Source organism: Hibiscus syriacus, unplaced genomic scaffold, assembly GCF_006381635.1.
Source record: "Hibiscus syriacus cultivar Baekdansim isolate YM2019G1 unplaced genomic scaffold, ASM638163v2 tig00110202_pilon, whole genome shotgun sequence".
Lineage (NCBI taxonomy): Eukaryota > Viridiplantae > Streptophyta > Magnoliopsida > Malvales > Malvaceae > Hibiscus > Hibiscus syriacus.
The window spans coordinates 280,163-341,110 of NW_024062625.1; the positions used below are offsets into that span (position 1 = coordinate 280,163).

The following is a 60,948-nucleotide window of genomic DNA, read 5'->3' on the forward strand; positions in this document are numbered from 1 at the left end:
GGAAATTACCCATTACTATGTTAATGGAGTTTTTTCGAGCCTCTATTCAACAGTGGTACTACAAGAAAAGAAACCATGCAGGTATTATTTCTTTGAATTCGTAACTTATCATATTTATATATTTTACTAAGTATTGTTTATTTAAATTTACAGGAACATTGGAACATCGTGTTACACCATGGACTGAAAAAAAGATAACGAAACGTGTTGTGAAGTCAACGTCATGGAGAGTTGAACCATGTTCAAACACTTTGTTTCAAGTACTGGATAATAACTTAAATGGGCTAGTCGATCTAAATGCAAAGACGTGTAGTTGTATGAAATGGCAAACATCTGGTTATCCGTGTGGCCATGTTATAAAAGTTGCTCTTCATTTAAACCAAGATGATTCAAGCGCATACGCTATGGATTGCTACACTACAGAAGTTTATCGACAGACTTATGCCGAGATTGTCTACCCTATTCCACATCCTTCTGAGTGGGACATACCAGATGACTTACAAATAGTTTTGCCACCAGCCATGGACAGAAGGCTACCTGGCCGACCAAAAAGTCACGATCGTATATCGTCTAAGGGTGAAGAGAAGAAGAGATCGACATGTAGTCGGTGCAAGGAAAGTGGTCATACAAGGTTGACATGTGGATCACCAGTGCCATCAAAATCATCTTTCCTCTACCAAAATATGGATCCTCATCAAAATCCAAAGCTCATATGGTGTCAAGCAAAAGGCAATCATCTTTAAAATCCCAATCACAATTGGCTTCACCTTTTGGGACTGTTAACTTAGGTGATTTTTAAATGCAAACGTTGTATTATGTGGATTTTATGTGTGAACTTTTAACATTTTCAGTTGAATTAATGACTCAGGCCAACCATTTGACTTAACCAACTCTTGTTATTCAGTTGTTATCACTTATTAGGCATGCATTTGACTATCGCAACACGGAAATTACAATCGCAACGAGAGAATCGCAATGCGAAATGAAAATCCCAACAAGAAAATCGCAATGCGGAAATGAAAATCGCAATGCGAAATGAAAATCGCAATGCGAAATGAAAATCGCAACGAGAGAATCGCAATGCGGAAATGAAAATCGCAATGCGAAATGAAAATCGCAACGAGAGAATCGCAATGCGGAAATGAAAATCGCAATGCGAAATGAAAATCGCATTGCGATTCTCTCGTTGCGATTTTCATTTCCGCATTGCGATTTTCATTTCGCATTGCGATTCTCTCGTTGCGATTTTCATTTCGCATTGCGATTTTCATTTCAACATAATGCAGATTGAAATCAACAAAATCAACCATTACATTTCAATCAATTAAACAAGCACAAATAAGAATTATGTTCGCATCAATTACACAAATCAACTTTTACAAATCATCTTTTACAAATCAATTAAACAATCAAAAAATAAGCAATAATTCTTATTTCCAATCATCTACTATTGAATCAACTTTTACAAATCAATTAAACAATCAAAAAAAAATCAATTAAACTATTGAATCAACTTTTGCAGCCATACATCATTTTCACGCAGTTCACTTCTGAGATTAACCTGCAGAAACCAAACATTTGCTCAAACAACACTTTCTACACATCTAAAACCTACAAACAGCAAATTATTCTATTCTAGGTACTTAACCAAACATTTTCAAACCAAAAGTCTATAAACTTACCAATTGTTTATGGACATTTTTATAACGCGGATGCAGGTAGGCAGCGTCTCGTATATATCGATTTAGCCATATAATGCCGAAACCACAAGCCTACTACAGCTCTATCTCTATCGGTGGGAGGTAGATACTTGGTGCTTCCCGTCGTCAAACGCTCCAACGCCAAGCATACGAGAGGACCACAATCTCCTCTGGCTCCTCCCGTTTGTTGTGGCGCGGTCTCGTCTCTAATAACTGTAATATTGAGCTTCTTTGGCTTCTTGTTTCCAGAACGAGTCCAATAATTGATCGCATCAAAGAATTTAGCCAAATGAGAGCTCCATCCCTTAATAATATCTCTTAAATCAGCCAATGATATGTAATTTATCATGCTGTCATACACTATTGTCTTAAGGGATGGGAGCTGAAGCTCGACGAGAATCCAATGATTACGTTCCAAAACAGGGATAAACACCTGCAATCATAAGTAATAATTCATTCATTTGCGCACTTATTTCATAAAACCTTTAAACTCAATCTAAAATAAATACTAACCTTATCGACCTCCCACCATGCAGGATAAAGTTTAGCTTGTCCATTGCCCAAATCAAATGATTCATCTCGTGCATTCTTCAAGTGAATGGCGTTAAAAGACGTCGGCATAATTGTATATCGTATATTTTTATTTTCTTAAGTTTCTTATTATTAGAAGACGTGTCACCCACGCATCGATATGCTGTTTTACAAAAAAAGACATATATTAGTGACTTACATAAATTTAAAAAAAATTAATCAAATTGAAATATAAGAAAAATATAAGACTTACCCCCCATCGAAATAGCCATTGTCTTCGACCCCTAATAATACGCCCCACCAAGACCGATCAAGCAACAAATAGATATCATCGGTGAGCTTGCATATGTCAGTGAAACACCCCTGGCTCCGCTCATGTAGATAAAAATCAACTGCGGTCTTAGCCCAAAGGGTGTTATCCAGAATTGTGTCCGGTAGTTGTTTCCTCTCCTCTTCAGATACCGGTATGGTACTGGCCGGTAACTCATACGAGAGCCAACTTGAATCCATCATGTCCGGCACGTCAGAGGGTTTCTCAAGAAGCCTACATATGACGCCATGTGAATCGGGCTCTTGAATGGTGGGAGGGACCTCTTCAATGATGACAGTGGCCTCTTGAACGGTGGGAGGGGACTCTCGAGGAATGATAGGGGGGGCCTCTTCAACGATAGGAGTAGACTCTTGAGGGATGACAGGCGAGTCGGGCTTCTTCTTGCGGTGTCTTCGCACTATTGGGGTGTACGGAGACTTAATAGCACGTGCACGTTGTCTGATGCGTGAACTCCGTTGTGCAAGCATAACCCGACGTAAAGCATCCACTCTATCGGGCCGCTAAATAATTAAATACAAAAATCAGTAAATAAACAGACATGATATTTAAACAGTGAAAACAAAGACAAATATGTTTCAAACTTGCATTGTATTCACCTAAGTCATTATTCTATCATAGTTCACAAAATGCATCAGATAACAAAGAAAAATATGTTTCAAACTAATACCCTGAAGTTAGTATTTGTCTTTGTTTTGTCTATTGGTTGAAGTAATGCAATCCATTCAAGTTTCAATTTGCAGAAGAAGAAATAGTTTACTTTCGCAACACGAAACTTAAAATCGCAACGCGAAATGAGAATCGCAACGAGAAACCAAAATCGCAACGCGAAACCAAAATCACAACGCGAAATGAAAATCACAACGACAGAATCGCAATGCGAAATAAAAATCGCAACGAGAGAATCGCAACACGAAATGAAAATCGCAATGCGATTTTGGTTTCGCGTTGCGATTTTGTCGTTGCGATTTTGGTTTCGCGTTGCGATTTTCATTTCGCGTTGCGATTCTCTCGTTGCGATTTTAAGTTTCGTGTTGCGAAAGTAAACTATTTCTTCTTCTGCAAATTGAAACTTGAATGGATTGCATTACTTCAACCAATAGACAAAACAAAGACAAATACTGACTTCAGGGTATTAGTTTAGCATAATTGGCAGCAACCGAACAAATTTACTTTCAACCAAAAGACAAAACAAAGACAAATACTATTTCACAGTGTTAAAGAATACACAGTTTAGCAGAATTGGCAGCAACCGAACAAATTTACTTTCAACCAAAAGACAAAACAAAGACATACTATTTCACAGTGTTAAAGAATACACAGTTTAGCAGAATTGGCAGCAACCGAACAAATTTACTTTCAACCAAAAGACAAAACAAAGACAAATACTATTTCACAGTGTTAAAGAATACACAGTTTAGCAGAATTGGCAGCAACCGAATAAATTTACTAAGCAATCTAAGTGAAATGGCTAATCTAAGTGAAATTACGAGTAAATTTATCATTAAGTTAAATATGGAAAATCTTAAACTTACCTCGTTGCGTAGAGTATGAACCTCATTCTGCAACGATACTATCATCTCACGTAGAGCGACAACCCCACCACGTAAAGTTGACACCTCCACACGCCATGCACCATCGTTATCGCGTAGAGTACCGATCTCCTCACGCAAGGCATTTACCTCATCACGTAACTCATCCCGTGGAGGTGGAGAACAAGGAGATAAATGTCGTGGCCTCTTTACCGGTCGCCTATCATGAGGTGATGGTGGAGAAGAGGCTCGATGATGTGACGGGATAGGTGATGGCTCTCGTTCTAGAGGTGTATAGTCGGGTCGATCGGGTGATGGCTCTGGGTGAGGTGATGGCTCTCGAATTGGAGGAAGTGGATGCTGCTCATCATCCGTGCCATCAAAAAAACTCTGACTAGCTTGCCACCAATCAGTGGCAAGCTCTTCCTCCGTGGGTGTCAGTCTTTGTAATGGAATGTTGGCCTCCTAACAATATAAAAACTCAAACAAAGTTAAACGTCTACTATTAATAACTTGTTTATATATTATATGAAAGTATTTGTGTTAACTTACATTATTTATTGTCGCATATGGTATTAAGTCTTCCCAATCCAACAGATTTTTCCTCTTCCAGGAAATAGCCCTGGGAATATCATTTGACGTTTTTATTGCATATGTACGCATGCTGGGGAAAGCCTCGAATATCCAAATCTACAAACATATAATAACAAAATTAGTAATTGTTAAATAATTAATTATAATTTTAGAAACATTATATAGAAATTCTTACCTTAAAGGCCCAAACAAAGCCTGACAAAGTGTATTTCGACCCATCGCCACGCAAACTTTTGCGGTCATCAAAGGCAGTAGACAACTTAGTCCAGGTAGCTTTCCATATATACGAACCCCACGGAAACAGATTCCATGCATTCAGGTCCTCTACCAATATTATTAGCTCCCGAGGAATAGGTTGTCTGGCCTCTCTGCCTAAAAAGCCGGCATACACAAGTAGTAGAAGGCATACTCGGACAACATCGACGTCATCCATCCGAGTGAAACCAGCTTTCTTATTAAACAATTTCTTCAGGTCGTCGACGTGTAGGTTCGGCTTCTCCATTGACTCATCCGGAAAAACCCGGGATAACCATGATGGGCGGGCGATATGACGAGTGTACGGCCTACATCATCGTGTCCGAATCGTAGACCAGTGATTAAGCAGAACTCCTTCCGCCCAAAACAAGTATACGCTGGTGGAAAATGAAACCATATCTCTTCCTCACCACGTTGTATACTGTCGGGTAGATTTGATGTCATGGTCTGAAGCCACAAATGGGTCAAATTAGCATCTCCACCCGGATGTTGTACTCTCAGCCATGGCCCGAAGCAGGTTTCCTCAAACAATTGTCTTTGTGCAGGTGAAAGCTTCGAAGCAATTGTAGTGGCTAGGCTAACTTTATTCCTTAATGTCAATGAAGCCGAAAAAAATTTCTACAAAAACAATAAACATACCAAGTTAGATATACCAAAAACTACACTGTGAAGATATACCAAAAACAATAAACATAAAAAGTAGTAGTTTATTCTTGAAACTAAAATTTGCAACACTGTTTTGTCTTTTGGTTGAAATGAAAATCGCAACGAGAGAATAACTGTCGCAACAAGAGAAATGAAAATCGCAACGAGAGAATCGCAACGCGAAATGAAAATCGCAACAAGAGAATCGCAACGCGAAATGAAAATCGCAATGCGATTTTGGTTTCGCGTTGCGATTCTCTCGTTGCGATTTTCATTTTTCTCGTTGCAGATAGTCATTTTCACGTTGCGATTTTCATTTATCTCGTTGCGACTCTTCTGCAAATTGAAACTTGAATGGATTGCATTACTTCAACCAAAAGACAGAACAAAGACAAAGACAAATACTAACTTGAAAATCGCAATGAGAGAATAGCAACGCGAAATGAAAATCGCAACGAGAGAATCGTAACGCGAAATGAAATCTAAGTGAAATGGTTAATCTATTATTGAAATGACCAGTAAACTTATCATCAGTTTCAATATGAAAAACCTACAATAATGCAAAAATTTCAAAATAAAAATAATTAAAAAAACTAACCCTCGGAGGTTGATTTTCCATTTCTGAATATTGTGAGGGATTTCTGACCGTGAATGGTTGTGAGGGATTTCGCCGGAGATGGGGACGGAAATCTTCGGAGATGGGGACGGATTTCGCCGTAGAGAGTGAGAGATGGAGATGGGACTGAGTTGTGATTTTAGGTTTTAGGTTATGAGTTGCGATTACGGGATTTTGTCTTAATATTCGTTTTTGTAATTTGAAAATAAAATACGCGTAGCGATTATAATGGCGCTTTAAAAATCGCGTTGCGATTTACGGATACGCGTTGCGATTTTACGTATTGTCGTTGCGATTTACGGATACGCGTTGCGATATACGGATACGCATTGCGATTTACGGATACGCGTTGCGATTTACGGATACACGTTGCGATTTATGTGTTCGCGTTGCGATTTTCATATTCGCGTTGCGATTCTGGAAAATCGCAATGCGAATTTGTACTATCGCATTGCGATTGTCAAGAATCGCGTTGCGATTTTGGAAACTGATTTGCGATTCTGGGGATCGCGTTGCGATTTTTATTTCGCGTTGCGATTTTGTTGGTCATTTTTGGCAAATCCAAAAAAAGTTGGTTAAAATCGTATATTATAAGGCATTTTTGGTCACTGAGGCGATTTTCTCTTATATAATTAATATAAAAATATTATATATTATATATATAATTAATATAAAAATATATAATATATAATTAATATAAAGAAATATAAAATCTTATATATATAATTAATATAAAATATATAAAATATTATATATATAATTAATATAAAATATTATAAAATATTATATATTTTATATATATAATTAATATAAAATATTATATATATATATATAAATAGGGGTGGGGCGGGATACCTTGCCCCAAACCCAAACTCGAAAAAATTCTCGAATTTTACCGCGATACCCGACTCGATATTATTCAAACCCGACCCGAACTTAGCCTGGTTTCGGTTCCCCGTCGAATTTGGGTCGTTCTGCCATCCCTATTTTTTTTAATCATACTTTTTAAACCCTTTTTAAATGTAAAATAAATATCTCGTTAAAATTAAACATTACTTGTTGGATCGGCTTAATATTGAGTATTTAGATCAGTACATATCATATTTAAAGTTCAAAAATAATAAAATAAGAATCGATAGAGCATAAGATTATATCAATTATAATTTTCTTCGACACTAAATTACAAATAAAATTTTAAACATCTCATATTGATATTTCATTTGAAGTTTAAAACTTACTCTTACTATGTGATGTTTTCCCTTTATATACCACCCAATAATCAATTCAGACTCTAGATCTCTAGAAAGATATATCCTTGAGATATTGTCTTTTTCTTTAAGTCGTTAATCTTTTTTTATCTCCTCATCATCAACATTGTCTCACTAATTTGTGGTAGGAATCAGAACCTCATTAATCTTATTAAATCAAAACATTATCAGTAAATACAATTAGTATTACCATATATCAAGAAAATTAGTATTAGTAATTAGTATATTATTTGTTTTGTTGTGTTGTTTTGAGAAAACTCATGATAATTATCGTGGTTGTATATTTTCCTTCTATTTTCTTGAGTTTATAGATTCATTTAATCACAGTCAAAATAAAATCTACCGAATTAAAATTATATTTCATAAATCAATTTTACTATTTAGAAAACCCTAATCATGTTTTTATTAGTTTTTATTAAATATCAATATTATACTCTGAAAATTCCAGTATACACAAACTCTGCCCACTAAAAAATATAAATCAGGATTGGGACGATGAAACTTGCAGAATTTTTTGTTACAATATACCAACTGTCGTTAGCCCATATTTATACATATAAACAACTATAAAAGTAATGAATCATACATTCCAATCGTATATCACTATATCTTTCACTACCATTCACATATATAATATTATATATACACATAAAGCCCTCGTATATATACACATGTAAAGGAAAAATCAAACTTTTTAAAAGAAAAACCAAGGAAGATTCTTGCCACTAAATCGGCGATACATAATCAGGAAACTGCAACCCCAAACCCTTTACTATTACCGTCCAATAAACAGAACCTGGAAGGCTTAGGCTGGAAATTCCTTCTCCTTTGCATGTCATGACTTGATGGCTTAATGATTTGAACCAGCAACGCCTTCATGGAATTCGCTTTGGCTAGCAGTGTTAACTCCCAGGGATTCGGCGACACTCGAACCACCCTATTCCAACTAGCCGGTGGCTTGTTGGAGTTCCTGTGTTGGTTGCACCTGAAGGAACCTGGGTGTGAGGTAGGGGAGCATAGACATGTTTGGGTTTTTGAATTTGAGCTTGATGATCCAGGTTTTGAAGCCATGGAAAAAGAAGGGTGGATTTTTTTAGATGCTGGTTTCTTGCTTGTGAGGCAAACTAACGTGATGATAGAGAATATTGGAGTTTTAAAGCTTCTGAAAAAAAAAACTCTGTTTAATTTACTTTGATGACCTTTGATTTCATTGATACTGTGGGTTATGGGGTGTAAGTTCTGGAGTGGAAACAGGCAAGACTAGTCAAATAATAGATGCGTGATTAATTTTAGTATCATTGACTAATACGTGAGTGATTTATCTTATCAGTTGGAAATACAACTAACGTAAAGAAACAAATCTCATACTAATTAGATAGACACACCCACTGCCATTCACAAATGACAATTGGCGCTTATGGGTTCTTTTCTTACAGCTTCAATCCATTTAAAGCTTATCAATACGATTTACTATTTCGTTTGACTTTTCTTCAATCCCACAAATGACCTGGAATCTTCTGATAAACCACACGAAAAATATTGTAATATATATATTTTATTTTCAATCTCCAAGACTCCAACACTGTAATCACTGGTCAAGGGTCTTACTCACCGATGCAACGGCATTGCTTTCATAGTTTACGCGAAGATAAACCGTCTCTTCATGGTTAACATATTTAAAAAGAATCTTGTAACAATTATGAACAAATTTTACTTGACACAAAAGAGATATTATTACATAAGGGGGTTTGTTGGATTTGATTGAATGATGTCATGATTCAGTTTTCTCTTAATCCCGAAGTCAAGTGGACGTTTTAATGAAAATGGTTTCAGGATTATATTAATTACCAAGGAAAAATTATCCTATTTGTCCTTTTATTGAAGAATTGTAATTGTAATTATAATAATAAACTTACAAATAATATTCATCAGGATGTTCTGAATATGCATAACTGTAAGAGTAAATTTCTATTTTTGTTTGTTGTGATTGATTCACGTGACATTCTTTCCCAAAATAAAAAATGAATCCCAGAAAAATGGATTTTTAAAGTTAGATGATTTAATAAAGAAAGCGAATTTGTGTTGAAATTGGATTGCTTGATTGTAAAAGGTCGGTTATGTGGGGGCAATACTTGCTGCAGATTATTAAACCTGGCAAGCAACAAGTTAGAAAATCAAGCATTCTTTGCCACCAAAAAAGTTTCCCACTCGGTTGGTAATCTTGTTTATAATCCACCATCCAAGGGACTCCTAATCACACTGATAAAGACATGTTACACACTTTTAGTTTTTGGACAATTTACAAAGTTACATTTATCATCCATCACTGTTATAAGTTACATTTATCATCCATATATTTCCCTCACGGACAAGCTTGTAAAAAGAATCTATTTGTTACTTGCACTTGAAGAATTACAGGTGTAAAGGACGAAGAGATGGGTTAGTTCATCAAACCTACTGATATTTGTTTGATGACAATACATCAAATCTTATAATGTGTATAGTCCATCGACATCATAAAGTTTTTTAAAAAGAAAAATTTGGGAAAACTACACCATTCATAACTCAACTATTTTTCACTCCTAGTTTGGTCACTAAAATTTAAAAAAAAATCAATTTACTAACTCAACTTTGAACATTGAATTTTTAGAGACTAATGTTTTCTCCTCCACCTCTGTGATGATATGGTATTTTTTATTATTTTTAAATTAATTAATATTTTATTCATAACCACCTACTTTTGCAACTTATCTTCTCCATGTTCGTCTCTGTTTCAAATCAACCGGGAGGGTACTCACCTTTCCCCTTGACTGTAGAGCTACCCCATATTATCAAGCTCAAAGTCATTGTTTCTTGTCTGTTGCTTTCGTATTGATGAGGTTCCAAGGTTACACCACTCAGAAAGTCCTCCAGTTTTGGAAACGAAGTAGGCAGGCACTATACTTTTTCAAAAAAAAGTAGGCACTATACCTTCAAACAAAATAAAAAGCATTGAAATGTACAAGCGTTAAGACATTTGACCTACAACAGTTGTGCCTCCGCAATTAGACAAAAATCAGTGCTTAAAGGTTCCCTAAACCTCATGTTATCGGCCCTTAGCTTCTCGTTCTCGACTCGAAGTTGTGTTTTCTTGACGTTCATGATGTGTTTAGAATCAGAACTGACCCAAATTCACGCTCAAGTTCCTTCTTTTGCTTGTGATCTAGGTGCGAACACAATCAAATATTTATAGGAATGTTTGACGAAACAAGAAGCAGTGGAGCAATGATTTATAGGAATGTTTTTGTTTTTATTTATTTTATGTCCTCATACATATATGAAAAACAAGAGTTCATGCATTTTTCAAACATCTAGAAGGATTTTGAGCAACAAATTCATTAAAAAGAATTACCTAAACAAAAGAGGATGCTCCAAATCCACTCACATTCCAGTTTTTACTTATCATTGACAACACATTTCTTGTCGGAATCATCATTTGTCGGAAGGTTAAGCCGCAATATCCCAACACATTATTTCTTTCTCCTCCCATGTTGTTGAGGAGAGAAAGGGAGAGAGAATGAAAGGAAGAACAAGAAGAACAAACAAGAAAATGAGAGAGAAAAACTATTTTTTTTAAAAAAAAATTAAAACTACGTCGTTTTAGTCTAAATTTAATTTTTTGTAGGATTCAAGTCGTTTTGGTGTTTGGTTCCATGTTATAACATCGTTAATTATTTAAAAGCAATGTGACTAAAATAAGAGCAATTTAAAAGTTGAGTATATAAATTGAAAAATTTTAAACTTCAATGACTAAAATAAGATTGAGAAGATAGTTGAGTAATGAATGTTTCCGTTTATCCAAAAAAAAAATTAAATATGTCAAGTAGTTTAAGTGATAAAAAATATTATTTATATTTTTAAAAACCGAATTTGAATAACTAAACCTTCAGAGTATGTCAAGTAGTTGAGAAGATCTATGGGGAATGACTCGACTTGTATTGAGTACTATGTATCCGCATCTCAGCTGCAATTCACTTACAAGCCTCCAATGCCATTAAGAAAGCCAAAAACAAACCATTTATCAAACAACAATCACTAGCACACATCTTCTGGTCTCCGTGCCAGCAAGAAACATGGAATTCGCTGCTTTGCCATTGCCAAGCCCACGCCATATACGGGGCTGGTTTTCTTTAGTGGTGCTGAACCGTGAATAATCATTTGATTTGGTTCAAATCTTTCTCAAACAAACCTTGCGAAAGAGATTTAATGTCAAAAGCATAGAAAATAAAAACTCGGCAAATTATCAGCCATGGCTCCATCGTAGTAATGCCCATCTTGTCAGCTTGCTTTTTTAAGCGCACTCGGGTCAAAATATTAAGCTTTCAGATTCCCGTTTTCATCAAGGTGGAGAATCTCAGCATTCTAACCCCTCTGGAAACAATCGCTGGAAACAGTGTCGGGCGTCATCTCCCTTGAGTTTTCCATTAGCGACCCTTGCAGAAAAGTTCTCAACGTTGTAAGGAATTGTTTTCCCACATCGATTGTAAGGAAATTATGATCTGCCTATTAAGAAGAGGTTAGATTCGTCATTTCAAAGGGTGGTAGGGGCCGCTTTGGCCTCGATAATCGGTTTTGAACACGTCACCCTCGTTATGCGGGATTGTAGACATCTGTTTTTGTCCGGGTCTTTTTTATTTAATTTAATTTTAATTTATTATTATTATTATTATTATTATTTATTAGTATTATTATTACAAATTTTGTAAGCTTTACCCGAAGCCCAATAAGCCCAGCAACCCAGTGACCCATTACAGCATCAGACCCAGTACATACAAGTCCAAATTCAACCCAGACCACTCAGCAGTCCAACAAGACCCAACCCAGACTACTTAGTGACCCAATCCAATAGCCACTTATCCTGATCCAAGCCCAGTCCGACCCGACTAACCTAGGGTTTCATCATAACCCTAGGTGGTTATGCCGTCGTTGCCTGACGCTGCCGCTCCTGACGCTACCGTCGTCGACAAAATTTGCACCAAAACAGTGACAACATCTATCAAACAGTGACTAATAATCCATCAAAGTCAGAAAATCTCATCCTATAATTCAAGGATATTATTATCCTACATGGAGGCACTCAAATATCATCAAAAGCCAACAATCGCAACACACACACAAAGAGAGGAGAAAATAACATAAAAGGAAGATGAGAAGACAAAGAAGGCATTCGGGTTTTGAGAGAGAAGGGGGGGGGAGAGAGAGAGAGAAATCGAAAAGGAGACAGGGAGAAAGTGAGAGATATTCAGGGATCCCAGAAGGAAAAAACCGAAAACAAATAACACAAAAAAGGAAATAGAGTGAGAAAGCATACCGGAGTTCAAAGCAATCTGTGGAAGCCCGAGGGTCGTCGGCGTTCAAAATACTTGAAAGGTATAACTTAGATCTAAGAGTTTAGGGTCGGGTTTAGGTTAGGTGGGGTGGTTTTCGGGTTGAGGGTAAAGGAGGGAATATTTTGAGACTGTTTACTCCCTCCGACTGCCGGGCACGCCGTACCGGCCACCGTGGGAGCCGCCGAGATGAGGCGGCCCTTTTTTCCCCGATGAGAGGAAGTTGAGAGAGTTTCTCTCCCTTCTGTTTTCTTTGGACGAGAGGAAAATGAGAAGGGATGGGGTTTTGGGTTTATAAAATGATATATATATATATATATATTAAATGCAGAACGACGTCGTTCTAAGGGGACCTTCTGCGTGTTGGTTAACTACACATTTAGTCTCTAGGGTTTTGTAATCATATTATTAAACCATTGAATGAAGTTTTAATTTCTTTGATTTCGAGCATTAAGTTTTCAGAACTTATAATTTAGTATTGTTATTGTTTGTTATGTTATTTCTGTTAACATTTGATTCTGGTCACGATATTTGTAAATATTGTAATTTAGTCATCATATGGAAGTTGGTTTAATTACTGTTTGATCCCTTATGTTTCTAGCTTATTTTATTTTGGTCCCTAATGATATTTTTGGGTTATTTTGGTTTCTAGTACCTGTATTTTTAATGTTTGCTATCTGGGTTGTGGTTTATTTGTAACTTCTATTTTAGTCCTTTAAGTTTCTGTATTTGTATTTTGGTCCTTAAATTTATATTTTTTGCTATTTTAGTCCTTTAGGTTTATGTCTTTACTGTTTTAGTCCATAAGATTATGTTTTTTGCCATTTTAGGTCCTTTAAGTTTCTGTTTTTATTCTAGTCCCCTATGTATGAATATTTCACAATATGATGTATTTTATTAAATAAATATTATCCATGATTATTAAATAAATGCATGTTGTTTTTTTATTATTTTATTTCATTTGTATGTTGTTGTTTTTTTTATATATTATTTTTATTTAATATTTATTTCCATTATGTTTCTTTATCTAGTATATGATATTCGAATAGTTTCAAAAACACCGATTTGTAGAATGAGCATGAAAAGTTTCACTTGGTCGAAGTGATGCGATCCGATACGGCATTTTAACAAAATGTTAACTTGAAATCAATTTTATTTTGCTAATTAATTCATTTCATGTTTTAAATCGAACAATGCATTGCATGTTTCTCTAAATAACAGTTTATTTTACGCAAATTTCGATTCTCCATTTTATATTTGATTCGTGTTTTTTAATATCAATGGGGAGGGAATATTCTAATACTGATAAGAAATATTCGAGTTAGCTTTCCCGATGAAGGATTGCTAATTTTTAGATTTCTTTTCGAATTAAAGAATTTTCTCTATTTATTTAATTCGAAGTAAATTAATCAATGTTCGATAAATGGATCATATTTTAACTTTATACACGTAACCGACTCCCGGATCTTTTTAAAACGAATCTTTGGTAAACACAGACTAGTTTTGTCTTAAAAAATGATTTTTTTCTTAAAATTATTTTAAAATGCGTTTTTTGAGTATTCGACCTACCTAACCCAAATGTCGATGGCAACTATTATCCAATTTCATCCAAATTAATCCAAAATCATCAACTTTTCCAAATTAAAGTCATAATCATTTTTAAAATAATATTTAATTATTTTTCTAAAAAAATGGTTATAACAGTGGTTTTTCTCTAGAGTTTCCCCGTGTGGTTAAAAAAAGAAACGTTGATGCCCTACGAGTTCTGTCCCGCTAGAGGAGTTGTAGGCCCGCATTGGGTGCGCTTAATCGCCTGCTAACAGTCATCAGGTCCTCGCCTCTTAAACCACCCCAACTCTTCCCCTTTTTTATCATGATCTTAATAGATTCTGACTATAATGAAACCGAGTAAAATAAGACCTTTAAAATGGAGGTGAAACTTACCTAATATTTCTCCCATCTATCTTACGTCTGGCTCATCATCGTCCACTATCGTTGAACGTGACGTCTCGTTTGTCAATTCGTCGTTTCCAAAGTCTTGCGGGATCATGAAATATGGGTTACGCGTCTCGTTTTTTAGTGTTCCAACACATAATCCAGCTGACAAAATCCAAGGGTTTTAAACTTTAAACTCATTTGACTGATTCATCAAACTCAAAATCCAAGTTTTTTTAAAAATTCCAATCATTATATCTCACCTTGCACCCCCAAAGAGCAATGGATGAATGATTCTTGGAGACTTCTGTCATATGAAGTGCAGTAGTTTCCAGCACCTTTGAATTGCCTGTTCTAATGTCTTTTCTTTATGAACACTACTTTTGCAATGTTTATAGTGTCTGGCTGTCTGCCTAATCCAATTAAGGGCGTGGATTATGATCATTAATCAGAAACTCTGTACGAAGTGGGTTTGTACTTGATGAAAATTGATGAATAACAAACCTGAACACTGGAACAATACACAAGCTTCTGAAGATCTTCTAATCTGACAACATCATGATAGACGTAGCGACGAACCTGACGAAGCCTGTGGAAACTATGTGATGGTACGCAGTGAGGGCAGACACTTATGCAACGATCCAAACGAAACAACTTCTTTTCATTCTTTTTTGCAGTCTCATGGTAATCTTATGAACACCCCACGAAGAATTTATTCGTGTAGATGGCTTCCAGCCATGCAGGCTTTTGAATTCCCTAAAAATCACAAGAAATTCGAACCATGATTTCAATAACCCACGAAAAGAAGACTTAAGGGAGCTTTGATAGATAGGTAAGACAAACCAAGATCGTCAATATTAAGAGTACTTGAAAGAAGATATCCTTTGTGCTTGAGTAGCAGCAGTTATCCTGAGTGTGGAGTCGAAAGAATAGAGAAAGAGATGGTGGTATAAGATCAATAATGATGGACGTTCACAAAGGGGTGTATATCCACAATATCCTGTGAATATATAGTAGGGATATGGCTATGGGGAGGAATTGGAAACCGGGAAAAGGAAGAGAGATAAAAATAAAGTTAGATGGGAATATTTGAGAAGAAGGTGGGCGCTGTTTCCATGTTCAAATAATAAAGTTAGATGGGAGTATTTGAGAAGTAGGTGGGCGCTGTTTCCATTTTCAAATGGTTGAATAGTTAAAAATCTTTAAAACTTATATTATTTTAAAATAAACACGGTTTTATAATCATTTTAATAAAAAAATTACATCCAACGTTCTTTTGTTCTTTTTTCGTTTTATCTGTAGTTTTTTTGGAAAATTACTTTATACATTATTGATGATGATAAAAATTCTACAAATAAAATTCTAGATATTTAACTATTGCATCCAACATTTTTTTTTTGCTCTTCCAATTACAACATTCAAATAAATTCATCCTCCAAGGTTTTTCAACTCTAATTTAATTTCCATTGTCATCAAATCTTTAATCAAGTCATCATGTGGCGTCTCAGGTAACTGTTTTGTGTTTAATCTTGTTATCATGTAACATCTCAACACCAACTTGATCATTATGAAGCAAATAATCTGTAACAAAACGGGAACAGCAGTCAGCAGGCTAATTTAGATAATCAGAATGTCATTATGAAGCACTAATACAGTCTTTCAAGTATTTACACAATCATCAGTTCAGCAGGCAATGTTTACATCGCATTAATAAGAAGATGCACCTCACTATACATTGCATTTGTGTAATTGATTATATCGTAAAACAAATCATCATAATAAATGCTGCATAAACAAAACGCTTCAAATGATCCAAATCCAACTTCAAGGCTTCCGAGCAGAAAACATAATGAAAGATTGCTGAACCTTCTTTGAATAGTTGGTAAGACCAGAATTTGTGCATAATTCCTCCATCTCCTCCTCTGTGAGGAAGTTATAACTTTGCATAACCCTCTGCAACAAATATGATATTTTTTTAAAATAAATGTTATAAACTGCAACGAAATCAGAAAGCTAAGAATGATGTCTGATAGAACTCTGGTACTGCAACCAGGAATCAAAATACCAGTTGGAATTTCCCTTTTGCATAAGTTGGGGACGTTATTTATAGTTAAGGCATTTAGAAACAAATATATATTAGCAAAAGTGAATGGTAGAAATAAAATGAGACGGGAATTGGGAAATGCAAGCCTGATCAAGCACTCAGGTTAGCCAATGCTAAAATGTTTTACAAATAGGCATCTTTTCTGAACAAATGGAGAACATCCTAATACACAGCAACAAAGTTTTAAAAACAACCAAAAACACTGTAGTTTACCTCTCTGAAAGGTCGTATTATCCAGGGAGTAGAAGAAGTATAACGAAGAAAAGTGCTCCCAACAAAGACTCCGCCACTTCTCAATATACAACTAATTTCAGCAAACTAAAGATAAATAAAAGCATGTGCCCATATAAGAAAATTTTCTAGCTCAGAAAAATGTCCTGAACATAATCACATGGATCGCGGTACGCTTGGTACGGGAACGTGGAACGGAATCGCAATTCGCTAGGTCCCTAAAATTCGGTACGGGGGTAGACTTCTTTCGGATCGCTCCGGTACGATGTACCATATAAATTGGTACGATGTACCAGTTTCTTAGATAGAGATCAATTATGCATGGCTCCTTTAGGAACAAAATAATTCAAAACTCAAAATCTAATATGCATAAATCCGATTGAAGGACTAAAATAAATTGAATCAAAAATGAGCATGGCTCCTTTAGGAATAAACCCACGCAAACAAAAATGGACCACCCTGGACCCCAATTAAACGACAGTGTTTAACCAAACTATCTAAAGCCTTTAAAATTTAACCTAAAAATAGATCATAATTTATGCTAAACCTAATCCCTTCCCCTGCGCCGTTTTGAACCTCTTCTCTTCTTCATCCTCTACTCCTCACACCCGCATGGCCGAAAGTCTTCACAGCCCCAGACCCGAGCAACTTCGAACCCTCTTCTCTTCCATCACCTGAGAAGGAAACCCAAAAGGCTTCGATCATCGATCATCAGCCCCGACGAGGAGCTGTTTTGAAACGGTTTCCCCTCTCCCTCTTATTCTCCTCTGATTTTTTCTCTCAAACCCCCAATCCCTTTATTTTTCTAATTGCATCTCCTCTTATCCCTGCTGCAAAACTACGATGTACCGAATCGCGATTTTGAAACGATCCGAACGCGTTCGTACTGCGTTTTGGATCGCAACGTTCAGTACGTAGATCGTGGCCAAATGAGCGATTTATGTAACTATGGTCCTGAAAGCTATAGCAATACACTTGAAGAAGTAAAGTTGCCCTGTAGTAGCATGCTACGTGAAAAAAAAAACATTTAATCATCATAAACTCCAGCTGCGAGGATTTTTCACATCTCAGTCTACAAGACAACAAATTCAAGGATGCTTTATTGAATTGATTCTTTTCTCTAGATGAGACCTGCAAATGAATTATAGGAAAATTTTGCCCAATCAAACCAGTTTTAGGGACAAACAAATTTGGACAGAAAGAAGAAAAGAACAAAGTCAGTTTATGTATCCTGGAGGTGTAAAAACAAGAACATTATGGGAGATCTGCAAGGAAATGTTTCAGGAAAACTGCAGTACAAAGACAGATAAAAGAATGCTTACGGCATTGGAAGGAGATGGCCAGCAATGCAAGGCAGCACCAGCATGTACAGCGTCAATAGAACTGGATGAGAACGGAAGCCTGGAAACATCAGCCCTGACAAGAGCAATATTACTGCAAATTCCAATGAAGTATTGATCAGTTCCTGGCAAGAAACAAAATATAAAACCTTTAACGATATCTGCTTCAACCTTAAAATTAAAGCAGCAAAGATAATTACCTAGCTGAAATAGACGCATCTTGCTTAATGAAACCATTACATTGCCGGAGCATGTTTTCAGAAAAATCAAGTGCAATAACACTAGAATATGTCCCTGATTTGGAAAATTTCCGGGAAAACAAACCACTTCCACAGCTAACATCCACTAAAGTGCCACCTTCTGCAGGTTTAAAGTACTCCTGAGCCATTCTGAACTGCATTATTTTGAAAACATAAAAGTTAGACAAAAATAGCAATGATGCAAACTCAACAAATAAGCCAAATGATATAAGGATTTCGGTGATATAATTCAGCTTGCTTGGGAGAAAGAAACAACTTGGAACACATTACCCTTCTATGTCATCCACTTTCATTGAGAGGTTCCATAAAACAATATGAGCATATGTATAAATTTATATTCTACAAGGGGTCCATTTCTTTGGACTGACCTGCAAAGATCTATTCATCCATTTTTGGTAAATTTAAAAGTGATATGAAACTGGTAAAAGTTTACCTCTTCATCAGCCCCCGGAAAGCCACTTCGATTAAAATTTTGACGCCAGCCTCTTTCATAGAGAAACGATACCAAAGGACTCCTAGAAAATATGAAAGCACGATCTAGTGAAACAATAACTTTATACCAAAAAAACAATAGCTATGCCACAAAATGTCATGGTTGGAGGTGCATTTTGAGGTTATTATCATTCTTGTAGCAGCTTGTGAATTGTTCAGGACTATTAACTTAATTGAGACTTAGTACAATCCTGAAACTAATAACTGATAGAAAGTATTGTGAGTTAGTGAAATAATAGATTTAGGCTCTATTGGTTATTACTTATATTACTTGCTTTTTACTTTTAACTGGAAGCAGAGTAAAAAATGTGTAGATGCGTACAAAACTACAATTTTTAAAGATTTGGAAGAAGACTCCAAATATCTACAAGTGTTCGGAGAATTGTTACAGCCATCCTTATTCCAACGTCATCAGATTGCAGATATATTTGGAATCTGAAGACTAGTACATCATTTCGCTCTGTGTGCTGATCATCTTTCTACCTGAATCAGATTCCAAAAGATATAGTAATTCCAGGATTTCAACTACCTGTTAACCTAAATTCTAAGATAGAATGCAAAACCAGATCTGTGTCAAGGTATCTAGTGTGAATCTATGTATATATATTAACTTGGCATACCAGAATAGCTCGGTGCGAACTGGTTTGACTTCAGTGTAGCTTCTCAATCCAGCAGTGACAGTCAAGTCCAGATATACATCTTTACTCGAGTATGATTTGTTGCATTTTTTACACTTGAATCCAGACCGGTAGATGGCATCCCTTCAAGTTTTGCAAACCCATTAGACTGATATACAACAACATGATCAAAGATTAAATATTCTATAACTTACAAGTTTAAACCCGGAGGGCCTTTTCTTATCAGTGGCTCATAGCATACAGGGCAAGAAACCAACTCCGTTTCCACTGTTTGATTTTGCTGAGTTCTTAAATCCTGACTTCTCTATTTAAGGTTCAGCTGTGACACTTTTGCAGCAAAGAGAAGTAATACCAAAGGGGTAAAAAAGAACAAAAAAATCCAACACAAGCAGAGGACAGGCGAACGAAAAACTCTTGAAATTCAGTAATGTATTACCTAAAAGTAGCATGGTGTTTTCAGCACATCAGAAAGTAACTAACAACTTAAACTTTCATTAATTAATTCGAAATTTTCAATTACTATAAAAATCTGCCTTTTTATCTGTCAACGATTCAAGTTGCTCAAAGCTAGTGGGAATTCAACCAAAAAATAGATCTTTATAGGAAAAAAATAAAAAGTAAAAGTGTTTACCGGCTCCACAGCGACTGCTGAGTTCGCCCGAACAGTGAAGCGGAAGGGTTGAGAAGAGAAATAGAGAGAAGGAGAAGGACGAAACGGCAACTCATGAGAAAAATAAGAGCATTTCGGGAACAGAAATTTGGGAGGGGGACGAAGAGAGGGTGGAGCAATCGCCATTAAAGGGATGGGAAATGGAGAGATTGACTCACCGAATCGCTGAAATGTGGTTTATGCAAAGTTTGGCGCTTTGGGTATTATACAATGCAGATATGTTCGTCGGTTTGTTTTTATCTTTCCTGTGGAATTAGCGGCAGAAACGTCAGCAACCATGGCTCCGCTACTAAAATATAAGTGGAAAATCTCCATGGGAGAAAAACTAATTTATGACTCATAATATTCCACATTTTAAATTGTGTATTACTTTTACCATTCAATTTTAAATTATTTTAATTATAGTATTAGATCTTAATTTCGAACAATACAATTTCATGATTTGTTTTTTTTATGTTAACTTTAACTTATGTATCGATTTTGTTATTTTAAAATGTTTCAATTTTAGGTACTGAATTTTAATTTATGTATCAATTTGGTCCTTATATAAAATCGTCATTGTCTTTTTGGGTCATCATTGATTGTCATTCGTACCAAGATTGTGTCAAAATACTTTCATTTCACTCTTTTTTTTTCCTTTTTAGATTTATTTTCACGTAATCTACACAAAATAGATGAAAATTGTCTAACTGTTTGGCGTTCTAATATTTTGATCTCTTATGATATCCATATGATAGGTTGGTTTCAAGGTATGTTATTCATTTTCTTAAAGGTATGCTTCTCATTATTCAAATTTCAAATAAACACCTAAAATCCCTAAAATTCAAGAAGGCTCATAAACCCTAAAAGATGATGAATATGTTATGTTTAATTTTTTTAGTCTAAAAAAGATTTTGAAAAAAACTACACAGATAAAATGACAGAGGACGATGAGATATGTTCAAGGGTGTCTAAGATAATTACAAAAAAATAACTTGTATATATAACTTAGATGTTATGATTGAATCTCAAAGGTCACACTAGTCATTGAGACGACTCGAAATAAAGTTATTAAATTAAATTAAATTAAAAATAAGATAAAAGTAATAGAATGTGTAAGTAACAAGAATTAAATATATAACTATAATGTATTTGTTAACTATCATGTCGATAACTTCGTCAAATATTAATAACATGTGACTTGATTGCCATCATTTTAATAGTTAAATAATCTAATTAACAAAATTTTAAAACCAACTATCATTTTAAAATCCCTAAATAGTTAGTTAGTCATAAGTGTAATTTATCCTAAATTTAATTTAATACATTTTATAATTATTACTTTGAATAAAAATTAAATTTATATACTAGTTTTAATTAAAAACTTCGAAAAATTATACAACACTCGTCGAGCGTGGATGAATACTGTTAACGATGAGCACCATTAAATTAATTTATAAAATGTTAAATTATAAATTACTAAACATATAATTATAAATTAGTTAAAAATCTAAATGTAATTTAATTAAAATACAATATTTATAAACATTAGTTTTTAGGGTAAACTATATCATTGACCACCTAACTATTTACCCTTTTTACTTTAACCACCAATTTTTTAATTTTGTCAATCGGATCATATGACTATTTAAATATTGTCAATCATTCCATCTGTCGTTAAATATTAAAGTAGGAGATTATGTGTCATTTAATAAAATTTATATAATTATACATTTAGTCCTCATTACTTACACATTCTATTAATTTGGTCTTAACTTTTCATTAATTCAATAAATTTAATCATCAATCAGATGGTGACACATTAATATATATACCAATATTATAATTGATTAATATGTGAATGTATTTTATTTATATTTTAAATCATTTTAATGAAAAATAAAAGCAATTTTAATATATTATAATTGAAATATAAAGAAGAGCTTCGTTGACTTAGAATTTTTCTGATAGTTGATGGCTTATCGTAGTAAGCATTTTAACTTATGCTTTGATTGTTTATATCCTGGTTAAAGTAAGAATTTTATATTTTAATTATTTATTCATTATATATTTCAAGAAAATTTGAGGGGAAACTTGATTTATTGATTTATTTTTATTTTAATATAGAGTTGTTAAATAAGATTAGAGTTCGATTGACGTTATAATTTTTTAAAATATAAGATATAATATCAATTCAATAAAATTAAAATAATGAAGACAATTTATTAATTTAAAATATGAAAAATGATACATTTCAATTATAACATGTTAAATTCACTTTTATTTTAATTTTTTGCATTAAATGTGATTTAAAATATAAATAAAAACATACTCATTCATTAATCAATTATAATATTTGTTTATATATATTTTATATTTTCATACTATTCAATTATATCATGTCTGAGTCATTTATTACCATTAACTATATTATAAATTATATAGATTATGTTATGTCTATTACACAAATTTAGTGGTATAGCTTAGTGGTTAGGGTGTTTAAATTTTCAACTTACGTCCCAGGTTCAAACCCCACTAGCAGAGGTTATTGATTTAATTTATTTTTCATTCATTCAATTGTGACACATGTTATCATCGAATTAAGGATTAAATTTATTGAATCAAATAAATGCTAATACCAACTTAATAGAATGTGTAAGTAATGAGGACTAAATGTATAATTATACAATTTTTATTAACTGTCACATCATCTCCTCTTTTAATATTTAACGACAGGTGGCTTGGTTGACAAGATTTAAATAATTAGGTGACCACATTGACAAAATTAAAAAATCGATGATTAAAATAAAAGGGCAAAATAATTAGGCTGTCAATGGCCCTAAAAACTAATGTTTTAATAATTGTATTTTAATTAAATTATATTTAAAATTTTAATTAATTTATAATTATAAATTTAATACTTTACAATTTAATGTTTTATAAATTAATTAAATAATATTCATTATTAATCGTATTTATTTATACTCGTCGATTATGACAGCATCAACTCAATCAAGTATTAAACTGACAAAAAAAAACTTAGGATATCAAATTGAATATCGAGGCTAATTTCTACTTTTAAAAATATCATTAACACTTTATCATTTGCAATAATAAGTTACTTCAAAACAACTTTTTTAAGCAGGGAACACGATAGGATTGAGCTGCATCCTACAAAAACCTCACACAACGGATATGATATGAGCTTCAAAAACATATGGCCGATAGCACAAGACGCTTGAGATAAAAAAAAAACTAAAACCTAAATAACATAATCGAACTATAAAAACTTCATTCGGACCATAACATTCCATGGCTACTGCCATTAATCCTTTACTTCCCCTTTCTCCTTCCCTCAAGCATAACATTCCCTCTTCAACCCAATGGATTTCATGCAAACCCATCTCAGCTTTAATCCCAACTCTGCCTATTTCCCACTTCACTCCACAAAGAGGACTGCTTTCACCCTCTGTTTCCTTCAATCCTTCCGGAAATTTTGACATCTCCTTGTATGGTGATGAGGATGGTAAGAATCTGAATTCCATTACTAAACTTTGTTCCAAGCTAAGATTCTGCGATTTTTTTCGTTTTTTGCTCCCACTTTTAGCTCAGTCTCGAGTTCATCTTAGCTGTAAATACTTACCCATATTCCTGGAAATTGGAGGGTTGATTGTGGTTAGGAATATAAAAGTAGATGAGGGTCTAGTTGTCCATGATTAACACTGGCAATTCATGCATCCGAAACTGTTTCTTAACAGATTCCACTCAAGCAGAGCCTCCAATGCCTCCAAGTGAAGGTCGAATTGAAGTAATAATTGATAATGATGCTATAAGCCGGCTTGATTTGTCCCCATTTCAGAAGGCTACAGGAATTACTTCACCTTTATCTGGTATGGATCGTAGAAAAAAGACACAAATTTACTTTTATTTCGATCGTGTTGTTTGATTAATGAATGACGGCACTGATGTTTCCAGCTGAACCAAAAGAGTATCTGGAAAAGACAATTGGATTTACAATTAATTATACAAGAGAGGATCCACATGATCCACGAGAATTGTCTGAATTCCCCGATGTAAGGTTATGGTTCGTAAGGCTGGATGCTGCCTATCCTTGGCTCCCCGTGCTGTTGGACTGGCGAGCCGGGGAATTAGCTCGTTATGCTGCCATGTTAGTCCCCCACCAGGTACCATATCTGTACTGCAAATTTGAAATGCACCATCTAATAATAAGATCGATAGATGAGCGGGTTTTTTTCTTCTTCTTGGCAGATGAGTATGAGAATGGGGGTTGTATTTAATCCAGAGGCCTTGGAATTGTTCATTATGAAAAAGGTGTTCATTGTATACTCTTGGCTGAAACATAATGGCATTCCAAAACCCAGATTGAAAACGAGCGACATGGCTAGGATGCTTGGATTTGGGATTGGAGATGAACTTTTTGACATGATTGATCAACACCCACTTGATTCATCCTAAAATTGAGCATCGTCTCCATGTTTGTGTTCTTCATCAATAATTGACACTTCAGCTATGAGCATGGAGTTTGAGTTAGTGCTTCACCCAGCTGAAGCATTACCCCCACCTTGTATGTGTTTATGTAACAACTTTTAAATCTACCAACGAGGAAACGGGGATGAAAACCCAAAACAATTCAGACGACTATTTCATTATGATTATTGTTTTTACTTAATTGTTGTGTTCTTGATCTACTTCTTAGTTGATTAAACCAACACCCTTATCGAATAGTGGTTAAGACTCCTTTATTAAGTTCAAATATTAGTATAATTTTATATCTCCCTCCTCATTGTAGTAAAAAAATATTTAATTAAATAACTATCTATTGAATTTTTATAATTATAATGTATTGATATACCTAAAATTAAATTTGTGATTATTATAGAGTAAAATTCATATTTTTAAAAAGAAAATTATATTTTCTATTACGTATCATACATAACAATTAATAAAAAAATTTCTAAATGAGAAACCGAGCATTCGGCGCTTTGGCAAATGGCAATGGTACTAATGGGCTTCAACTGCAATCCACTCATATAAGTATAAAAGCCTACTTTAATATTATTGGGCGTGCATGTCTTTTTCTTGGATAAACAATTGACCCATACAATTCAATTTCTCTTACTCATTGGTTTAGTTCGAATGGAATATTATAAAAATTTATTAAAAAAATTTAAAAAATTATTTTAATTTGTAATGATAAGATTGAAAAGTAGATGAACTTTCTCTCTCTCTACATTTATTTATCCATCCGAGGATAAAAAAGAAAGTTAATTTCTGCCATTAACCAAACAAAGAGATGGGGGAACCAAGCCCGGAGTTTCAATCCCTGCAAGAATGACATTTACAGCCAGTTAGAACTTTCTCATGCATCAGATTTAGGGTATTTAAAATTTTAGATTAGGAATCCTAAACTTGTACAAAAATTTAGACAACATCGATCGAAGAGATAACCATTGTCGAAAAAGGTCGGGTGCTTTCAGTTTATATCCTTTTCATTCTTTTATTATGATACGACTAGAACTCACCCCTTCTCATGCCAAGTGTGAAAAGCGTGAACAAGTCATCAACTCGATCATAGCCATGCACGGAAATTATCTTCTCCCAAATTACATGAATCAGTCGTTTTAGCAATTTAAAGTGCCATGGCCAAACAATTAGGTTTGAGTGATGGTACTTCATATATTTATAGTATAAAGAGACAAAATCATTTCTCTTTACTAACCTCGTTTAAGAGGGACCAAAAGGGAAGTCTTAAAATTTGTGTTTCCAACAAGCATAAAGGCAATTGGATGGTGTCGGTGGACGGTGTATTGATTGGCAACATTCCTCGGCGCGCTCACGCCATATTGTAAAGAGGATGGGCTCACATATAAGGAGTAGCTAGGCAAGGGCTCACGCCGCCCCATGTGAGAATGTATGTACGACAAAGCACGTGAGCTTGTGTGGGGGAAAGACTAGGTATGGGAAGGCAAGAAACCCATGTATCTACCTATATTATTATATGGACATGAGAGTTTGATGAATTTAATTCAAACATGGAAGAAAGATTGCTTTTGTTGCAATGCCTTTGAATGGTGAGACAAATGTCGTCAAATAGCTAATGCAATGCTTATACATCTCGATCAAGGATTCGTTCAAATTTTGTTGTCTTTTTGGGACGAGAAAGTTGAGTTGCGACTGTTGTTGGTTTAAGCTTGTTCGTTGGCCAAACTTTTTACGCTCGTATGAATAAACCATTTCGTGCTAAGACTAGTTAATAATCTTCTACGAAAATGAAGCTTCATTATATAGATATTGGACCACTTCAAGCAATTAAGGATAGGATAAACTACATAAATAGTCATTGAATTTTTAAGATATTTGTATTTTGGTCATCAAACTTTTAAAATTTACAATATAATCATTAAACTTTTAATTTACCTTCATCATCATTTCATCCAATTTTCCCATCTTTATATCACGCCGAATCTTTTAGTTAAATTTGGATGAGTTTCAAATGAAGCACACTTTTAAGTTTTAAGGGGAAATGAGAAATAATGGATGAAGAAAATTATGATAAATGATTGAAATTTCGTGGAAAAATAATCAAGCCATCGAGTATAGTGATGGTGATCAGAAGAACACCAGACAATGGTGACATAGATGAAAGTAGACCGATGATTCCCAATTAGTTTGAGAAACTAGAAGTTTTTTTTGGGAGAAAAATGACTTTAATGTGTGACATTATCATTTTTTAGTAACAGTTGACGATAATGACCTAAATGAAAGAGAATAAAAAGTTTAGTGAATATATTGCAAATTTGAAAATCTGGTGACAAAAAATACAAATGCCCTAACAATTAGATGACTATTTGTAACATCCCAAAAGTCGGGTCAGTGATCAAAATAGAAGTTTTGGAAACTTAGCGACCAATCTCATAAAAGATTAAAAGTTCAGGGACTTAATAGAAAGATTTTGATGTTGGGTGTAATAATAAAATTTGAAAGTAATAAGGGTATTATAGTCATTTTACAAGCAAAATTTTTATTTCCCTTTATATAGGTTATTAAACACGTGGAAAGCGAAATGAAAGAAGAAAAGAACAAGAAGAGTCTGGAGATGGTGAAACTATCTTCTTCTCTCTTCCCGTGTCTTCATGTATAAGGTAAGTTGGTTTCAAGCTGGTTAATTCTTTTGTTTTAAAGTTGGTTTTGATTCTTAGAGTGATAGAAAAGAATAAGGAAAGCTTAAGATGTCTTAAAACTCAAAGATTATCAAGTTATGAGAGATTGAAGATAAGAGGTTCAAAATTGAAATCTTGGAAAAGAGTTAGTAATTGAAGTTGAAAGTTAAATTTGACTTGTCAACAGTCAAAATAAGAAATTCAAAGTATTTGAAACGAATTTAGAACATGTTGAGAAATTGGTAAGATTCTTGGTTTTTAAATTCAAGATAGAATATTGAATATTAAGGAGAGTTATAGTGATATAAGTTGTCTAGAAGAAGTGTAGTTAAATTTAAAGGGCTAAAAGGAGGTTATATAAGAAGAATTAAGTAAGTTTGGGTGAATTTTCGTGCTTAAAATGTGATTTCTGGGTTAGGGGTATCGGTACCCATTCAACAGGTACTGATATATTCTCAAACGAAAAATTACAGAATGCAATGACGGTATCGATACCCCCTAAAGGAAAAATGTGAATATTGGTTTATTAAGTTGTTTAAGTTGCTAGTATCAAATTACAAGGTGTAGGTATCTAATAATTGTCTTAAAATGTATATTTATATAGATTTTGAGCTTAAAGCAATTCCGGAACATTTGGCAAGTAAGATCGATGAAGGGAAAGTTAAGAGATCGAATTGACTAGTGAGGCCAGGTGAGTGTATATTAGATATTATATGATGTTTAATGGAAATAAGACTTGCGACAAGTCTATTTTCGATAGTATTATGCATGAATTCATGAATCTGAGCATGTGTTTGCTATGAGTGTATGAGTAATATGTTATTATATGTGTGTCATGATTTGTATGAATATATGTTAGTGTGATAAGATATAGGGACCGGTATAAGTATTATATTTGTTTACATAAATTATATGATGATATAAGAATAGATATAAAATTACATGAGTATAAAAGATAAGTCATGTGATAAGATTTATGGAATTTATGGAAATGAAAATATATGAATATGAAGAGTTATAAGAGAACAAATATAAGTTATATGATAGTGAAATATAAGACTATGTGAATATATGATTATAAGATAAAATATGTAATAACAAGAGAATATGGTGAAAGAGAATTCCTGAGAACAGTAGGAACTAGATAAACATGTGTAAATGTTATATGAATAATAGAAATATGAGTTAGACCAATACATAGTGGTATGATCAATTATGAGAATTAGTGTATTAGAGTTATAGGATTTATGGAGAATTAAAGAAAATTAGATAAGATTGAATTATAGAATAAACTGGGAATAATATATCACTTAGGAAACTTGAATATAAAGTGATGATATGCATCTATAATATAAGATATATGTTTATAAATAGGACATAGGTTATGTAATATCAGTGCATATCCAGAAATAAAGAACAAGATAGGTGATACGATATAAACTATATTATGAATTAGTGATGTAGGAATGTGATATAAATATGAAATAAAAGTTGTGTTATATGATAAATATAAACATATGAGAATAAGAGATAAGATAAGTGACTTTGTGATAGAAGCTATATGACCATGAATTTTGTAAATAGGAACAATTTAAGTGATATGTGACTATGAGTATTTGAATATGTATCTCTGTGATGTGATATATGAGGTCATATGAAATATTATACGACTACGTAATTATATGGAAAAGAATATATGTGCATGTGAATTATATGGAAATGAACTACGTGACTGGATGTGATCTTATGAAAATTGATAATGAGCTATGTGAAAGAGCTATGAGACTATTTGTATATGTGATATGAATATGTGAATGTATAATAATATGAATATTACTGCCCATGTTATATGTCCTGAGAGCTAGAGGTATAGTTGGCATGCCAAGAGTCGAGGGTCCACGCGGTCCTTCGGGACATATATGTATTCTTTGAAACATGTGTGAGGTATTTTGAGACACATACTTGATCCTTAGCATATGTATATGATTTTTAAAGAATGTTTTACGTGGTCCTTAGGGACATCTTATATGGCACTTCAGTGCATTTCTACGCAGCACTACAGTGCAATTCTACGCGACACTACAGTGCAATTCTACGTGGCACTTTGGTGCAATTATACGAGTTGTGGTGACACATTAGTGCACAACCTCTATAGACTCACATATCTATAGTTCTCACATGTGTACATGGGCTAATAAAGAAGATGATATAAAAGAACCTTGTATAATATTATGTGCTTTGTTTGTAATTTTTTTGATGTGAAATGATATATGTGATATGATGATGTGTGTATATATATATAGCTTGGTTAAGAAGAATAGGTACAAGAACATATGACAAAAAGATAAAGAACGAATATAAGACTATTAAAGAGATAATAATAAACTTATTACATACGATTTATATGCTTTGTGTTATGAAATATGTGACCAGAATTATATGATGATATGTGTGTTTCTTTGTGAAACAATATGTATGTGTATGATATACAAAATGTAATAAGTATAATATATATTAAATAGGAGTAATAATAATAGGTAAAATGAAATGGTATATATATATATATATGCGTTTATGTTTGGATGCATTCTATAGTTTATCATGATTACATGAAATGTGCATAATAGGAATTAGTTATGATATGCCATAGTCAGTTTATTTATGTCTCACTAAGTCATCGATTTAGCGTGTGAGTGTTTCACACGTAGGTTCCGGAAAAGCGAAAAGATACGCTAAGAGGAGCATAACAGGTCAGCATCTCCTTTATGAAGTTCAGATCAGAAAAGTAGTTGTAAATATATATATTGTTATATTAATTGTAGTTGGCATGTACTAAGAGAATGATATTAAATATGTTCTGATAGGTTTTGTAAGACCAAACGTTTTAGTTAATGAAAATCATTTATTTTCTCGAATTTTGAATTTGAATTTTAATCAATTTGTAAAGAAAAATATTTTGAAAAGTCAATGTGACACATCGGACTCGGATACGGGTTGGGGGTGTTACACTATTTATGTAATTACCCTTAAAAATATCAAACCAGACCATAGGATGTATCGTAAAGAAACATTAGGAAGAACATACATACATTTGTACCATACGCGGTCCAATATCTTTCAACGAGTTCTCGAAACATGTGATGTCGCTTTGTCTGCTGAATTCTCTTGCTCTTTTGCTTTCGTTACATTTGAATTCATATCTACACCCTGTTTGTTGAAGCCCAATCATTTCAATCAATTTACTCAATTTGTTGCATGTCAACTGGTATAAGGCATTTTGTTTTTTTATAATTGTCCACATTGCACCTTATTTTAAATTATAAATTCACATAATCGATTAATAAAATTATTTTTAATAAGATTAAAAATATAATTAGTAAAAACTTTCAAAAATATCCTACGAAAAGGTAAGGGCACGTTGCTTATAATGTTATTATAGTATATGAGATAGTGACATGGTCTAGTATAATAACAATTTAATAAATTCAATCATTCATATTAAAATATTATCATTTTAATTTTTGTTCGTCTCTTAAATTATCGTTCTTCTCCTATAAATGTTATATTATTTTCTTGTTATGAGAATTAAAGGTAATTTGTTGTTGCTTTATTGTATAAATAATTATCCAACTATTAATTCAATTTGATGGATTCATTTGATTTAATATTATCACAAAAAGATTAAATTAATAATATTTTCGAATATAAAGAGTTAAATTCATTGTTTTGTTTCGAATTATGATAAATTAATAGAATATTTAAGTTTTGATGTCTAAGACATTCATTTTAATTTTAACTATAAAGTAATGTTTGTGAAAAATTTAATTGAATGGTATATTTATAATTTTAGAAGAAGAATTGTTTATTATTAAAACTATAATTAAGTGATATAAAATGTAATTTGTTTTATTTAGTGTTTTTAATATCATAAAAAAAGTTTAACTTAAAAAGTAATTTGAAAAGTGATGAAAAAATTGACTAAATTTTTCCTCGAAACTTGGCCTTGCGGTTGGCCGAAGTGAGAACATGCAACGTGAACTGCTTAGACTCACGTGGCACAATCACCTTCCATGTAATTGTAGACTTCCGCGTCGAGTGACCGCACCATTGGGCTGCTAAAGACGGTAAGTAGCAAGTACCCAGTCCATTATAAGGCTATTTGGTGACACAAGAGGTGACTTTAACCTAGCTTCCGTCACCGTCACATTCAATCCCCTTGTTTCCCGTGACACGTGGATTTGGCCCACCTTGTCTCCCTCAAATGCTAACCATGCAACGTCTAATTAATTCCATTCATTCTATCTCGTATTTAAACTTGTTCATTAAGCACGTATCTAACCGTCTTAATATTTGAGAGATTTTTATTAATTTTTATGCATCAAGCATGACGTTTATAAAGATATATTCATCTTATGAATTTTTTAAATAAATATTATCTTATATTTATTTTTAACTAATAAAAAATTATGTTCATTAAGTTTAACTTAAACATTGGTTCTAATATCAAGAGATAAAATATTTATAATGATTCGAATTTGAATACATTATTTATAAAATAATTAAATTTTATTTAAACTAAAGATAAATTAACATCATTATGAAATTATATTGAATATTTTAAAATTTCCATTCATTAAGTTATGTTATTTTTTATTTAAACTATATTAAAATATTAGATTTATTCACAATTAAATTTTAATATGGTTTTGTTTATCCTTTAAAGGTTTGGTCACGTGTTCAAATCTCCTGATTTAATGTAGTTTAAGATAAAAAGAATTTTATAAAAGTATTTGTTATACTTGAAAATAAAAATAAAATTGTAATTATCAATCGATAGTGCTCAAGCTAACTCTAACGCTATATTTATATAAGAAAATAGTGGTTAAAATCCTTGTTAGCGTCTAAAAATCAGAGTTTAGACCTCATCAATATAATCTTATTTTGTAAGTTAAGTTTGGTATCAAAATAATATATATGTATGTATGTAAAATTATAAATTACAAGTTATAATATGGGAACTTGAAGTGGGTCCTTAGAGCAAAGTTGTAGTATATATAAAGGCAGGCAGTTCCAATGGTATAGAAATTCATCAGGAGACTTGCATTCAAAGTTCCTTTACTGATACCAAGAAGAAAAGAAAGAGTACTGAAACACGTATTTCTTTTACTGCTCTCAGAGCTCCATCAGATCTCTTAACAATTTCCCAGCACTTTTTCAAGCTTTTGTTTTTAATACTGCAAATGAGGCCTTCCAGTTTAGCAGTATCTTTTATGGTGTTGTTCATTTTCCTTTCCAGTGTTCAAGGTAAATTCCAGCTATTCTTTCTCTGTAACACAACAAGGCCTCCATTACATATCTTTTAAATTCTGACATCTTATCTTGTTGTTTGTTTTTGGTAGGGATTAGATTGGAGAAAAGTTTCAAATCATCATGGCATCCTAAATTGCATGTTGGTATCCAATTTCCTACATTTTTTATACATTCATTTCAATATAATTTAAAGAGCTGTTACTTAAAGTGTAGACCTGTTGTTTTATGCAGGAAGAAGCTTTCATGCAAAGCAGTAATGGAGTTGTGGGAGATGTCATATTCTGCAAAGAAGGACATTGTACAGGTACCCAGAAAGGGGGGGGGGAATAGCACACCACTGGTACTGGCTACCAAGCATTCATTAAGATTACTGTGGACCTCGGAGGCACAGCACAAAACATCATAAATTTACCCTCCCCTTGGATAGGAGCAGTTTTATTCCATATTCTTAGTGTAAATATTCCTTAAAAAGTCTCATAAGAACCAGGTCTCATAATATTCTGACAAAGCAGTTTTGTCAACAAAGAAGCTTCTCAAAACTATGATTAATTCCTCTTGAGTTGGGTCAACTATATGTTACATGGAGCATTTTGTGAAAGAAATGTGTGGTGTAGTCACCAAAGTTTCACTTTGTCTCTTGCACCAACTGACAACTTTTTTCACTTTCATTTTTGCAGGAAACAGTAGGAAACTTCTTACTGCAACTACTGCTATTGCTACTTCTACATCTGCCACCGGTCCAAAGGTTGGTTAATAGTCACCACTAGTAATTTATTTATTGGACTCGGTATTTAGTTGATTCATGCATTTATTACTTTCCCCCCCTTAATATAGGGTTTAGATATTCTCTTTGACATTATGTGCTCTCCATGTATCCAGAGCGAAGACAGTGGAGATAACAAAGCTAACCCTACTTCAAAAGTCAAATCAGGAAACCAAGAAAATGGTGGAAAGCAAGAGAAAGTCCATGTTGGTTCGCCGACAACTTCCGAGGTCCATGACCAATATGCGGATATTATGGAGATAGCTGAAATGGACTATTCACCAGCCAAGAGAAAACCTCCAATACACAACTAATAATGTTGTTGGGGGGGGGGGAAGGAATCGAAGACAATATTAAAAAGAGAAGAAGAATCAAAAGTTTTCCAGATAATTAAAGGAATGAGAAATCTGACGGCTTTCCAGGGATGCTGCAGTTTTTTAGGGTTAGAGAATGAACTTTTGTACATATAATATAGTATTTTATAACCATCATACTTGGTTGTTAAACCATCACTTTTGATGATTGAGTAATGATGCACCCTTTTTAGGCTTTATAACTTTACCATAGAATCAAAAACTCACAAATAACATCACAAACATTATAGATTTAATACCATGCATTGGTTGGAGAATGAACTTAGATCTTCACAGGAGATGTCTCATATATGAAAAACGGGATGCGGACCGAATTTAATAAAAGTGTACAAATAAGCATAAAGAAAAGTGCAGAAAAGGGGGAACTGAGATTTTCAATGAAGATGAAAAAGAAAAACCGACGTCTTAAATGAAATTAGGTATGGAGCCTTATCTGTAAACTGACCCTTGTGTGTTTTCTTTACTCATTTAGTGACCCACCCATGGATTTTGGGCTAGACCCACCATATTTAACTTACTGATTTTGGTGTTCGAATGGTCAGTGGTCACTTACATGTGGGCTCATGTGTTGTGGCCTCAGCAGTTAGATTTGGGTGGACCATGCAGATGAGTAAATGCTGGTTCGTGACAATGTTTTCGGTTCACTGGTGCAACCACTGATGGCTGGACGTATGGAGCTGTTTCCGATATAATTGCAAAGCATTTATTGGCCCCAAAGGCAAAATGCAGAACAGCTTACGGAATGCTGTTAGTTGGCATGTCTCCATTGACATTCTAATGGATGCAGAGTTCACCCGATCTTAGATGTCCGAAGCACTATCAGTAGGATAGCTCGTAGCCATATTTAACAGAACTGTTTCTGTTTACAATCAAGCGTGGACAGATACACAAATCGAATTCTGTTTCTCGAATTATCCTAGAGCTTCAGTATGAAGCCATATGAATGATCACAAACAAAGAATATAAAATCTATCAAATTACGAACCATAATTCCATATTTTGATTATTTTGAAACTCCTTTTTTTTATGAGTGTATATAGTATATACACAGGAAGATCTTTACCAGAACAGTCAAGCATAATAGTTAACTAGTTTTCTCCTTTGTACGCCGTGTATGGAGCGATGATTAAACATTTATAGGACTTATCCTTCTAAGAGTCATTTGAGACTCTGCAGCCCTTCAGCAGAAATACTTCTCCTGAACCTTGGCCGTTGTATGATGGAAGGAAGAGGTGGTTCCAGGAGAAAAGTTACTAAAACAACAGTTAGATTGTCTGTTGCTCCTCTTTTTAATGCTTCTTCAACTATTTCTTTGCAACACAACTTGACATCATTGTGCTGTTGGAGTCGCCTCCTTGTAAAATCTACTGCATTTTGGGCGGTGAAAACATCCCATATTCCATCACTACCGATGATCAAAAACTCGTCTTCCTTGGTCAACATTATCATTTTGAGTTCTGGTTCGGCAATTAAGGGGCCAGTTCTCTCCCCATCTCCTTCATGCCTTCAAGGTGCCAATCACCTAATGCCCGGGTGACACCTAGTTGACCGTTAAGATAACCATCATCGACGAATCCACCCAGAGACTCGATTCGTCTCCTCTCTTTCATGCAACAGGGCCTATGATCCTTTGACATCTCTATAGCTGTTCCATGCGTGATAGTACTGTTCTAGATTCCCCAGCATTTGACACAAGTAAAGACCTATCAAAGATAACGTCATCTTTTCATGCAAACCAAAAGCCTAAAGTGTTAATTGAACCATATAATGTAAAAGATAACTTGGATAAATCTTTTCATCCTTTGACATCTTTTCATACAAAATGACCAGATTAAGCACACTAAAAGATAACTTAGATAAATCTTAAGGAGGGATTGGTTTGAAGAATTTGTTGACTTTGAACCAAGCTTGTCTGATTCATCTAATTAGAGCTATTCTGATCAAGCAAGAATCTCTGTGGATTGCTTGGATTTATTCCTATGTTCTAAAGAACAAACCTTTTTGGGAGATTCAGGCCACAACTGGAAGCAACTGGACTTAGAGATGGAATTTTGAAGCTGAGAGATCTTGGTCAACCAGTGCTTAGTCCAGCTGATCAAAGGATTTCAATATGAAAGATCTGGGGATATATAAGGGATAGGAGAGCAAAGGTGGCTTGTGAGAAATTAATATGGCACAAACTACATATTCCAAGACACTCTGTTATCTCTTGGATGGCTATGCTAGACGGATTGCAAACAAAGCAGAAGCTGTCTTATGGCAGGGCAATTGATGGCAGATGTGTTCTTTGTGGCAAAGATTTGGAAACCAGGGATCACGTTTCCTTTGGATGTGATTTTTCTGTCAGCAATTGGAAGAGCATCTTGGAGTTGTGTCAACTAAGGAGGCAAGTAATGAACTGGGAACAAGAGGTGACAAGAGTTAACTATACTTATCTTGAATTTGGCTTCAGAAACGCTTACCTCCCAAATATCATAGCAGTGAGAGCAGTAGTGCCAGAAGCCCGGGCAGACTCAATAGAGCAAGACTTTGCAAATGCAGCATCAGTCTCCATGAATGACCTGATGACCGCTTTCTCTAATCCTAAGGGAAAATCAGCATCCTCAAAAATAACTCTAGGCAAATGATCACGGACGAATTGAGATGTCCTTTCCTCCGTGCCCATCAAAAATCTGTTCTTTTTTAAATCAAAAAAGAGAATGCATATGTATGCTTGTGAGCTTCGTTTTCCCCTCTTAATGTGATCCCAAATCATTGTTTTAGCCAAAAAAAATGAGTTTCAATCTAACAGATACTATAGGTTAAAGATCATGTTTAAAAAGAAAATAAGCAGCTAAGATATCCGCAAAATTTTCATTTTAACAACTCTGCATAAAATTCATTCCGTATCGTTTCTGTTTTGTCATCCTTGCCTTGCAGTTTGCACACACCGTAGAGCTAAACTAAGAACATAAACAGAAAGAAGACAATACCGCCAAAGCTGAGAAGGTTCAACTATTTTCAGACTAAGTTCATGTTAGTTTTATAAAATCATATGTTAAGAGAATTATAATGTTTGTGTTCAAGAGAGGCTAACGGGACAATATGAAGAGAAAAAAGGATTGTTACCAACTTACACCATAGAAGGAAACAGCTTCTTCATTCATTAAATTGCAACCAAAATTCTTAGCCAAGTCTGCAATGCATATATGAGTATCCTCCATATAAGAACGACCCCCAATGTGGGACCACTCTCCAGACCGAAGAGTAGGGATAAAATTTGTCAACAGGTCGTGTTTTCTCTCAGTGGCAACTGCATCCTCGGATATACTCTCAAGCTGATGGAACAAAAATGAGAACAAGACTATCAGGAAAAAAATACCATAAAAGAAACCTGTGTAAGCATTGTCAATGGTAATAAACGGTCTTTGTCCTATCCAGATAAGATATGATTGCATAAGATACGAATTTGTCGATGCAGGACTCAGCACAATTGAATTTAAGAAGAGATAAAGCCTTAAAAAAAGAAAGGTGTAATGTCATGAAAATCCATATAGAAAATAAAGCTAAATTCTTAACATACTTCAACAATACTCTTAATTAGACCCTATATATCAAAGTGTATATAGTGGTGATATTCAATATTTGAGCATTATAGGAAGAAAGGTATCATAAGCCGACATAACATTCGTGCAACTGAGATAATCCATCAAGAAATGTAATTATGAGTAATGTTCAAAGTGCCTACACAGAGAAGAAGGTACCAAAATTGGCTATTTTTCATAAAGGTTAATGCTACAAAAACACATTTACTGAGACAAAATTTCTAAACTTGAAGCAAAAGATAAATACCCAGAGCATGAGAAGTTCTACGGCTCGGCACATTTAATATACAACTAAAAAAAATATATTATCGGTTTTGTTTTTAATTAAATAATAAAACAGATAAAAAATTACATAAAACATTATTATTTCTATTTAAAACATCAATATTTTTTAATATTTTCAGTAGAGTGTCAAAGAATAACAAAATCAATAAAAAAATAACAAAAGTTATGCCGAATAATAACAAACTAGTAGTAATAATAATGTTTCGGTTAATTTTTGCTGCCGTACATGATCAACCCCCCCCCCCCCAAAAAAAAATATTACAAGAGACTGTCTCATCAAAGCAACTTTCTTCTCAGAAAAAAAATGTTGCAGGAAATGAAGTTTGGATACCAACTCTATCGCTGCCAGTGACCCTAGCAAGGGGAGAGTCTTTATCAGCCCAATTCTTCATCCGGGTACACAAGGAATCATCCCGAGAAAGCAAAGGCCTAGGCTTTTTGTCGGTGCTGTCATCAAGGTCCTCCATTTCTTGGCTCACCTGCTCTGCATCATTAACAAACATGGTAATACTGATGACAATAAAGGAGAGGAAAAGAAATGGTAGGCGAATCCAAAGTAACAGGAGCAAAAAAAAAGAAAGAAAAAACAACGAAGAGGGTAAGAATCAAATGGAAAATTATGGAGTGGGGGAGGAGAGAAGATTCTTGAGAATATAATGCATTGGTGCGTGACTTTTTGTGAGATGAAAATGGAAACGCCTTTCTTCTTATTATAATTATAATTATAATGTGAATGAAATAAGATTTCCAGATTTTTCTTATGAAAGTGTGGCTGAAATGGGTTTTCCTTAATGATTTGCTTTTCATATAAAGCCCTTTTTCAGACGTTGCCATCACCATCATGTCTCAGGAAACGCCCTCTCTCTAAAATTGACCTGCCTCACCCTATCTTCATTTTTTTCTTCCAATTAAATATAGTATATTTATTTATTTATAAATATATATATATATATATATATATATATTCAGCAGAGTTCATCTTGAACTATAACAGAAAATGATTGTTTTCTTCTTCTTTTATGAAATTTCAGCTTGTTTTGTACGAAGAAGGAGAAAGGTGGAAGAAACATGTCCGGGGAAAAGAATATTTGGCTACACGTTATTGGAATGAGTTTTGAAGAACAATGACGTAATAAACCATTTTATTTTAGTGGTAGTAACTGCGCCAAAAGTGCAAAGAAAATGACGTTAGATTCCCCTTTAATTTGCTTTATATATTTTATTATATTAGTGATTGATCATGTTACTCTTGAGATTCTCTGGATTAGTGATCCTACACCTATTTTGCATCAATTCATTGAAAATTTACCTTTCCCTTTTCCCCCCAATTATTAGATATGTTGATCGCGAAAATTTTATACTATTATATGCTTTTAATTACGTTTTAAACAATAAAATAAGTAGTATATGCATTGTTTTACGAATTTAAATGTATAATAATAATTATTTTAGAACTAACTACGTTTAAGTATTTTTAAATGGCTAGTCTCTAGAAAATGTCATTTGAATAAGACTTAATCATTATTATTTTGTTAGAAATGTATTCTGTTTTCCTAAATTTACATTATTATGCTTGATGGCATTAGGCTATTAGCTGAATGTATTAGCCCACTGACGAAACTAGCCCACTTTTGTCAGTCGGCCGAAGGCATTAGGCCATTAGCCAGCCATTAAATTATTACTTATTTTTTCACAAAGGCCGGCTATTTTTTTTAATAATAATAACAGCTATATTACCAATGGGATCACATCGAGATGGAAAAAAAAAGTATTGTGAATGTGAGGCTTTACCTTAAAATTTTATTATGTACTTAATTCTGACGAGTGACGATGATTTATATTTATAATTATTGATCAATTATATAAATTGAAAAGAAAAACAGAAAACAAAATATGCAAATACAAGTAAATAAGGAGCACAGAACATGTCAACATCACAATTCATATACGTAGGTTGGGGACATGCTCATGACAAATTAGGCAAGAATGAAGGTAAACATGCCCATTTACATAAGCCATAGCCCCATAACGTAGAAACCATGCGAGTAGATACATCGAAACGTGGTTTTATTCTTATAGACTAGGAGAAATATATTACATAAACCCTAACACCAAAGAGTTACATAAGTAGCAGCTCCAAGCCAAGGCTCACTTAATATTAGATTGCGGAGTGTGGGCTCACGGACGACGCTTATGTGGCTCAGGAGGATGACCGGGTCCTGGTGGTGAACGCGGTTTGGGACCTGTCCCAGGAGGAGCAGGACCTGGAGGAGGTTCAGCGTGAGGTGGCGGTGCTGGGTGGTGGGGATGGTGGGGGTCTTGTGGCGGAGGATTATGCATATTTTTTTCTTTCTTATATTTTCAATTTTCTCCTTACAGATAGCTTATGTTTTATAGTTAAATTGAACTCAAACCAAGAAGGTTTGGTTGTTTTTACAACTACAAGTCAGAGCCGCGTTGGATATGCATATACTGGTAGTTTTCTACCTAAAAGAACTTGTGGAGTTTTCTCGATGATCATATAATAAAAGTGAACTACAGAAGGCAGTCTTAATCGTAAGCTATTACTTCCTTTTATCAGTTCCACGTACGATCCAATGCCCTGATGACACCTTTCAGACATTTCTCATACATATGCGTGCTCGAAACTTTTAGACACCGATGCCCATTAGCATATTTTGAGCAGCTCAGGCTTTTTGGATAAGTTAACAGATAGGATGGGCCAATGATGACTTAGGATGTCTAAGATGGGCTACACTATCTGTTGTTCAACCCCTCTTGCTCTTTGCGGGTCTGGCCTGGTCTCTGGCTACCATTTGCAAGCGGATAACGTTTTTTCTAATGGCTTTTGTTTAGAGTTGATCTTCTTGTCCTAACAACGAAATCAACGAAAGGAAGACACCAGTACCGGTGTAATACACCGTCAGTGTTGTCAATATGGTTCCATTTTGAACTCCAATAGACTCTGCCTCTGATAGTCTCCAAACTCCAATGGCGACGTCATTTGTTCCTCTTCATCACATCAGTGGGTGCTTCACCTATCCTCGCCCGGAAATAAAATATCATCGTTGCCGTTTTCATGGACAGGGGTTGTCACCAACTCCAGGTCCCAAGTATCGTTTGAGACCCATTAATGCTTTGGTCGAAACTCCTCTTTTTCCACTCTTTCAGTCTCCCCCACTTGAAGAATCTCCTTCTCAGCTACATATATGCTCTTGCCTTTTCAATTCACTCTTCCTATTAGTTTTTGCCTTTTTGGTTTCTAACATCTTCACTCCCCTTTTCTTTCTTTTTCCTTTTAACTGTTTTCATCGTAGCTGGAGCCTGCCGACCCTGATTCCTACAAGATAGGTTATGTACGAAGTATGAGAGCTTACGGAATTGAGTTTAAGGAAGGACCTGACGGTTTTGGGGTCTATGCCTCCAAAGATGTTGAACCTCTGCGTCGTGCTAGAGTCTGTTTCTACCTTTTTCTACTTTATCACTCTCTCATTTTTCCCAATTTATGTAAATCAAAGTAACTCGTTTCCCTTCTCGTGCTCCTACGTTCTTCTGTAACGAACGTTGTGCTAGTTATGTAGAAATGTTATCTATGTCTTGGTAACTATGCTTCTAAGTTCTAACACTTGCTGAACAGGTTATTATGGAAATACCCCTGGAATTGATGTTGACAATAAGGCAGAAGCTGCCATGGATGTTCTTCCCGGATATAGTGCCTTTAGGCCATCCCATTTTTGATATCATAAACTCAACCAATCCTGAGGTAATTGGAAGTTTCCTTTACATGAAACACGTAATTATATCAGACAAGTATTTTGCATTTATTGTTCAATTCGGTGAGTGCACTAGCACACTGTTCAATTACTGTAACTCTTGTGTATTTTTCTTGGCAGACAGATTGGGATCTGCGATTGGCTTGCCTTCTCTTGTATGCATTGTATAGGGATGATAACTTTTGGCAACTATATGGAGACTTCTTACCTAGTGCAGATGAGTGTACCAACTTGCTTCTTGCTACTGAGGTGTGTAAAACGTATCGTTTCAATGTTTATTTTCTTGTTTTTACTTTATTTTTAGTCCCCTTCTATTGTTTTTGTTGCTAAATTCCATTTTTCGTATTTGATGAATTGATGGTGGGGAGTGATATAATTTAATGATAGCATTGAAGCATTGGGATTTGGTTGTTGGATTTCAGATACTCGCACAGATTACATACTGTTGTGGTGCTATCGAGAACTGTATTTTTAGCATAATTCTAAGAGTAACTATATGGGAAGCAGTTTGCTGTACTGACAACTCAATTAATCCTTGCAGGATGACCTCTCACGGCTGCAGGATCCTGACCTTGCTTCAACTATGAGAAATCAACAGCTAAGAGCCTTAGAATTTTTGGAAAAGAACTGGGTATAAGCATCCTGTCATTATTGCTCTAAAAGTTTCGCCTCTCACTGTATTCTTGTATATATCGAGAAGTTTTTGCATGCTCTAACAAATAAATTGATTTTTGCTTAACCTCATTCTGGTGTTCCCCTGAAAATAAAGCGCCTTGCTCGTGATCCTGAGAGATTCATTTGGGCTGTTAGCATTGCACAGTCACGATGCATTAACATGCAAGTTAGGATCGGTGCAATTGTTCAAGATGCAAATATGCTAATTCCCTATGCTGTTATGATGATCTTTCAGCACAAGGATCCTCTATCTATGTTTTCTTATCTACGGTGGTTGATCAGAAAGTTAAACTAATGCAGGCCTTGATATTTTAGTTTTTCTTTGGCCTCTATTGGCATCACTCAACCCCTCCCTGCTTTATCTAAAAGTTGATAATCCTCATATTTCCTTTAAATATTAGTTCTCTTAGTTACCTTATATTTTAATATGCTTTTGGCATATTCATTTGTTGTTGCAGACATGCTAAATCATTCATTTCAGCCAAATTGTTTTCTTCACTGGCGTTTTAAGGATCGCATGGTTGAGGTGATGATAAATGCTGGACAGGGGATTAAAAAAGGAGAGGAGGTATCGTTCTTCCATAATTCTCCTTTGAGTTCTAATGTTGTTCAACTATAATTGTTGAAGCCGTCAACCAAATTAGATCCTACGTGCTTTTTATTTGCATTATGGGTTCATATCCACAATTACATAAATTTTGACAGATGACCATCGATTACATGAGTGGACAGAAGAATTATATGCTCATGCAACGATATGGCTTCTCATCTTCTGTGGTAATTAGCTTCAATTTTTAATACTCAATCTACATATTTAAGTCTGTTATTTTCTTAAATCTAATTTAGTGGAATCATATCTGATGCCATTGCAACGAAAAAAGGTTCTCAAATAAACCAATGTTTGATGTCCTAATCATTTGTCCAAAGTTACTTTACCTTAAAATCAAATCATGAGGCTTGAATGTTGCAGAATCCTTGGGATGTAATACCATTCTCCGGCAATGCACATATTCACTTGGACTCTTTCTTGTCGGTCTTCAATATATCCGGTCGTCCTGGAGAGTATTATCATAACAGTACGAGCTGTTTAAACTTTTTAGAACCTTTCAAATGAGAATGGCAATCAATTTTTCTGCATGATTCAGAACCTTAAGTTCACAAAATTTTCAGGCCAGTTAGCAGATAAAGGAGAAAATTTTGTTGACGGGGCAGTCATAGCAGCTGCAAGAACATTGGCCACATGGTCTGATGGAGATGTTCCCCCAATCCCTAGCATGGAAAGGAAAGCTGTGAAGGAGTTACAAGAAGAATGTCAGCAGATACTTGCACAGTTTCCTACAACTTCTGCAGAAGACCAGAAATTATTAGGTGAAAATTATCTTATTGGATCAATTAGATAACATACTTTCCAACTTGATCTTTATAAGATTAGAATGCTCATAATCCTAAATGAGGGGTCTGATAGAATTGGACCGGTTGTCTGAAAGCTTGCAGAGTCCTAATTCCTTCAAAAATGTTGTGCTAAGATATTTTCATGGTTAAAGTACTGTTTAAACTGGCAGCATAAAAAACCTCTGTTAAGTGTTAATCTTTATTGCTATAAATTTTGAAATATCTTCTACTTGTATTCTGATAATCTAATTGCAATAAAAATTAGAGCTGTTTGGATTTGAAATCGTAATTATTACTTATAGAAATAATTCTGATCATCTAGAACATGGGCCATTAGTATAATTTATTTGTTTTTTTTTCCTGTTTTATGCTTGCAGATTCTATGCCGGAAGCAAGGAGGACGCTTGAAACAGCAATCAAGTATGTGAGTTTGTGATTCTGACATAACATACCTTACCCTTTTCTTCTCATGTTTCTTAATTGCAGTCTGAGTTGAAGGCCTTGTATGTTTTACATATGCAGGTACAGATTGCACCGAAACTGTTCATCGGGAAGGTTATCAAGGCTTGGACATCTATCAAGAGCATATTTTGTTTTAGATTATTTTTTAACTCGATAGGACTGTAGACAGATTAGCATATGTCGAAAAGCCAATAAGGGTGCTTTCTTTTTTGGAAAAGAAAAAAGAGAAAAATACAGGGCCATGATCAGCATTTGGAACATATTATGACTGCCGAAAATTCATGGTCTCTATTCGTTTGTTTTTTCGTGTTCATCATGTCCTGTCTCTCACAATTCATATTAGGAAATTGAAAGAAGCTGTTGATGGAACTATAACAGGATGTTTAAGTTTCATCGTCTGATCTTTTCCCATTTGAGTCTATTACTGTAAAAAGTTGGGGAAAGAATAATCAGTGACAACAAAATTTTCAGGGTGGAATGATGAAAAATGGCAATGGCAGTGAGCGTTAGGTGAAGAATTATTCCACGTCTTTCCACCACCCGAGTTCGATATTCAATGTAATAAAAAAAGTTAAATCCTTACTAGTAAAATTTTGGTTGAATTCAATTTGATCTAACCTTAATTAGGTTTGTGGTTAAGGACAAGAGGGAGACTTTGGAATTTTGTTCGAGTTGTAACGCACATTTCAAAAAGAAAAAGTAACGTACATTTGTAGTAAAAGGTGCGGCCCCGCCGGGCCTATTTTGGATTGAGGTCGGTCCACTCTTCTAATCCCATTCTTGCTAAAATCCAAATTCAGTTTGGAACTTTCCTCGTAGAGGAAATGCATTTCATGTGTGTTTTAGTGAGTAGTGAGCTTCATAATGCGTTCTCTTCAAAGGACGAAAGAAGAAGAAGTAAAGAGGGTATCCGTCTTTGCTTGGGAACTGAAGATTATCTTCTTTCCGAAGGAACAAGGTATGGAGAAGACTGCATCATCAACCGAAGCTGCTGCTGCTGTTGCCGATGCCAAAATATCATCAATCTTTATCTATCCCATCAAATCATGCCGTGGAATATCTGTTCCTCAAGCACCCCTCACTCCTACTGGTATTTTTTTCCCTACTTCTTTGCATTTAAGACGTTAATCCTTTGAAATATTTCCCCACTGTGGTTCTTTATGCAAGCAAAGGTGATTTCTTTTTCACATGCGTTGATATATAGGCTTTCGATGGGATCGGCACTGGCTCGTTGTGAATCAGAAAGGGAGAGCATATTCTCAAAGGGCTGAAGCCAAGCTTGCTCTAGTTGAGGTGAACCTTCCAAAGGAGGCCTTCTATGAGGGTTGGGAACCCACCGAGAACACCTATATGGGTAAGACCAATTCATCATTATATATTGGTCTACAAATGCACGTTCCACACTGGCTTCGTCCATATTTTTGCTGCCAAATCAACTTATATTTAATCCTCAACTATTTCGAGTTTCTTGCATGCACCTTTTCTCTCCCCTGTACTCAAGTATGATGTTTTGGTCATCATAATTTTTTTACTACTTTCGTTAACGGAGGAGTGAATGCGGCCTGCTATAATAGTCGAGATTGCGAAGGATTCAACCAAGTCCTGGGATTAAGGTCCAGCGCTTAATCCTCGAACCAAACCTTGTTAAAATCTAAACAAAAATATTTTAATAAATAATAAAAAAACAATAATATTAAATAAAATCATTATTATTTCGTATAAGAATCAAATCGATAGATTACATAAGTTTTGGGACTAAAATTGTTATTGTACAATATCAAGTTACACCATCATTAAATATTTAACGGTTGATGATCAGAGTAAAAAAAGCATTATGCTAGTGCCCATTTATGCAGAAAAAATAATATGGTGACCATAATAGGAGGGAGGTAATAGTATGGTGATTAATGTTATAATTTACCCTAAAAATCATTGAAATAATTTCTCTACCTTTTGTTTAAGTTGTAAAAAATATAGATATCATCAATTTCTTTTGATTCTATCATTGAAATGTCCCTTGTTCGGATTGCAGAAACTCAGATTCCCTATATTAGGTGTGGTTAATTATTCAGCATGGTTTATGTCCTATGCTGGTTGCAGTTTGGTTCTATCTTGTAATGCCTCTTCTCCGTTGCATTATAGGGATGTTCTATAGTATCTTTAATTTATCATTGTCTAATGCTAGCGGATCACCATATCCTTTGGAATTTTCATGAGGTTTTCCGTCATGACCATAATTTACTTTCACTCGCAGAAATAAAATCCCCTGGAATGGATTTACTCAAGATCTCACTTTGTAAACCACCACAAGTGGTGGCAGACGGTGTTTCAATTTTGGGATGGTCTGGCTCTGCTTTGGATGAGGGTGATGAGGCTTCAAAATGGTTTACGGATTTTCTTGGGAAACCCAGTAGAATGGTTCGTTTTAATGCAGCATCAGAAACTAGGCCTGTGGATCCTGTGTACGCTCAAGGGCATTCCATAATGTTTTCTGACCAGTACCCATTCATGCTAACATCTCAGGTTGGTCAATGATGATGATGATGATGATGATATTTCAATAAAGCTCAAACCTGTGTGAGTATATTTCTTTTGCAGGAATCTTTGGATGCACTGAACAAGCTTCTCCCGGAACCTGTACCGATTAATCGTTTCAGACCCAAGTAATTGTTTTCTCTTTCCTTTTAGGCTCAAACCCTTTGTTTTTATTTAGCATATGTTTTCATCTGTGTGCTGCTTCCATAAACATCACTTGCTTGTTATAGCATCCTTGTTGCCGGTTGTGAGCCATTTTCCGAAGACCTGTGGACAGAGATTCAGATAAGTCGATTCTCATTTCAAGGTGTTAAACTATGCGCCCGCTGCAAGGTAATAAGCTATCCTTTCTGCATTGTCATCTGATTTTAAAGCATTAATAACTATATCTGGTCAAGCATACTCTATCCTCAAATGGTTAAGAAGATGAGTTTGCATTTACCAGGTACCTACAATCAATCAAGACACCGCGATTGCTGGCCCGGAACCGAATGAAACTCTTATGAAAGTCAGGTCGGATAGGGTTCTACGACCGGACAAGAAACAGCAGGGGAAGGTAAGATGCAAAATTAAAAACTTTTGTGCTGCAATGCCTGTATCCAATTCCGTTTACTGTCCGCACAAACGATCCTACATAACTATTTGTCCAATGACATGGCAGATCTACTTCGGGCAGAACTTGGTTTGCAAGGAAAGTCCAACTGAAGGGAAGGCAAAGATGGTTAAAGTGGGAGATCCTGTATATGTTATAGATAAAGTCTCCACTGCTGCTGAAGCAGCTGCTTGAATGCGGAGCATTATTCGAATAATAAGAGCCGTAGCTCCTGATATGAGACTTAGGATCATATTATCTAGTAATTCGAGTAGGGTCGTAAAGGAATGCGTGTTTAAATAAAATTAACTTTCGAGTTCGGAATAAACTTTTATAAAAAAAAGAAGTTTTAGCTGTTTAAGGTATTGAAAATGCTTCATCTTCATTGCACTAGTCTTCTAATGTCACCAGTCTTACGAACATCCACATCCACATAAATTTTAATTATTTTATTTAAAGAAAGTTAATATTTAAAAATATGAAAAGATAAAAATATATCTATATATTATACTTTAAAATAAAGACTTCAATTATTTTTTTTATCAAAATGATTCATCAATAGTACAATTATTTGGAAGATGAATAAAATAATTTTTTAAATATCTTAATTTAATTCTACGCACATATTTTAAAAATATTTACTCTTAAAATATTAGCTTAATAAACTATTTATTATATTTTAAAAACTGTAGATATTGATGTCCCATAGAAGAACATGGATCTAAGATGCAATCATGCAGAGCCCACCCAATTCCAGATTACTAGTCACAATCAATCTTCTTTTCTCTTTATAAATCAAAATCATCCTACGATCTTGACTGAAATTTTGCATGAAGCAATACACGTGTCGTCACCCCTAATCTCCTTGTTTTATCTATTTTGTTAACCTTTACAAGTTCGGGAGTAAAATAATTAATATAATAAAAGTCACTGCCAGCCAATTTTAATCCCCTCGGTTTTCTCGAGAAAATCAAACCCCCAGTGAATTTTATTCTAAAAAAAATTTCAAGCCAGAAGACTGGATTTCCTGAGAGAAAAGTTAGAGAGAAAAGTTAGAGAGAAAAGTTAGAGAGTTAACAATTTGTCGTAATCGATGAAAATGCCCTGAATCAAAGGCGGTTTCGGTTCACCGCCCACCCACTGTCTCTGTCTCTGTCTCTGTCTCGTATACTCCCATCTTATTTCTCTCTATCTCTCACCGCCTGAGTCTGGTACCTATTGGTTTCATCTTTTTAAAAATATTTTTAGCTCTTTTTGTTGCTTTTAGGAAATACCCTTTTATTTTATGTAAAAGAAGTTTTATTGCCGTCTATCAGAGATTTTATGTGAAAAATTCTAGTATGTTTTATGAAATAATCAAAACCCAGATATCAAAACCCTAAGTTTATCTCTCCTACACTTGATTTTGCACTAATCTAGACCAATATCGTATTTAGCTGAATCCTGTGTTCTAGATTATGGCATTTGATCACAACACTATACCAAAAGATCTAAGACCGTTGAATGTGGTTAGCTCTATAACTGAAGAGCCCCGCATTGCAGCTACTAGTAATGTCAGTGGTAGAAACATTGAAGGGTTTTTCCCCAATCCATCTCTGGAGCCTGGAAGTCCTGGTACCGTGCCTATTTTTTATCCAGCAACTATGGCTAATTCTGGTTTTGTAGGTTTAGGGTATGCAAATGCAGTGCCCTTGGCACCGGGTGCCCCTGCATGGAGGCCCCCCATACCAATGCATATACCTGTTCCGGTGGGGCGCCCAAGTATGAACCCTGTTGTTGGGTTTGGCTATAATCCAAATTTGAGCAATATGGTTGTTGCTAATGCTGTGGATCAATTTAGTAATGGTATGGTAGCTGGGCATGTTTCCAGTCCTAGTTTGGGCAATAGAAACAGTGGGAATGGATGTGATCAAGTGAGTAATGATGTTGCGACAACAGGTTTTGGACCAAGTTCCGATATTGGAAATAGGGGTAGTGGCAATGGACATGATCAGTTGCACAGTGAATTATCAGTTGGGTTTGCTCATAAGCCAAATTCAGGACTCAGAAGCAATAGCAGCGGGGCTGATCAGGTGAGTGATGAGGGTGGAGGTGATTCGGTGTCAGGAAAAAAGGTTAAGATTTTGTGTAGTTTTGGGGGGAAGATACTGCCTAGACCTAGTGATGGGGTGTTGAGATACGTTGGGGGGCAGACAAGGATTATTACTCTTAGGAGAGATGTGAGCTTAAATGAGTTTGTGCAAAAGATGGCGGATATTTATGGGCAACCTGTGGTTATCAAGTATCAGCTTCCTGATGAGGATCTCGATGCATTGGTATCCATTTCATCCTTGGATGATCTTGATAATATGATGGATGAGTACGACAAAGTGGTTGAAAGGTCTTCAGATGGGTCAGCTAAGTTAAGAGTATTTTTGTTTTCGGCTTCGGAGTTGGATCCTTCTGGTATGGTTCTATTTGGGGATTTAATTGATGATGGGCAGAAATATGTTGAGGCAGTGAATGGAATTGTGCAAGGATCAGCTGGTGGCATCACACGGAAGGAGAGCTTGGCAAGTCTGGCTTCAACACGAAATTCTGATTTTAGTGGGAGTGAGGCTGTTGATAGCATTGGTGCTGGTCAGGGGGATGTTAATGGGGCCCATCAACAAGCATGTTGTCACCTGGAGGGAATTCAGCTACTTTGTTGATACTGGTCCAAAAATAATTGTTGTGGATCCTAGTCCAGCTGTTCATGCAGATGGCGCTGTTCGTTTAGGAATTCCAGTGGTAAAGTCTGCTCCTCCTCAAACATTGTCTGCTCAACATGAGGTTGAGCCAGAGAGGTCAATGCCTCTTACTTCGACACCTCAACAAGTGATATATGATATGCCACAACACTATGCATCTACATATATTGATCCTCGCCGTGAGGTGATTAACCATTCTGATTATGTGCATCTTGCACCTCAAATGGGGTCTAGTCCTATGTTAGTGGGCAAAACTGATTCTGTATTTAGCCAACAACATTTTGGTGATAATTCTTCATCTCATCAGTTCATTCCTGCCGTGCACGTGACATTTACTCCCTCCACTTCACATGCTGATGTTAGACCGACTTTAGTTCGGCCGCTGTTGCAACCCAAACAAATGCCAATGGAGAATGCTCAGCTTCCTGTTGATCAGAAACAAAATGTTTATCAGGCTCATATTCCATCCGCAATGGTTCCAGTAAGTCAAGGTTTGATGGGTATGACAGGTGAGTTACAATCACAGTATGTTTTGCCGACTCAATACCAGCTTAAACAGGAGGTCCCACGTACTGGGGCCATTGGCATTCATGCTGCAGAACAGCCAGCGCCCAAAGCCTCAAGAGAATATCATGGCAATATACCTGGTGTCCCTAAAAATGATATTGTAGACCCTAACCATCTGATCCCCGTTGATGGGATGATGGAGGCTCTTCGGATAACCAATGAGCAGGGTAATTCACTTCTTTACAAAACCAGAAAAGATACATTGAATGAGAGATCTCCACAAACAGCAGGGAGAGAGGTGCTCTTGGATAACATCTTTAGCAAACCAATAGACGGTAATGAGATGGTTATTTTGGATAATGTAATAACACATACACAACCAAGAATTGGAGCGCAAAACTTGGGTTCTGTTGAAGTTCAACATGGGAACTCTCAATTTTCTGGTGCTCAGTCGGCACATAAAGTAGATGATGTTTTGGATCCCACAGATTCACTCTTTAGCAATCAAGATCCTTGGAATTTACAGCAAGATGCTCACTTTCCTCCTAGACCTAACAAGATTCAAACACAGAGAGAGGGATTAGCTACTAAAGACCCTTTTGGAGAGAACAGGGCAGTAGTCAATGGTGAATCTAAAGCCCAATCGGAAGATGAAGTTTACCAGCCATTAAATCATTTGAACAAGGATTTCACTTCAGACAACACAAAATCCACACAAGGTGAGGTATTTGATTTCTGTTTGCTACAGATGTTGGCATTCCTTGCTTTATGCATGGAGTAAATGTTTATTGTCTTTGCCTTCACTTGTAAAGGCTCAGCTGAGGAACTCATCAAAAAAGAACTACAAGCTGTTGCTGAGGGAGTTGCTGCTTCTGTTTTCCAGTCATCTACCCCTTCCAATCCCGACATACCATCAACAACTGACAAATCTGGTTCTGAAGGCAATCAAGAGACAGATGTTTCAACTAGAAACATTGAAATGCAACATAAAGCTAAATTTGAGGTGTGCAATCCAAGATCTATTCATTCTTTTTCTGTCTCTCTACAAGCAGATGCATTCCTTGGACCATCTTTAATGTTTCGTTAATTCAGGAAATCAAGACCAAACAACCAGACAACACAAAATTTGGTTTTCGAGTTTCAAATGGCATTGGTTGCTTGCAGGTTGAATAATTGTTTTTACGTGATGTCTGTGATTTTATGTTAACTCCTTTTGCCCGTAAATTTAGCTTTATTCATTTTTCAGATTATAAAAAATATTGACATCGAAGAGCTGCGAGAGCTTGGGTCTGGCACCTTTGGTACTGTTTATCATGGGAAGTGGCGGGGTACTGATGTTGCAATCAAACGGATCAATGATAGATGCTTTGCAGGGAAACCTTCTGAACAAGAACGCATGGTACGGCTCTTTATTTTCTCTTTGCATGCTCTTATTTTCTCCATAGTAGGTCCAATATGAAATATCACTCATTAACAACTTGTACTATGGAAAATGCATATGATAAGATTGATGATTTCTGGAATGAGGCTATTAAGCTTGCTGATTTGCACCACCCCAATGTTGTGGCTTTCTATGGAGTTGTTCTTGATGGTCCTGGTGGCTCTGTGGCAACTGTGACAGAGTTTATGGTTAATGGTTCTCTAAGGACTGCTTTGCAGAAGAATGAGAGGTTCTAAAAGTTCTAGTTTTGTTTGCTATACTATATAAGCTTTCCTATGATTGTGTTTTAATTGAACATTTATCTGATTATAAATAATTATGGTTGACATGCTCTTTCCAGGAATCTTGATAAGCGTAAGCGACTTTTGATTGCCATGGATGTGGCTTTTGGAATGGAGTATTTGCATGGAAAAAATATAGTGCACTTTGATTTGAAGAGTGACAATTTACTTGTCAACCTTCGAGATCCCCAATGCCCGATATGCAAGGTTTGTGGTCTGGTCTAGGTTTTACTTGCAAGCCATTCTGGTGCGAGTTCTATGTTGGGAAGCTTTTCATTATTTATTCCAAACTTCCTTAGATGGAATTGAAAAGTATATCGATTCACTATGGGTTTTAATTGGACATATTTTCTTGGTTAGAGTAGGTTTAGTTGGCAAATTTAAAATATTGTTAAATTCTCAAGGTTAGTAGTTTTGTGGCTGAGTTGGCTGATATTTTTTTTATATAAGAATTGGAGGTGTCATTATGTTGGCTGATATGTTAAATATTCATATTATGTTGTGTGATTGAGGTTTATGTGGTCATGTTTTGTTCAAGAGCAGAAGTCATTATGTACGAACAGGGCAGGGTCTTGAACGAATTCCTAAACTTTTCTAAGAGTAACCTCAATAATATGTATAACAAACTGATTTTGGTTTTAGACCTTGTTTCTCTCAAAGTAAAATTATGGTTTCTGGTATATTTTTTTCATTGATCAACTGTTAAGAGCTGGAGCAAGCTGACTTTTAATGCCAAAAATGGGTGATTGTATGGTACTCTTGTTTATCATAACTTGATACATGAAGGTTCCTTTCATTTGCTTAGTGATTTTAATGATAACTTCGATTTCACTCCCAACCATTCTTCAGTTCTCACGCCAAGTTTTTCTGTACCAGGTTGGTGATTTGGGCCTTTCCAAGGTGAAATGTCAAACTCTGATCTCAGGTGGTGTCCGTGGAACCCTTCCATGGATGGCTCCGGAACTTCTGAATGGCAGCAGCAGTCTTGTCTCAGAAAAGGTTTGTGATCGCCCGTTATTTGGTTCAATGCCCACTGCCAATTCATTTCTTACATGCTAACTTCTGCCGCATATGATCATCATAAGATTTCTGTTTTGGTATTTCCTGTAATTTAGGTCGATGTGTTCTCATTTGGTATTGTTATGTGGGAGCTTCTCACTGGAGAAGAACCATATTCAGACTTACATTATGGGGCAATTATTGGTAATTGCACTATTTATAAATGTATTCTTGAATTCAATTGTTCAAACCATTTATTTTGATAGCTCACATTTTGTATCACTGAGCATTTGCCTTGAATTGAATTCATTCAGGTGGTATTGTAAGTAATACACTAAGGCCACCGGTTCCAGAATGCTGTGACCCGGAATGGAGATCATTGATGGAGAGATGCTGGTCACCCGAGCCATCAGAGAGACCAAACTTCACCGAAATAGCAAATGAGTTGCGCTCAATTGCAGCAAAAGTTCAACCAAAGGGACAAAACCCACAAAAATAAGCAGAAAACTCAGCCCTCGGGTTTCAAATATGATTTTGGACAACCGAATAATAGGTGGTCGTAAATGTGCTGCTGCTTGGCGTGAACGTACACAGCACAGGGAGAGGAATGGGACTAAGTTTATTATTACTAATTAATCATTTTATATATAGAATTATATTTGGTTGATTTTGTTGACATTAGACTTTCCATCTGATTGAAGTTTGTGTTTTTATATTGTTGGGGAATTATATGTTGAAAATTTGCATCATCCGTAAACTTCATCGAACAGTTGCTGATTCATTAATTTATATACATTGGATTCATTTATTACACTTTTATTATGGTTCTAAGTAAATTTTTAAACAATTCATCTCTGTTTTAACTCTACTATTCAAGTAGAATAATTGCCTTATTTATTTTATCTGATTCAACATTTTGCATGCACATGCAATTATATTGTTAAATCCATGGCATATTGATAAACCTTTTTTCAGTGACTTTACCTGATGCTTTGGCAAGCTTTAACTTAGTTCTGCACAAATTAAGCATAGATAAGTCTTAGACATTAATGTTTGCAGTCTGCAACCAATAAAGTGGTTAAAAGCTATAGAATAAATGGTTAAAAACTCTTAATTAACACCTCTTCTTTCTTCTAAGTTGTGGGTTCAATATCCATTAGGAGTAAAATTCCTCTCCTCTTCCTCTCCTATAGGTAGAAATTGTTTAAAAAAAAACATTAATGTTTGCAGCTGGAAACTTTATCAAAATGTGAAGCATTATTGCATTATATAAACAACTTTACATGCAGAAACATAATATTACGTATGTATAATCATTCAAGTAGATAATTTAATCTAAAACAACATTATTACACATATATCAGCAGATTACCATAGACCTAGAGCTGACTGGTGCTCACCTCAAGCAATTTGTAAAGCTGAAAAGCTTTACCGGGGAAAGCTCACCATTCCCATTGCAACAGTTTCGAGCTGAACTCCCACTACTATGAACAGATCGACAACAAAAAGTGGAGTTAACTATTAAGAGATTCTTTTTTTTTTTTTTTACACTAAGTATTCATTACAGGTTTAACCTGTGTTTCTTCTTTTCCAAACCAAAAGTAGCAAATGGTACTTGAGAAAAGCTCATCTGGATCGAGAAACATAAACGCGACAAAAGCAGTCTACCTCTTACGTTTGCTCTCCAGAGAGGGAGAGGAAGAGTGGTTACTAAGCCAATTCCTTTTTCTCTGGTTTATGAACCAGTTGTTAATCTGCTTTAACTGCAAACCTGTTTCCTGCACTAATTTTGCTTTGTCTTCCTCCTGAAGCAACATTTAGAGGAGACACTTTTGTCATAAAACAGTTGAAAATAACATGCTTTGATGGTCAGAACTAGCAGGGAAACATTTAACACTCACAGTTGGGTAAGGCCACTTGGAATGTAACTGCCACCAAGCTTTTAAAAATGAGGTGGTGCCGCCTGGTAGCTTTCCGGCTCGTCTCTTACGCAGAATTTCCTCTCTAATGTCCACAAGTTTCTCCTTGTAACCCTAAATGACCAGAGCATATTTAGCTGCAGTGTTACGTGTCGAGTGATTCTACTTTTAAGTTCGTAAAGTCATACCTGTTTCAGCTCGTGCTTCAGTTCTTGCCTAACTCGCTCCATCAATGATTTCTCGATCTCAGTTGGGACCAAGGGGCCGAACCCCATGCTGTCAATCCCATCGAAATTTCCATCAAACAAGCTGGTATCACTATCTACAACCTCATCTTCATCATCAGATATGGTTGCACCAGTTCCTTCACCTGGAGATACACCTGTTCATGCTTTCTAGTTTAGCCCTAAGTTTGGCCAATTCAATCCGCAGTTAATGCAGTCATTTTCCAAAACAATAAAAAATAAACAGGGAAGGATTAAGTTCATTATTATGATTTACAGTAAGCGTGAAAATGACTGAACCAATTTCTATGGCTAATCAATAGACGTTTTTGCAGTTCCTATTGAATTAATGTGAAGAACATAGTGATTAGCACTGCTCTGCCATGGTGTCTAATTTGGGCTCTGAGAGAGATTGGTTAACAATCTACAACTTATATAACTCTGCAAGATCTCAACACGGTGTTCACTAGTAGAGAACTAGCAAATACAATTGGCTGAACGCTGGACCAAGATGAACGGTTGGCCGTAACAGATAGGTGGGAGAAAAAAAGAACAGTTGGATCAAAATATAACAGAAACGAATAACATAGCTCTGGTACAATATAATGATGCGTCGACATGCTAATCCTACTTTGTGTTATCCACTCCGGAAGCTGTTTACTGTAGGAAGAACGGTTTACCAGTTAAACTTTGAAGTGATTGCTCCAGATCCCAACAAGCCATAACTGCTTCCATTGCATGAACACGAACACGTTGTTGCAATTGGTCTTTGAAGAAGCCAAGCAATAGAACATAATTTGCCTACATCAATTGTAAAAGAAAAAGAGAATGCTCAAACAGAAAAGATGCCAATGATTGCATATAATACGACCATATCAGAAAGCTTTAGAAAATGCAAAAGGAGAAAATACCATCTTTTTAAGATAGTAGTGGGTTTACGTACACATATGCAACTATGTGAAACGGAAGTGGGCAGGGAAATGGTGACATATCACTTCCCTTACCCAACAAAGTAGACAATTAGGGGAGATCACACTACAACAAAATTGGTTTGTAGCGGCGTTTGGAAAGTAAACGCCGCTAATTTTATACACTGTGCATTAGTTTCGGGAAAACGTACAATAATCCACCATGAGCCATTGTTTCATGCAGCTGCAACGGTGACATATATCACATGCCATATTAACGGAGGCTTAATTTCACATTCACAAATGTACACCACCTGAATGATATGTTTTTCATGGAAAAGTCTAACTAGAAATACTTCAGCAGAAGGAATAAAGAACTATCCTTTTTCATTTTAAGCCTTTTTCCTTTTACATAATCTCTTTTAGCTGACATATAAAATACTAATCCTAACATAAACTTCCTAATACTCCTCTCTCTCTCTCTCTCAACAAAAAAAATGATTTTGAGAACTACCAACAACAACAATCAGCTAAAGAAATCGGCACAAAAAATTCAGTATAACCAATGGATTATAACTAAACAAAGAGAAAACCTAAAGCCAGTTGGTCAACGATGACCCAAATGAGGAAGATAATCAAGAACTCATCACAAACACAAAGGACCCATATCAGGAAACGAGAAAAGAAAAGGGTTACCATGAAGTAATCGAGTTCTTCCTCGCCAGCACCGGCGGCCGCAGCTGAGGAGTACTTAGCCAAAACTTCTTGAGACCTAGCCAACTGAGCATCTATCTGTGCAAGCTGGTCAACAGGCGTGGCAACACGTAGGCAGGCGACGTGAGCTTCCAACAGCTGGTCGTACATGGGGTGCCTCATTATCTCGGCCTTGCATTTGGCTCTTTCCCAGTGATCGAGGTCCGCAGCTGAGGGTTGGGGATCGTTTAGAGCAAGGGTTTGTATGTCCTTGGTATGGTCGGAGACAAAACCATCGAAAGCCATGTCGTGTTGGTCAGAGAACTGGAAAGAGGCTTCGAGGGGGTTTGATGTTTAGTGAAGAAGAAGAAGATAAAGAGTAGAGATAAAACCAAAGGAAGGGTTTTGGAGAGGAAATGAAATAAAATAAGAAAAAGGAAAGCGGGGTTGTTGGAAGATCGTGTAATAAAAGACAAAGGTGGAGATCCATGATCACGATGATGATGCAGCAGGAACAAGAGGGGGACAACCCTTGATGTTTATGTTTGAGTTAAATTTTTATACAGTCTTTTGTTGGTTAATTTGGTTCTCTCTTCTGTTTCGTCATTTTTAGCTCGTAATCTTTTTCGCTCTAAATTCATTAGGAAAAAATATCGTTTATGAAAAATTGTTAAAAGGAATCATAATTTTTTAAAAGAATTTATATTCTTTTATAAAATTTAAAAAAAAAATTCACTTAAAACACGTAAAATTTCTAATATTTTCTTTACTCATAACTCATTCATAGATCACATCCATATGGTTTCCCTATTGAAGCTCTAATATGTACATTTTAATATTTATTATTAATATATTATGCTTTTACAATACATGTTAAGCGCAAATAGTGCTTTCTCTCGCGCCTTTTAGGATTCCCCCCCCCCCCAAGTCGTTTAGTTTTTATCTTTAATTTTGTTAGTCAACGATAAAACTAATTTTAATGTTAATCGTGGACTGACATTACTCTTTATTTTTCATTTATTTTCTTATATCAAATTTTTATTTTACTTCTTTTTGTTAATTTTTGAAAACTTTGGCCTCTGACTTTATAATACGATTTGATCTCTTTTTATTATACGTTCTCAATTTTCTCTATCAATCATTTGGTCGTTCTTTTTTGTTTAGTTTTCTTATAAATGAATTTAGATATGCGATTTGTGTTTGAAAATAATTTTCTCACAACACTCGATTTTGATTCGAGATTGTTGAGGTCTTTTAATAGTTTGATCCCCTATTTTTGATTCGTATCTTTATTTTGATCAAATTTTTTATATGTTTTTAATATTTTCCTTGTATTATCCATATATGATCTTAAGTGACATGTTTTGTGTCAGTAATTATAAGAAATGTCCTAGTTATACATTAAATTTACACTTATAATTATAATTTGTCATTATAATATTAAAATTTTCTTTTTAATAAAATTAGCAACTTATAAATACTTGTATTGCGTATATATTATTTTGAATATAATTATTAACTATAAAGTAAAATAAGTTATATGAATTTTCATTTTATCTTGATTTTTTTGTTAATTTTCTATCAATTTTATGAACAATTCATTCGATACTGTTTATAAGATTTTCTTATGCCGGTTTAGAAAGTACTTTGGAGATTAAAAAATAATGCTAAACAATTAACTTTTTAAGAAAAAATAGATTTAAAATATTTTTTAACTCAATCATAAAAGTTAAAAATTTTAATTTTTATATTTAAAGAATATTTTTAAAATCAAAATTATATATTTAAACTTCATGTGTTATTCTTGGTGGGTTTATTTTATAATTTATAAAATTAAGTTTTAAACAAACATTAATAAATTATTTATGAGTTATAATATAGTTTTTTATTTAATTAATTATTTTTTAGTTATAAATTGATTAATCCAAATCGGATAAGATATTACATAGGTTCGCTATGGAGGTGACATTATTAATTCAATTTTATTTATTTATAATACTAAGATTCAAACCCAACTTAATTATCATGTATAAAATATTCATTTAATTTTTTTAAAACACATTTTAATAATATTATTAAATACTTAAATTTTAAACTATTTTTATTTTTTAAAAAAAAAAACTCTTACAATTCTTTTCAAGAATAATATTAAATTAACTCTTTAACTTTATTGGATCTAAAAACTTGACCTAATTGCACTTTAAATTTGTGCATACCAATGAGGAAGTGGATAGACTGTTTGAGATCTGATTTAAAAGATTTAGCACTTACTGAGGACATGACTTCTGACAGGAAAGTATGGAGACTTAAGACCATGGTAACCGAGTAGTGTAGATCACAGCCATGGGTTGTAGCATCTCTGTCTTCTTTTTAATGCATCTGTAGTAATTTCCATGATTTATACTTTTATACGTTTTTGTCATTGGAATCTATGAAGACCCAGAACTAGAGTAGCGAAGTAGTGTTGCCTTAGTTTATGTGGTAACTCATTTGACTTTATTCCTTCTAGTAGCTTGCTATTGATGACTACTGCGTATTCTTTCCCTTCATGTTTTCTCTTTTTAAATTTAGCCGGGACTTACATTTCTATCTATATACAGATATTATTACGCAGGGATTACTTCCCATTACAGACGCGCATATGAAGATTGCATATGAAGACTGTTCAATTATGTATTTATTTATTTATTTATACATGCATTGTATTTTATATTTAATTTTAATTTTCTTGATTGTCGAAGATCTTTCACGAAAACTGCTCTTAACCTGACGTTAGAGGTAATCTATTATACTATCTTCTTTTTATCGTATTATATATGAGAATAGAATTTTATTGTTGTTAGTGAATAAAAATATAGCCAACAAAGCTCAAATTGGGTGGAAAAGTGTAAGCAACGGTTATGGCCCACACCTGAGAAGCACTTGCACTAAGCAATAACGCAAAAAACTGTGTATTATGGGGCACCACCATAGTCTGTATTATAGCCCATTTGCTGCTCCTCTTTCCCTACTTTCTACACGTGTCTCCCTCAAACTTTATTGGATCACCTGGGGAAACGTGCTTCGTCCGTACACCTGTAAGGCTGTAACCTTGTAGCCTAGCCAGGGACCATCACCGCGCCAAATTACAAAGTCAAAAAAAGTAACCCTGATTATTTGGCATCTCAATTATTATTGTGTTTCTTTTTAGTCATTTGATTATATTTTTTTGACAAAATAATATTTAATGTTATTTTTTTTTTTATAATTTATTTAACAAAAATAATAATGTAATGTTGTATAATGATAGTTTTAATCTTTAATCTTTATAATTTTATTAATTTAATTATAATTTAAAATAATTTAATAATTTTTAATATTTAAAAATATTATTTATTTTAATTTATTTTAGTTTAAAATAATTTAATCATTCAATAATTTTAATCATTGAATAGGGAAACAATGTATACCATCATCTTATAAAAGAAATTTTTTTAAAAAATGGAAAATGGGAATTAAGGGGATTGAACAGTAGCAATTAGGAACAAGGAATAATATATATATATATATATATATGTGTGGTAAATACAATGTAATATTTGTTTAAAGATTTTTTAACATTTCAACAATGAACGCTTATACCATTTCATATGCGGTGCTCGAATATGATACCTTAAAAGTATTGTTGTAAACGAACAGAGCGTTTGGTGAATTATTTATGAACTGTTCGTATAATATTCGTTAATGTTCATTCGTTAAGCTAAATAAACGAATATGAAAAAATTATGTTCATTTAATAAACGAGCGAACATAAACATAAGTGTGTTCGGTTCATTTATATTCACGAACAAACTCGTT

The 60,948-nt window shown here is 34.7% G+C and overlaps 5 protein-coding genes and 4 pseudogenes across 6 annotated transcripts; 5 read left to right on the forward strand and 4 right to left on the reverse strand.

The window, feature by feature from the left end:
• Positions 1 to 14,555: 14,555 nt before the first annotated feature.
• LOC120218951 lies at positions 14,556 to 16,506 on the reverse strand (annotated as a pseudogene).
• A 33-nt stretch (positions 16,507 to 16,539) lies between these two features.
• Positions 16,540 to 20,844, reverse strand: LOC120218997 (uncharacterized methyltransferase At2g41040, chloroplastic-like). The gene is made up of 8 exons (XM_039215862.1): positions 20,467 to 20,844; positions 20,030 to 20,130; positions 19,818 to 19,958; positions 19,139 to 19,220; positions 18,646 to 18,839; positions 18,428 to 18,539; positions 17,088 to 17,192; positions 16,540 to 16,723 (listed from the first exon to the last, which is right to left on the reverse strand). The coding sequence occupies exons 1-8, from the start codon at positions 20,629 to 20,631 to the stop codon at positions 16,595 to 16,597; spliced, it is 1,029 nt and encodes a 342-aa protein (XP_039071793.1). The 5' UTR covers positions 20,632 to 20,844; the 3' UTR covers positions 16,540 to 16,594.
• Positions 20,845 to 23,686: 2,842 nt separating this feature from the next.
• Positions 23,687 to 33,089, forward strand: LOC120218998 (protein CHLORORESPIRATORY REDUCTION 6, chloroplastic-like). The gene is made up of 5 exons (XM_039215863.1): positions 23,687 to 24,010; positions 24,243 to 24,374; positions 24,460 to 24,668; positions 24,754 to 24,971; positions 33,079 to 33,089. The coding sequence occupies exons 1-4, from the start codon at positions 23,797 to 23,799 to the stop codon at positions 24,958 to 24,960; spliced, it is 762 nt and encodes a 253-aa protein (XP_039071794.1). The 5' UTR covers positions 23,687 to 23,796; the 3' UTR covers positions 24,961 to 24,971; positions 33,079 to 33,089.
• LOC120218999 lies at positions 32,684 to 34,296 on the forward strand. 2 transcript variants are annotated; one of them, XM_039215864.1, is made up of 5 exons: positions 32,684 to 32,969; positions 33,065 to 33,114; positions 33,189 to 33,279; positions 33,653 to 33,720; positions 33,855 to 34,296. In XM_039215864.1, exons 1-5 carry the CDS (start codon positions 32,906 to 32,908, stop codon positions 34,050 to 34,052), a joined length of 471 nt encoding a protein of 156 aa, XP_039071795.1. In that variant the 5' UTR covers positions 32,684 to 32,905; the 3' UTR covers positions 34,053 to 34,296. The 2 variants fall into 2 exon arrangements, with proteins under 2 accessions (XP_039071795.1, XP_039071796.1); XM_039215865.1 differs by having other exon boundaries at positions 33,207 to 33,279.
• Positions 34,297 to 35,255: 959 nt separating this feature from the next.
• LOC120219000 lies at positions 35,256 to 38,665 on the reverse strand (annotated as a pseudogene).
• A 2,174-nt stretch (positions 38,666 to 40,839) lies between these two features.
• LOC120219001 lies at positions 40,840 to 44,581 on the forward strand (annotated as a pseudogene).
• Positions 44,582 to 45,132: 551 nt separating this feature from the next.
• LOC120219002 (mitochondrial amidoxime reducing component 2-like) lies at positions 45,133 to 47,775 on the forward strand. The gene is made up of 7 exons (XM_039215866.1): positions 45,133 to 45,373; positions 45,488 to 45,637; positions 46,538 to 46,806; positions 46,882 to 46,946; positions 47,049 to 47,151; positions 47,264 to 47,374; positions 47,480 to 47,775. The coding sequence occupies exons 1-7, from the start codon at positions 45,148 to 45,150 to the stop codon at positions 47,603 to 47,605; spliced, it is 1,050 nt and encodes a 349-aa protein (XP_039071797.1). The 5' UTR covers positions 45,133 to 45,147; the 3' UTR covers positions 47,606 to 47,775.
• An 827-nt stretch (positions 47,776 to 48,602) lies between these two features.
• Positions 48,603 to 54,175, forward strand: LOC120219003 (annotated as a pseudogene).
• Positions 54,176 to 54,926: 751 nt separating this feature from the next.
• Positions 54,927 to 57,572, reverse strand: LOC120219004 (homeobox protein knotted-1-like LET12). The gene is made up of 5 exons (XM_039215867.1): positions 57,115 to 57,572; positions 56,191 to 56,311; positions 55,475 to 55,668; positions 55,269 to 55,400; positions 54,927 to 55,172 (listed from the first exon to the last, which is right to left on the reverse strand). The coding sequence occupies exons 1-5, from the start codon at positions 57,415 to 57,417 to the stop codon at positions 55,032 to 55,034; spliced, it is 891 nt and encodes a 296-aa protein (XP_039071798.1). The 5' UTR covers positions 57,418 to 57,572; the 3' UTR covers positions 54,927 to 55,031.
• Positions 57,573 to 60,948: the final 3,376 nt, after the last annotated feature.

Excerpts from the sequence above, each read along its gene's own strand:
- LOC120219002 (XM_039215866.1), top strand. The coding sequence starts at position 45,148 with ATGCGTTCTCTTCAAAGGACGAAAGAAGAAGAAGTAAAGAGGGTATCC. Across the intron at positions 45,374-45,487 it reads AGCACCCCTCACTCCTACTG|GCTTTCGATGGGATCGGCAC; the intron begins GTATTTTTTTCC and ends GTTGATATATAG. Across the intron at positions 45,638-46,537 it reads CACCGAGAACACCTATATGG|AAATAAAATCCCCTGGAATG; the intron begins GTAAGACCAATT and ends TTTCACTCGCAG.
- LOC120218998 (XM_039215863.1), top strand. The coding sequence starts at position 23,797 with ATGGCTACTGCCATTAATCCTTTACTTCCCCTTTCTCCTTCCCTCAAG. Across the intron at positions 24,375-24,459 it reads AATTACTTCACCTTTATCTG|CTGAACCAAAAGAGTATCTG; the intron begins GTATGGATCGTA and ends TGATGTTTCCAG. Across the intron at positions 24,669-24,753 it reads CCATGTTAGTCCCCCACCAG|ATGAGTATGAGAATGGGGGT; the intron begins GTACCATATCTG and ends TCTTCTTGGCAG.
- LOC120218997 (XM_039215862.1), bottom strand. The coding sequence starts at position 20,631 with ATGGCGATTGCTCCACCCTCTCTTCGTCCCCCTCCCAAATTTCTGTTC. Across the intron at positions 17,193-18,427 it reads GGCCATCTCCTTCCAATGCC|TTTGCTGAAATTAGTTGTAT; the intron begins GTAAGCATTCTT and ends ATTTATCTTTAG. Across the intron at positions 16,724-17,087 it reads TAATACGACCTTTCAGAGAG|AGGGTTATGCAAAGTTATAA; the intron begins GTAAACTACAGT and ends TATTTGTTGCAG.
- LOC120218999 (XM_039215864.1), top strand. The coding sequence starts at position 32,906 with ATGAGGCCTTCCAGTTTAGCAGTATCTTTTATGGTGTTGTTCATTTTC. Across the intron at positions 32,970-33,064 it reads TTTCCTTTCCAGTGTTCAAG|GGATTAGATTGGAGAAAAGT; the intron begins GTAAATTCCAGC and ends TGTTTTTGGTAG. Across the intron at positions 33,280-33,652 it reads CAAAGAAGGACATTGTACAG|GAAACAGTAGGAAACTTCTT; the intron begins GTACCCAGAAAG and ends TCATTTTTGCAG.
- LOC120219004 (XM_039215867.1), bottom strand. The coding sequence starts at position 57,417 with ATGGCTTTCGATGGTTTTGTCTCCGACCATACCAAGGACATACAAACC. Across the intron at positions 55,401-55,474 it reads TGAAGCACGAGCTGAAACAG|GGTTACAAGGAGAAACTTGT; the intron begins GTATGACTTTAC and ends CTGGTCATTTAG. Across the intron at positions 55,173-55,268 it reads CCAAGTGGCCTTACCCAACT|GAGGAAGACAAAGCAAAATT; the intron begins GTGAGTGTTAAA and ends ATGTTGCTTCAG.